Genomic DNA, 72089 nt, shown 5'->3' on the forward strand with positions numbered 1-72089 from the left:
CCAAAGGGCGTCTTTCACTGAATTGATAGTCCTCCAGCAGCAGTTGATGTTTGTCTCAGTGTGCGTCCCTGGGAACAGCCCGTAGAGCACAGACTCCTGTGTTACAGAGCTGCTTGGGATGAACCTCGACAAAAACCACTGCATCTCTTTCCACACCTGCTTTGCAAAGACACATTCCAGGAGGAGGTGGGCGACCGTCTCTTCCCCACCACAGCCAATGCGATGGCACTGTGCAGAGAGGGCGAGACTTCGGGTGTGCATGAAGGATCTGACGGGAAGGGCCCTTCTCACCACCAGCCAAGCTACGTCTTGGTGCTTGTTTGAAAGTTCTGGTGATGAGGCATTACGCCAAATGACTTTGACGGTCTGCTCAGGGAACCATCCGACAGCATCCACCGTCTCCTTTTCCCGTAGGCCCTTGAGGACATTCCGTGCAGACCACTGCCTGATGGACCGGTGGTCAAAGGTGTTTTCCCGCAGAAACTGCTCCACGAAGGATAGGTGGTACGGCACGGCCCAACTGCATGGAGCGTTCCGCGGCAATGTGGCCAAGCCCATCCTTCGCAACACCGGGGACAGATAGAACCTCAGCACGTAGTGACACTTGGAGTTTGCGTACTGGAGGTCTACACACAGCTTGATGCAGCCGCACACGAAAGTGGTCATCAGGATGAGGGCCATGTTGGGTACATTTTTCCCACCCTTGTCCAGAGATTTGAACATCGTGTCCCTCCGGACCCGGTCCATTTTAGATCACCAGATGAAGCGGAAAATGGCTCGGGTGACTGCCACGGTGCAGGAGTGGGGTATGGGCCAGACCTGCGCCACGTAGAGCAACAACGTGAGCGCCTCGCACCTGATGACCAGGTTCTTACCCACAATGGAGAGAGATCGCTGCCCCCACATGCCCAACTTTTGTCGTACCTTGGCTACTCGCTCCTCCCATGTTTTGGTGCACGCCCCGGCCCGTCCGAACCATATCCCCAGCACCTTCAGGTAATCTGACCTGACGGTGAAGGGGACAAAGGATCGGTCAGCCCAGTTCCCAAAGAACATGGCCTCGCTCTTGCCGTGGTTAACTTTGGCTCCCGAGGCCAGTTCGAACTGGTCGCAGATGCTCATCAGTCTGCGCACAGACAGCGGATCCGAGCAGAAGACGGCGACGTCATCCATGTACAGGGAGGTTTTAACCTGAGTGCCTCCGCTGCCTGGGATTGTCACCCCTCCTATGCTCGCATCCTTCCTAATAGACTCAGCAAAGGGTTCAATACAGCAAACAAACAAGACCGGGGAGAGAGGACAGCCCTGTCTGACTCCAGATTTGATCGGGAAACTTTCCGATTCCCACCCGTTGATTGAGACTGCGCTACTGATGTTTGTGTAGAGCAGTTGGATCCAATTGCAGATTCCCTCCCCAAACCCCATTTTGGAAAGCACGTCCATCATGTAAGTGTGCGATATCCTGTCAAAAGCCTTCTCCTGGTCCAGGCTGATGAGGCAGGTGTCCACCCTCCTGTCCCGTACGTAGGCGATCGTATCCCTGAGTAGCGCGAGACTATCAGAGATCTTACTGCCGGGTACAGTACAGGTCTGATCGGGGTGAATCACCAACTCCAGAGCAGATTTGACTCGACTGGCTATGACTTTAGACAGAATCTTGTAGTCAACATTAAGCAGTGAGATGGGCCGCCAATTTCTGATTTCTGCCCTCTCCCCCTTCTGCTTGTAAATGAGGGTGATGATGCCTTTCCTCATGGATTCTGCCATGCTGCCGGCCAGGAGCATACTCTCGTATACTTCCAGCAGGTCCGGGCCGACCCAGTCCCACAGGGCCGAGTACAAAATCCATGATCACGTTTTTGTCATTTTTCAAATACATTGCAAATGAATGCTATGTATTTACATTTTTGGAGCTATTTTTCTCCTCCGCCTTTAGGTCCTCGTTCCCTTCCAATGTCAATTACCCTTCTTCCAAATCACTCTTGAGTTGGCTACTAGCCAAGATCATCTGGATGATATAGCCTCTATTTTTTCTTCCTTTTCTGTGGGGAACTGTCTAATTTTGGCAGAAAACCTGTGCCACCATACCAGTCTGTGGCTCTGAAAATCTACACAAAAAAGGGTAAGAATATTTATATCTGAGACTCCCTCCGTGTCTTAGAGGGTAAATGCATTTCTCAGAGTGGAAAAGAGCCCCATAGACCAGTTAGGTTTCAGTTTAGATCCACAGTCTATGCTGGATTAGCTGAATGTGAAGTGGATGACACTTGGGTGCTGCATTTGGCTTCAGTACCCATGGAGGTGAAATAAAATCTAATACGGTGAATCCTGCTGGAATGTGCATGGTACTGATGAAACAAGAATAGGTGGAGCTATGATTTCCCCATTAGCTCGTTTACCAACACAGTCTCGACTCATACATGAAGAATGGCCACTGAGGATGCTCTCCATCAGTCCACTTCTTCAGGAAAAGTGCAAAGGGGAGAATGCTGAGGAGAAAAAGTAACATATCAATTGGAAAGCCAAAAGGCTAATTGAAGCAACTTACTTGTTGTCTTGGTTTTATTTCTGATGCCCAACCTAAAGGCTGTGAGTTTGTATCCTACAACTACATATGGCTTCAAATTGATTACCATGGTTGGGTGGGTGTGTTTAAGCTGTTCATGAGATTGAAAATAATGTAATAACTATTCCACTTTCATAAGGAAAAACTGGCATTTTGCAGTCTTCTTGACTTCAAACATACCTCTTCAGGCTGATTATGGAGCATCAGCGATAACATTCAGAGGTGCCTGTGACTTATCCTTTGATCTCCTAGTTGGAGCTCAATGAGTGATTGTAAAAGGGAACAATTGGGAAAGCACTGAATTAAATGAATCCGACTAATGTAAATACAGTTCTGAACACAATACACCACAACAGTCATCATGCGCAACTTAAATGGTTATTCGCTTACCTAAACCCAATGAAGTATAATTCTCACACTTGTCAATAGGTCGTTTTTCATAATACAAATTGCATAAGGGAGATTTTCTGCAACACCATTCAAAAGGTTCCAGGTCTCCCTCTGTTAATTAAAATGCATGTGGCTAATTAATAAAACAATTATGATTAAAATTCAAAACAAGCTGATTATTACAGACAAAGATGGGATATATAGGATTACATGAGAAGTTCCACAGTTTCAAGGTTTGGGATTTGCCTTTAGCAGGTGGTGGGGGGAGGGGGTGACAGTGGGATAGTGGATACTGAAGCATTATAATTCCCATTAATAGAAACATAAAAAATGTTAGCACAGGAGGATGGTATTTTGCCCTTCTTCACGACACGCATTCAAGGCCCTATTAGGGTCCGATTTAATCGCATTCTAATCTCTCCCCTTTTTTTTAATTCTTGTTCTTCTTTGAATGTTTTTCTATGTTTCTATATTTAAATAAATGCAAATTGTTTTTATAATGTTGGTAAATCTGTATTGTACATTCTCCAAGGCTATTATGTCTCTCTTATAGTGAGGAACCCAAAAGTTTATTAGTGCTAAAGTCAACATAAGTTCAGCTCATTGAATATTTCTCGTATTCAAAATCTAGTATTCCAGAATTAAAATATGAGTGTACAAGTTTTCAGATTGGGGTCTGCAAGGTCAGTAGACCTCTGTCCACTTGGAACCAAAATTTAGATACTCGGAGACATTTTTGAAATATTTATTGACACTAGGGAATCTATGTAAATAGTGAACATTTTATTCCATATGTTTGCTGGAAACACTTTCAAAATAGCTTAATGTCAATTAGTAGATAGCTTAATGACTCCTATATTGGCATGATTATATGGTAAAAGTTATCAATCTAACATTAAGCTCAATTCCACAGCTTGCCATCTGGTTACTACTGGTCTTCATTGCTGATGGCAGCAGAGGTAATGTAAGTAATTGTGACATCCATGCCAGATTTTAGTCAGCAGATAGGTGCTTTAAGTAAGAGCTTTGTGTGTTATTGGAACTAGAGCAGACCACTTGCAAGAGTTGCACAGGGAAAGTTTTTTTTTGAAAAGTGGATCTCATTCACATTAAAAACAACCTGCTCTAGGTACGGCAGCATACTGGTTTAGGTCACAAATCTCCTGTGGTTTTCTGCAGTGAAGCCAACTTTAATGTATATACCAGGCTGGCAGTCAAAAAACGCAGTGAACCCGATCTGGGATAATTGCCAGTGTGAAGACAGCAAGCTCATACTTAAATCAATTTGATCTGAACTGATTTTTTGGGATCAGCTATAGTTAAAACATTTTGGAGGTTAAACTAGACATAATTTTGCCTAAAAGATAATCTCTGAATTATTGCATATTTATATGAGTGAAGGAACAGTTACTTGTTCGGTTTTGAATAGGCTGTCTAGAAGTATTTAAAATGGAAATTAAAAGAATTTTTTTTTTAATGTCCATTTTCCACTTGCTTCTGTACTTTAGGATTAGAATGCATTCATTATTAAGATTTTTGATGAATTTTCAACAGTGACAGCACAAAGCAAGCATCAAACATACCTCTATCCATCCACCTGTCTGGTTTTGGAGGTTTTAGATTTAGGAAAAGGTGGCAATACTGACCAATTTTGATAACACAAGACACCACCAAGGTTCAAAAGAGTAGAGAAGAATATGAGATAAAATCAAGAAGTAATAGTTAAGTAATGCCAAGGATTTTAAATAATTCTAGGAGGAATTGATGCCCAAGGGAGGGAAAGAGTTCTGCAGTTTGCAGGTCATGAGAAACAAAGAATAAGAACTAATTTCCAACCCTGTCATCAGCTGTTAATTACACAAAATCTTTCCATCAGAAGTCACTCAAAATCAATCAGGAATTGAAACCCTGGCTGATTTATCTTCTCATCTTTATGTAGGCAGTAAAGCTAACTGTAGCATCTAATCTCTGAATAGTTGCATATTTATATGAGTGAAGCAACAGGGACCTGTTCAGTTTTGAATGGGCTGTCTATAAAGTATTTAAAATAGAAATGAAAAGAACATTTTTAAAAATTCCAGCGAAGATTTCCCAACAGCATTAACTGAGCACTTAACCTGGGACAGAAAAAAAGCATTTTCAATCTATACTCACTTATGTGGTCCTGCACCGTTGCTGCTTCTGGAGAATAAATAAAGTGACGGTCAGTTATGCCCGCAATCAGGTAGCCTGAACTATAGATGCACCTTCGACCAGCTGTGAACCTATTAGGTAATGCAGATTGAAATGTTATCCTCTTGCCTTCCAGCTTCTGTTTGGTTGAAATATTGAATACCGTAATCTCAGGTATAAAACGATTGTCTTCCTTCGCTTGTGACTCATGGCAGGGACAAGACTGTACATTGGTATTCCAGGCAGAAGGATTTGGTTCAGTTAGATACCAATTCCAGCATTTCTGCTGGTAGCCTTCACTATATTTACCAGAGTTTTGTAGATCCAAGCGGTAAGCCCATTGCCCACGGAGTCCTGTGTTCCCAATTGTTTGATCTGGTCGGTACCTTCCTCCTGGGCCATAGGTATTAATCTTTTGTGTTTGGGGATCATTGTAAAATATTCCTTTTCCATTCGTGTAGCCCATCAATGCTCTGTGGAATAATCTCTGACCAGGATACCAGAGCATTCTGGCATAATTTAACAAAGCAAAGGAGAGAATTCCATCCGTAGTCAAAATGCACTGAAACGTGTTTGTCTGTAAATAAATATCTTTGTCAGGAAAAAAATCTAAAACTTCTCAAAGAATAAATTATGTCAAATGAATAAAGCAGTTACAAATCAATGAACTAAGCCTCCTCAAATAATTAAAAGCATGTAGAGAATGCAGTCAGTTTAGAGAGAATGTACATGTTACTGCCTGGGTGAGACAGATCTAACAATGGGCTATGATGGTCTTATTCATGTACGGAATGAAAAATATTGAATATACTGGAAACATATAGCACTTCGATCAGTATCTGAAAAAGAAAAAAAGGTTAAAACATTGAATGTAACCCTTCATCAAAACTGATGAAGGTCATACAAAAATGTTCACCTTAAAGTTAACCAAAAATCTTATTATTAACCAAGTCACATGAAAAAATCAATCAAACATCATTTTTTTCTTTCCTTTTAGGGCACTAATTGGCCTGATTGAATTTCAATTATTTCTGCTTTTTATTTCAGATTTCCTTGCGTAACAGAAACCTCACCTGCCAAAATGAGACATATTAATCTCATCATATGGAACATTATTTTTGAACTGTTACTGGACATTGAACAAAATTGCTTAAAAAGACTATAGAACAGTGGCTGAAAACATGGCTGCACATTTGCATTCTCAAGGACAGTGCCATGGAGAGACAATGGGAGTACTCCCTGATCCAATTAGCTAGATGGGTTTTGTCAATAGTGATGATCAAGACATTGAGAGTCATTGAATGTGTAAGGGCCAGCATTCTACCGCACCCCACCCCCCCAACTGAAAGTGTCTGGTAAGCTGTGACGAATCCACAAACCTCGCAGGTGAGGCTGTCTCAAGCCAAAAGCTAGTCACATGACTAACCTGCTGGCCAACCTGGAGTTAATTGAATTGTGTTCACAGAACAGTTTTGGGAAGAGACTGCAATTGAACTTCAAGAAGAGAGCACTCCCCCTCTCTGTCTCTCATGCAAAGTTCCAGGGACCCACGGAAGTAACTCAAGCCTCAAGACAGAAGACTCCTGCAGCCTTCTGGTACCAGCTAAACAAGTGTGCAGTGGGCCCCAATGAGAACTGCAAGACTTAACTTCAATCAAAGACTTTACATCCAACCCAGAACCAGTAAATGAATTCCATCTATTACTTGAAAACCTTTCCCCCTTAATTCTTTCTCTTCCTCTGTCTCTATTTGTGTGTGTGTTTATTGCGTATACATGCTAGTGTGGTCACATCGCATATTCTTAGTAGTTTTAACTGAGTTAGAGTTTGAAGATTAATAAACATACACCTTTCTTGTTTAAATCTGAGAAAAGCTGTCTGGTTGATTTCTTTGCAATTACAATTAGAGAGCAGTGAGCAAGGTCTCACTGAGGGGAATCTAAAAACACGGTGTTTTAAAAATTAAACCCTGTTATGGCCAAACCAGGAAAAGGCTGAGAGGGGAGCCCTAGACCCCTGCCTCACCTGGTTGTAACATCTTGTTTGTGTTTGACTTATGAATAAAATATTTATAATCTTAATTTGCTTTATTGTATACATTTTAGATGTACCTATTTGGGAATTTTTATGTTTTGTTAATATATGTCCTGACATTACACCATGGACATTAAAATACGGATGCTTAATGCTTTCATCTGAAACAGTTCTATCCACTACTTCAGCAGAGACATTAATCTGCTTAAAATTAAAACATTAGAACCACTAAAATGGAGAGCAGAATTTTAGATGAATGCATTAACTGTTTGTACCTGAATATCTCATGGTGTAATATTGGGGCCAGAGACATTTCACAGCATTCTTTCAAAACATTCTTTGGAAGCATTTACAACTCCATATAACAGTCTTATTTTTAGTATAGTATGCTATGTTACAATAATATTTATTGCCTGCCTTCTTTTCCAAAAAACAGAAACAACCTTGCCTAATGATAAGATAAGTTGTTTCTATTATAAACTCAAAGAAGAAAATAACAGTTGCATAGTTTTGAGACTCCACAAAAAGAATGTTAGAGAAGGCAACAATGCGATGAGTCTTGATTTCAACAAAATGAAAATTCTGGGAGAAGGAAGGATTTGTAGGTTGCCAAGACCAATCAGAGGAGCAATGACCAGAGTAATCTATATAAAATAAAGAGAAAGAGAAATTGCAACAGAGAAAGGGCAATCTGTGGCTCATGGAGGGCCCCGGGCGGCAAAGACCACCCCTCCATGAACACACCCCCACTCTCAATGATCACCCTCCACCACACCTCACCAGGGCCCGCTGGACTGGCCCTGGTGACCCCACCACACTTACCTGGGGTCTGGGGCTCCAGTGATGGACCTGGTCTCAGGCCTGGTGTAGTACCAGCAGTGGCCACTGCTCCCAGTGACACTGCTCATGTTACTGAGCTGCCGGCCCTCTGGTTGGAACCCCTGCTGGCTCCACAAAATTCAGCTTGCAGAGTGCCAGTAAACTTAAAAGTTGATAGTTATTTCTAAGTGCAAATGCTTTTGATCTGATTCACTTTTAGCTCTTTAATGCAACACTCCTCAGTTTTGTACTCCACTGACCTACCTCACTTATGTTTTTTTTCTGAAAGGAAACAGGTGAGATGTGATCCCATGTTACTTTTAATATCCACCTGGCGACAAAATTACTGGCAATGCTCTCTGGAAAATGCTTGTTTACTTCGTCGGTGGTTCTGTTGATAATCATTTGAGAGTAGAGATCCTTCTTACTGTCATTAAATACCTGAAATAGGAACAACAAACATGTTTTCTGCAATCTTCATCCAAAAATTTTAAAATGTATTATCTTCTTGTATGTAAGTTACATTAGACACCCATTATAATCTCACTAATATGTACTATGCTAGCAAGTGATTCAGTAAATTAATGCCTCAGTAAATTAATATGCTGTTTAACAAATACAGAAGTGTTATGCCACTTAATAATGAGTGTATTATTCTGCTTGGATGGTAAAAATGTTAATTTCAGGCCACCAAGTCCAAGTCTGAAGTCATCAGAGTCTTATGTTATTCAAGGTTTAATTGTTGTTTTGTCAGGGAACCTTCCAAAGTGGAATACGGACCCACATGTCATTCTATGTTTACGTGGTATTTGATCAGGGAACTTTGCAAACTGGAATGCATTTGTCAGTTCCAGGATTCAGTTGAAAAACACACAGCATTTTAAGATTGTTATGCACCTGTAATAAAATGTGTCATCTGAAGTGTGACATTTGTACGTGCTTACTTACAATTTTTATTATATATATATATACACATTTTAAAATATTAAATATCTGCAGAGAAACTGTGTGTGGTGAGCCTTTGGAATTCTCTACCCCAGAAGGTTGTGAAAGCTCAATCATTCAGCATGCTCGAGACAGAAATCGATAGATATCTGGATACCAATAACATCAAGTGATATGAGGATACCATGGGAAAGTGGTGTTGAGGTAGATGATCAGCCATGATCTAATTGAATGGCGGAGCAGGCTCGATGGGCTAAATGGCCTACTCCTATGTTCCTGTGTTTATTAGTTAGCTCCAGTATCTTCTTTACTACTTATTTATTCATTGGCCCTAGTTTGATAATGTTTCCAGCAATAGCACCTTAAATACAGTTGGAAGGAGTGAATATTTGTGAATGGGGTGACAATCAAGTGGGCTGCTTTGTCCTGGATAGTATCAAGCTTCTTGAGTGTTGTTGGAGCTGCACCCATCCAGGCAAGTGGAGAATATTCCATCACACTCCAGACTTGTGCCTTTTAGATGGTGCACAGGCTTTGGGGAGTCAGGAGGATTCCTAGCCTCTGAACTGCACTTGTAGCCACGGTATTTAGAATTAGAATTAGAATTACAATATTACAGCGCAGTACAGGCCCTTCGGCCCTCGATGTTGCGCCGATCATCTGACCTACACTATTCCATTTACATCCATATGTCTATCCAATGACCACTTAATTGCCCTTAAAGTTGGCGAGTCTACTACTGTTGCAGGCAGGGCGTTCCACGCCCCTACTACTCTCTGCGTAAAGAAACTACCTCTGACATCTGTCCTATATCTTTCACCCCTCAACTTAAAGCTATGTCCCCTCGTGTTTGCCATCCTCATCCGAGGAAAAAGACTCTCACTATCCACCCTATCTAACCCTCTGATTATCTTGTATGTCTCTATTAAGTCACCTCTCCTCCTCCTTCTCTCTAACGAAAACAACCCCAAGTCCCTCAGCCTTTCCTCGTAAGACCTTCCTTCCATACCAGGCAACATCCTAGTAAATCTCCTCTGCACCCTTTCCAAAGCTTCCACATCCTTCCTATAATGCGGTGACCAGAACTGCACGCAATACTCAAGGTGCGGCCTCACCAGAGTTTTGTACAGCTGCATCATGACCTCGTGGCTCCGAAACTCGATCCCCCTACTAATAAAAGCTAACACACCATATGCCTTCTTAACAGCCCTATTAACCTGGGTAGCAACTTTCAGGGATTTATGTACCTGGATACCAAGATCTCTCTGCTCATCTACACTACCAAGAATCTTCCCATTAGCCCAGTACTCTGCATTGCTGTTACTCCTTCCAAAGTGAATCACCTCACACTTCTCCGCATTAAACTCCATTTGCCATCTCTCAGCCCAGCTCTGCAGCCTATCTATGTCCCTCTGTACCCTACAACACCCTTCGACACTATCCACAACTCCACCGACCTTCGTGTCATCCGCAAATTTACTAACCCACCCTTCTACACCCTCATCCAGGTCATTTATAAAAATGACAAACAGCAGTGGCCCCAAAACAGAACCTTGCGGTACACCACTAGTAACTAAACTCCAGGATGAACATTTGCCATCAACCACCACCCTCTGTCTTCTTTCAGCTAGCCAATTTCTGATCCAAAGCTCTAAATCACCTTCAACCCCATACTTCCGTATTTTCTGCAATAGCCTACCGTGGGGAACCTTATCAAACGCCTTACTGAAATCCATATACACCACATCCACGGCTTTACCCTCATCCACCTGTTTGGTCACCTTCTCGAAAAACTCAATAAGGTTTGTGAGGCACGACCTACCTTTCACAAAACCGTGCTGACTATCGCAAATGAACTTATTCTTTTCAAGATGATTATAAATCCTATCTCTTATAACCTTTTCCAACATTTTACCCACAACCGAAGTAAGGCTCACAGGTCTATAATTACCAGGGCTGTCTCTACTCCCCTTCTTGAACAAGGGGACAACATTTGCTATCCTCCAGTCCTCCGACACTACTTCTGTCGACAATGACGACATAAAGATCAACAACAACGGCTCTGCAATCTCCTCCCTGGCTTCCCAGAGAATCCTAGGATAAATCCCATCTGGCCCAGGGGACTTATCTATTTTCACTCTTTCCAAAATTGCTGACACCTCCTCCTTGTGAATCTCAATCCCATCTAGCCTAGTAGGCTGTATCTCAGTAATCTCCTCGGCAACATTTTCTTTTTCTACTGTAAATACTGACGAAAAATATTCATTTAACGCTTCCCCTATCTCCTCTGATTCCGCACACAACTTCCCACTACTATCCTTGATTGGCCCTGTTCTAACTCTTATCATTCGTTTATTCCTGATATACCTATAGAAAGCCTTAGGGTTTTCTTTGATCCTATCCGCCAATGACTTCTCGTGTCCTCTCCTTGCTCTTCTTAGCCCTCCCTTTAGATCCTTCCTGGCTAGCTTGTAACTCTCAAGCGCCCTAACTGAGCCTTCACGTCTCATCCTAACATAAGCCGCCCTCTTCCTCTTGACAAGCGCTTCAACTTCTTGAGTAAACCACGGCTCCCTCGCTCGACAACTTCCTCCCTGCCTGACAGGTACATACTTATCAAGGACACGCATTAGCTGCTCCTTGAATAAGCTCCACATTTCGTTTGTGCCCATCCCCTGCAGTTTCCTTCCCCATCCTACACATCCTAAATCTTGCCTAATCGCGTCATAATTTCCTTTCCCCCAGCTATAATTCTTGCCCTGCGGTATATACCTGTCCCTGCCCATCGCTAAGGTAAACCTAACCGAATTGTGATCACTATCGCCAAAGTGCTCACCTACATCTAAATCGAACACCTGGCCGGGTTCATTACCCAGTACCAAATCCAATGTGGCATCGCCCCTGGTTGGCCTGTCCACATACTGTGTCAGAAAACCCTCCTGCACACACTGGACAAAAACAGACCCATCTAAAGTACTCGAACTATAGTATTTCCAGTCAATATTTGGAAAGTTAAAGTCCCCCATAACCACTACCCTGTTACTCTCGCTCCTGTCGAGAATCATCTTCGCTATCCTTTCCTCTACATCTCTGGAACTATTCGGAGGTCTATAGAAAACTCCCAACAGGGTGACCTCTCCTCTCCTGTTTCTAACCTCGGCCCATACTACCTCAGTAGACGAGTCCTCAAACGTCCTTTCTGCCGCTGTAATACTTTCCTTGATTAACAATGCCACACCCCCCCCTCTTTTACCCTCTTCTCTGTTCTTACTGAAACATCTAAATGAACCTGCAACATCCATTCCTGCCCCTGCTCCACCCATGTCTCTGAAATGGCCACAACATCAGGATCCCAGGTACCAACCCATGCTGCAAGCTCACCCACCTTATTCCGGATGCTCCTGGCGTTGAAGTAGACACACTTTAAACCAAGTTCTTGCTTGCCAGTGCCCTCTTGCGTCCCTGTAACCTTATCCCCTACCTCACTACTCTCAACTACTCTGGTCAATGGTAACCCCCAGGATATTGATAGTGGGGGTTCAGTGATCGTAATGCCATTGAATGTCAAGGGGAGATGGTTAGATTCTCTCTTGTTGGAGATGGTCATTGCCTGGTACTTGTGTGACACGAATGTTACTTGTCGCTTATCAGCCCAAGCCTGGATATTGTGCAGGTCTTGCTGCATTTCTACACAGACTGCTTCAGTATCCGAGGAGTCGCGAATGGTGCTGAACATTGTGCAATCATCAGCGAACATCCCCACTTCTGACCTTATGATTGAAGGAAGGTCATTGATGAAGCAGCCGAAATGGTTGGGTCTAGGGCACTACCCTGAGGAACTCCTGCAGTGATGTCCTGGAGCTGCGATGATTGACCTCCAACAACCTTTGTGCTAGGTATGACTCCAACCAGCAGAGAGCTTTCCCCTTGATTCCCATTGCTATTATTGCTAAGCAAGTGCCGCTTGATAGCACCGTCGATGACACCTTCCATCACTTTACTGATTTCACATTTCACTGCTAGGCTGAAAAATTGGGCTCTGTAGTGCCCATTGTGCCAGGGCTATGTGTGCCATTTTGGTCTGCGCCATGTGTGCACACTTCTGATGCGGCCCACGCTGGATGCCATTTTGAGGAGGATAGTTGTGCGGGTGCTGGAGCATGCGCGGATGTATGTAGAGTAAGCTGATTGTGAGATTAGTCAGTGTGTAAGTTAATTTGATGCCAGTGCTTCAATTTTCAGCCTTGCCGCTCCAGCTAACACCCTCCCTTAAACACACACGACTGAACATGTGTTCAGCAGCAGCAAGGACCCACACCAACGTTATTTAAAGGGATCATCAACTACTTTCAGGTGAGTTGCTGATTGATTTCCAATGGCTCTGTCTGAGTTTATTGAATTGCTTGGTGGTTTGCAGAGTTGTTTAAAGTTGGTGAGGTTGACAGGGAGTGATGCTGCATGTGGAGAAGGCCTTGGTTCTGACTTCAAGGATTCTGGTCAGACCACTTTCTCCCAGACATCGGTATTATAATTACCATCCCCTTGGCCTGCAGCATGACAGGGAGATAGAGCAGAGGCAGCACAGAAGAGCACAAGCAGATTTAAGAGGAGGAAGGGAAGGAGGGCTCCCAACAGGAGGGGTTACCCATCCACAGACTTCTGGGAGCATTTCTCTTACCTCAAGCTAAAGCAGGATCAGTGGACTGAATTTTATGCAGCCAGTGGGGGTCCTGATGCTGGGTCAGAAAGGTAAGGAGAACTCTGCCTCGGCTGTTTTGGGAACCCCCAGCTACAATTCACTGCCCTTTAAGGACAGAAGTCCCACCTCCAAAAGCTGCCAGTTAATCAGAGGGCTGGCAGCTCAACAGTCCCAGCAGCACCACTGGGAGCTGTGGCCACTGCTGGTACTGCTATAGGTCCAGAACCAGGAGCAGCACTGGAGCCACAGACTGCAGGTAAGTGGGGTGGGCTCGCCGGGGCCAGGTCGGCAGGTCACAGTAAGGGTTGGGGGTTGGGTTGTTGAGGATAGGAGATATTGGCACAGGGGCGGCTTTTGCCTCTGGAGGCCCTCCGCGATTGCCCAAGGAGGAGTGCCCGCACCCACCTCAGCAGTCCACACGGAGGCCGCCTGCTGTTACTAGGTGACCTCCTCACGAGGCGGAGGTCCTCCCCCTGCCTCTGGTAAAATACTGAAGGACCTTAATTGGCCTCTGGGATGGAAGGCTGTCTTCGGCCTTCCCCACCCCGGAATAATTGAATGGTATCGGGAAAGTGACAGTCACTTCATCCACCGCCTTCCCTCACAATTTTATGGGCACCCCCCCCCACCCCCCGGCTCTCTGCCCGTCCCTAGAAAGCTAATAAAATTCAGCTCAGCGAGTGCATCAACTCCCTCTGGCAGGCAGACCTGCAACCTCAAAGCAGGGCAAGGACAGCACTGTCAGTGGCTGTGAAGTTGATCATGGCCAGGAATTTCTTTGCATCGGGATCCTTCCAGGGGAAAACAGGTAGAGCATGCATGTGGCTTTGCCAGGATAGTGGGCTTTTCCAGGATGCGAAGTGCCATCGGCTGCACACATATGGCTTTGCAACCACAAAGAGCTCTCCTCCTTGAAAGTGCAGTTTGCGTACAACCAAGCTGAGCAGTCATGATGCATTTATTTTGTGCCAGCCCACTGTTTCCTCAGTATTTGAGACATGACCTCAAACCAGAGGGCGGCTGCTGGACAACAAGGGCTATCCGCTTAACTCCTGGTTCATGACTCATGTGCAACCCAATCACACGTGGCCAGCATGCGAAACATGCTGCCACATGAAACATCACAGATTATTGGAGTGCTCAAACAACTGCTTCACTGCCTGGGCAACTCTGGAGGAGCCCTGCACTTCTCACTAGAGCATATCTTCAGATTCATCGTGGTCTGCTTTATAGTGCAGAACCTCACCATCATGAGGGCACAGCTCTTGCCACCAGGGATATGGTGAGCAGTTGAGGAGCAGGAGGAGGAGGAGGAGGCAGCCAACACATCCTCTTTCGAGCTGTGCTGTCCACAATAACTTCATTCGACTGTAGTTCCACTGAGTGCAATCCCACGTCCCCATTTTACAACAGTCACCTCAGCTTCCCTCTGTCACTGACCATCACAGCGTCCTTTTGGCCAAAATGTTGAAATAAAAGGAACCACTATATAACCATTCTAAACCAGTTTTATCCAACATACCATCCAGTATTCCTTACAAAAGTCGTGCATTTCCATAGTGCCCGTCTTGCGGGTACCTCTGCCTTGCATAGTGCTAATGCAGTGGCTACTGCATGGCTGGTGGAAGATTGGTGACTGTCAGTGAAGGATCCTGCAGATGGCCTTGCAGGACTACCTCAAGCAGCTTTGAGCTAGAAGGCTTGGTTTTGGACTGCACCATCTTGGCATGGGCAGCAGCAGTCTGTGCAGGTTGGTTGACAGGCAACAGCAAAGGCACTGGCAAAGTAGCAGGGTTGGGAGAACAAATGCTTTCATCCTGAGAGAGGACAGCAGATTCATGGTCCACAGAGTCACTGCACTCCCAGAAGGTGGTGCCTCAGCAATTCTAGGAATGCGTTGAAGGACAGATTGCTGGACTGCTGTGATACCCTGCAGGCCCTTTGCACACTGGTATTTGCAGTTATAATAGCAGCAGTCTGACCCAGCATGGCCATAAGCTGACATTTCATCACCTTAGTCTAAGATTCTACTTCAGCACTCAGACATTGCATGGCTTCTGCTTGTGCTGCAATGGAAGCTGAGACATCGGCCATCAGATACTGCATCATGGTCAGGTCCGCAAGTGCTGTCATGCAGTTGGCGACCACTTTCACGCTGGAAAGAATGGGCTCCAAGCTCTGAACAAAGCCTGTGCCAAGTTGGTGCTGGGCTCCTCCATGTTCCTTGACAGTGATAGCAGGTTTTTTGGCAGGTCTGCCAATGCACCAAACATTTCATTGTGCATGCCCATCAACCTTGTTCTGTATGCCGCTCCATCAAAGTCCTCAACTGAGTCCCCTGCAGCAGAAATCATGTGCGACCTTGCCCTCTGGGGAGCTGGCACCTGAGCTACACTTTCCCCCTGCCCTGGCTGCAGGCCATTCGTGCCCAGTGACTCACTACCTTCTCATCCTGCCTCTATTCCAACCTGGAAAGTTTGTGCGGTGCCAGTATCCGAACTGGTGGTTGCAAGTGTGAGATCAATCAAGAGATGGTGCATTTTCATCATCGATGTCCTGCTCCTTTTGCACTTCACACTCCTTCAACAGTGCTTTACCAGATGGCAATTCCTGGCTACCTGAAAGGAGAAAGGCACAAGGGTGAAGTTGCGGTCGGGGAAGGGGGGAAAGCAAGAGGTGCATGCTTGCACCATCTGCAGCATATATATATCAGAAGAGATTGTTGGATGAGATGGAAGTGGGATGTGAGAAGATGGATTAGATAGGAAGATACCTTCATCTTCTATGGCTTCAGCCCCCCCACAGGCCACAGTCTCAGTGGCGGCTGCACCAATGATGGTAACCACCGACTGCTTCAGAGGAGTGAGGGCATACAGTTGTGCCTGTCCCCACCAGTTAGATGCTACTGCCTGCAGTTATGTGCTATCTTATCCTGAAAGAGAGAGGGAAATGTGTCAATGAGTGTGATTCAATCTGTTTGGGTGATGTGCCTGTTATAGATGAATAGCTGGCAGTGTGTGCAAGCTGAGAGATGTGATCTCGCACTCACAACCACCAGCTCAAATACTGGCATGCGCAAACTTTGCAGGGTAGTATAGAGGCAAGATCTGCAGGTGGTGAGTCGCTGAGCATGAGTGGCCTTCAGCCATGGCAGGGGGAAAGGCTTGCAGCAATGCTAAATATGTGATGGTGAGTGAAGTTATGACTGTGAAGTCTGAATCCTGATTGACAGAGAGTGTTGGTGGATGAGTGATGGGGTGTGGTGTATTGAGTCGTATGCGATGCCATTGGTGAATTTAGTGGGATATGGCATTTGAAGATTCATTCACTGACCTTGACTATTCATGTGAGATCATTGAACTTTATGCGGCGCTGCATTCAGCTCTTGGGAATTTGACTTCTGGTATTCACTGCCACAGCTATCTGGTCCCATTCCCTCTGAGCCCCCTATGGATAAGATCACATCTCTCCTCTTCGCCACTCTCTCCACTAAGGCATCCTTTGCAGCATCAGAGAACCTTGGAACATATGCTTTCTCCCCTGTTGCACCAGAATTCATTCTTCTTCTTGCTCATAGCCCCATCCACAAACAGTACCAGCTTCTGCTCCAGCCAGAATGTACCTCACCTTTAAGACATGCAGGCTGGCTTTATGTAGCAGAGGCTCACTTTAAGTGGTGCTAGCCTCGGCCTCTCCTGTGGCACACGGCCACTCAACATAGGAACATAGGAAATAGGAGCAGGAGTTTAGCACCGGCTGCATGCAGCTATCGTGCAAATTAGCAGGCAGCATGAAATGTATCTGCTGCCTGCCTCAGAAGCAACTGGCATTGGTTAATCACACATTGTGATCCCAGCGCCTGTTTTCAGGCCTATCAAATTTTGACCCTACGATGTGCAATATCACAAGAACCTTGGAGCATATGCTTTCTCCCCTGTTTTTTTTTCCAAAATATACTTTATTCATAAAAATCTGTAAAAATTACATTGCCAAACAGTTTCCAAACAGCACCAAAAAATACAAACATTGCAAGGGAGATCAGTTTCCTTCAATACTGTCATGAGTTTCTTCCCAACCCTTCCGTTTCACAATTGTCTTGTCAATTACAGTTTTACATTTACAGCAATTGAGAATATTAATGATACAGTTCGAGGGGTTTCCCATTGATCCAGCCCCTCAGTCCAGCTTGGTGGGGGAACCTTACACTGTGGTCTTTCCCCATTGAGCCTTTGCTGCGGCTGCCCCAAGCTTTAGTGCGTCCCTCAGCACGTAGTCCTGGACCTTGGAATGTGCCAGTCCGCAACACTCGGTCGTGGACAACTCTTTGAGCTGGAAAACCAGCAAGTTTCGGGCAGACCAAAGGGCGTCTTTCACCGAATTGACAGTCCTCCAGCAGCAGTTGATGTTTGTCTCTGGGAACAGCCCGTAGAGCACAGACTCCTGTGTTACAGAGCTGCTTGGGATGAACCTTGACAAAAACCACTGCATCTCTTTCCACACCTGCTTTGCAAAGGCACATTCCAGGAGGAGGTGGGCAACCGTCTCTTCCCCCACCTTTCTCCCCTGTTGCACTAGAATTCATTCTTCTTCCTGCTCATATCCCCATCCACAAACAGTAGCAGCTTCTGCTCCAGCCAGAATGTACCTCACCTTTAAGACATGCAGGCTGGCTTTATGTAGCAGAGGCTAATTCAATGTGATCTGCTCTACCTTAAATCACTCATTGGACCTGAGTTATGAATATGTATTCCTGTGAAGGTTTGTTTTAATTACCTTGACTTGGAACAATGTTGTCATGTGTTGACACACATTTTAATTCCAAAAGATGTTAGCAAGGTGAGGCAAAGGTAAGGGAGGGAGGGGAAAGGAGGAATCCTCATCATATCATCACTTTTGTTATGTTGTTAAACTACAATGTAATACTATTAAGCACAGTAAGAGGTGACCATTGTAACTCTGCATATGAGTTTTTGGACATCAGGTAGCAACTGCTTGAGCTTGGTTGTCACTTTCACCATGGCCGAACAGCCTGCTAGCATTCACTGTCTTTCCATACGTGCAAAATGGTCATTTGGCCGAGCTACTGAAGAGCCACTGGTGCCCATTGGAGCCGTACCTCAGCAATCAAAAACAATGCTCCTAATCAGGAAACTGTGTATGGTTTAAAAAACATACCTGATATAATAACTTCCCATCCCCAAATGTGAGGTCAGCATCATCCCAGAACACAGCCAACATAGGTACTGTTTCATTGCCTTCGAATCCATTCTTAAATGGGTTTGGATATAAATACTTCTCATTTGAATGAAAATTCTGGAATTGAATCAGGCCATTATCTGAAAACTAGAAGGGAAAAAAGTGTGGGTGAAATTACAATATTTGCATTTCATCATATTACACTCCTGATTACAGGCTGAATAGAGAGTAAACTGGGATCTGACTGATATAGGGCAGTGTTTCGTTCCCCATTTTCCACATATTACACATATCTAAGGGAGCGCTATAGGCTGCACTGTTATAGAGACCATACAACATAACTACTCTTTTCCTCTTTCAACCTTCTTCCAAAAGTATTCACCTAATCATCAACATATATTTTGTAAAAGCAAAATGCTGTGGATGCTGGAAATCTGAAATAAAAACAAGAAATGCTGGAAATACTCAGCAGGTCTGGCAGCATCTGTGGAGAGAAAAACAGAGTTAACATTTCAGGTCAGTGACCCTTCTACATATATTTTGTATTCTGTCACCAAATATAAATGATTGAAATTGAAATTAGTTCTATTTTTCACCTATAAATATGATAATTAAAGAAATATGGTGATGGATGCCCTGAAAATGGTGTTGGGATTCCTGGACTAGGGAAGGGAAAATTAGATAGAGTTCCTGCTCCTGAATCCTATCCAATGTCCCTTGCTGGAAAATGGACATGTGTGGATATGAATGAGGACAGAATTAGCTGTTACATCTTCAGAGTCAAGTCGGCTGTCAACATTCATCTGAACATATATGAAGAATATCTACTTAGAATAGGTATCAGGAGCTAGTACCTGCAGAACTGTATCCCAACATGAGTCCACACCTTTAGAAGGGCAGAGGAGAATTTGTTTTTAAATGTTGCCTCTTAAATTCCTGAGGCTGGAGAGGGCATAAGCAGCAGTTATGGCCAGAGAGGGAAATTGACTTTGGGCTGGGCCCAGGCACATTTCAACCGGACCTTGAAATTCTGGTCAGGGGAGCCATGAGAAAATTTTCACATCTCTTCCCTCTGTACCAAGTGGGCATAGCAAGGGACGTTCCCAGGCTTCACTGGTAAATTCCGCCTTTATGCTCATGAAAGGCTAAGTAGAAGCTTTGTCTCACTGAGGCCTTTTGAAGAACTCAAACATTTACTCCAGTGAGGTAATCTCCCCGAGAGGGAATCAATTGTCTTCACTTGTCTGTATGGCTACAGTATCGATCAAAGAATGTGGGCATCTGGAGGACTCCATTCATTTTGGAAAAGCACACCAGCTTGGGTCAGGCTTCCCTTGCTGTGCCAGCCGTGCAGAAGATTTGGAATGGGGTCTCTGGGCCTAGACTGTCGTAGGACGTGCCTGATTTTCATTTAATTGAAATCAATAGAATGAAAATTGAGTGGCTTCTATAACAGGAATTCTATCTGCTCCACCAAATTACTGCTTAGGTAGTGAAGATGAAACTCGACACTATACTTTGGAGTGATTTCAAGGTTGTAATCTCTGTACTGGGTTCAGATTATTACTGTAAGACGGGGACTTTTTTTTGCATCATGGCTGACTTTTACCAGCCCCCCGACTTCAGGGGTCGTGGAGGGGGGGCCCGGAAAATATCTCTGGGAGAAGCCCGCCAAGAACCTCAATGCCGGGAAGGCCCTGCTCCATCTTACCGGAGGTGGTGAGGCCTTGTGGCAGCCCCTGTGCCACACGGCAACGGAGATTTAATCTCAATATTAAAATAAATGTTAATTAATGACTAATGACTTATCTTGCAGCGACGGCGATCCCACACTGATATTCCAGCCAGTTGCCTGCACTCCCGTGCCTTCGGTTCTCCGTTAGGAGATCTGAGGCGGAACACTGGTGGGAGGGGGGAGGAGTGAGGTTCTCAGGGCTGGAGTGGGGAAGCAGGGAAAACCCTTCCTATTGGTTGCAGGGATGGTGGGAAGGGGTCGAGGGTCAAAGTTGTAAAGTTCGGGGAGGAGGTTCAAGACCTGAGAAAAAGTTTTATTTGGGGCAAGAGGGCAACTTACATCTTGATGACTCATCGGGGGGTGGGAGAGGGGATTCAAAGTGCAATCAAAAGTGTAATTTAACTTTTTGGACAGCATGACCTTTAAAAATTTAAATCTCACTGAAGGGCTTGAAGCCCTTTAAAAATAGTGCCATCGCCTGCGCGGTGGCGCCAGATACCGTTGCCAGGGATGGATCGCCCGCCCCCTTTAAGGCATCAGAGGCAGGTGGTCCGCCCCGGCCATTTAAATGAGCTGTTGCGCAAAATATCACGGCAAGATCGGCGGCAAGCTTGAAAAATCCATGTGATGTTATTTAAATCCCTCAATTAGATTACTGCCTAGTAATGACAGATCTCCAGTATTCTCTGCCTAAGTCATTAAGTAGTCCAATAACATTAGCTGTGAATAATTGACATGTATCTAATTACTGTCTGACACTGAAAAACTCTAATGCAAAATACAGATTCCTGCTGAGAATAGACTCCCACTGTGATTAACTAATTTGTTATTGTAAGTTACTGATTACAATCAAATTAGAATTTTTAACGCTCCAAGATCGCTGTACTCTAAAATCAAAACATAATTAAATTTGGAAATTGCTTAATGTTTAGCAAAGCAAAACCAAGTCTACCACTTTATATCCCAATGCCTTGATCCACTGCTCTGTCAATTCCAAGCATTTCTGAAAATGTCAAACCCCCAGTTTACCATTTACTCCCTTTCAATCTATAATGAGAAAGCTAGGAAATCTTTGAATGAGATCATCAGACATAACAGTTTTTCTAAAAGGAAAATGAATTATCTTTTATTAGATTCGCTGACCTCAGATAATTAATAGAAAACTAATGAGAACAGATTTAACATTTACTTCTACTTACATATATCCTATCCCAAATTGAATCAAGGAATGGAAATCCCATGGGAGGAACAATAAAAGGAGAGTTTACATCAGCACCTGAAGCAGATACCTTTAAGTCTCCCACAGCCTCACCATGCAGATAAAGTACACTTTCTGTGGAAATAATTTAGATTAAACTGTTGATAAAATAGTTTATATCACAATAACAAATACTTCAGTACAATGTGATTCAATTCAATTATCTACTTGTCAAATACATTTCACAGATTCAAAGCAGATGAAGCCACCATCTCTGAATCCTGAGGGTAGTTTAGTAAATATGCCACTGGGATAAAACTTAAATTCTACTTTACAAGGAAATAGTTTTGCTAATAGAAAGTAGTAAACATTTTTAAATATATTCATTTCACCACTCCATAGACTTTCATCTCCCTGTAGACTTTCACCTCTCCATCAACTTTCACCTCTTCATAAACTTTCACCTCTCCATAAACTTTCACTTTTTCATAGACTTTCACCTCCCCATGGACTTTATCCCAAGTTCACATTTTCCCAAAGTGTGAAGCTGATCCCATAATGCAAACTGGTGGTCATGCATCTCCAGAGCACCAGAGAACCTCCCTGTCTCATTAGGCAGCCAGTGTTATACATCCATGGAATGACAAAGTATGACAAAGAACAAACAAACTACCAAAAAAAACCTATTATTGTTGCTATGAAACCAGCAACAGACTCTCACAGTTTAAGAGTTCAAAGTGAATATAAATATTACATGCTTTCCTGAAATCTCAGTTTGTGCTCAGCAATACAGAACAGAGAAGTTACACTTTTAATCCATATTGTATTCTATTCAGTGGAAACTAATTTTAATATTTTGAAAATTCATTTCAAGAAAATAACTAACTCTCCTGATAGTTTAATACTTGGCTTATTATTATGGTGAAAAGCCATACACTCTGGGAAGGTTCAAGCTTGATCTTTGATCTGTCATCAGACATTTCAAGTCAGCTGGAGTGGCAGCAGGAGTGGTACAAGTGGCCTCAAAGCCCCGAAACACTCAGCCAGGGTTTCTGTTCCTAATTGCTGTCCAGTGATCGCTGTTGAAAACTGCACTCATAGGGTTGTCATGAGGATAGGATCTAGCTCGGTATTGGTTACCCCAACACTGTCTAGTCTTCTGCATGAAGAATGCATTGTGAGGGCTGCCTGTGCCCATGTGAAATACTCTAACATGAATTGACATTTTCAGGAAAGGAGAGAAAATTGGAAAAGGATTGAATATTCAGAACACTAACATTTTCAACGCTTGTCACATAACAATAAATGAATTAACATCGTGCTGCCTCTAGATGACAGTAAAACCAACATTTTTCCAAATCATTATGGCTTATAATTCTCCATACAGTTTGCTTTCGTAATTCATTATGTGACTAAAAAAATTGAAGACCTACGATATATTTATATCCCATTCCTAGTTCTGACAAAACTCATTCACAAGTGTGCCTTTCAGTGGGCTATTCAGTTAGTTGGCTTGTAGGATACAAAGCTTACACCACTTAATCTTCATAATGCTTCCTCTAAGCATTAATAATCAATATTGCATTATTTGATAAAATACAATCAGAGTATAACACACCGTTTGCTGCTTGCGGATCACAAGTGTCATTGGATGAGCAAATGCAACTGTATCTCCTCTGCATATTTGTGCATTTGTTATTTGCCTGGCATGAACTAGACACAGAACATTCATCGATAGCAGTGCAAATTTGGCCAGTGCCAGTGAATCTTTGGTTGCACACGCAATAGAAACTCCCTATGGTGTTGATACATGAAGCTTCTGTAGAGCATCCTTGATCAGTCAGCTGGCATTCATTGATATCAGTGCATATCTGTCCATTACCGAGAAATCCTTTCTCACAAGAGCACAGGTAAGATCCTGGAGTGTTTATACAGTGTGCAAGCCGATGGCAAACCCTTTTCATAGCCGAACACTCATCCACGTCTGTACAGTTGAATCCATCTCCAACAAAACCTGACTTACAGGTGCAGGAAAACAAGCCAGGCTGGTTGATACAAAAAGCATCTGAGTGGCAAAGAACGTTATCTGTCAAGCATTCATCAATATCTACGCATACTGTTCCATTATCTGAAAATCCACTGGTACAGATGCACTGAAAAGAGTCAGCCGTATTAATGCATATCTGATCTTCCCGACAAATTGTATCATTTGAACATTCATCAACAGCACTACAGTTCTGTCCATCTCCAGTAAAACCAGAATCACACAGACACTGATAGGAGCCTTGTGTATTCAGGCAAGAGGCATTGTTGTGGCATATGTTGCTATCTGCGCTGCATTCATCAATGTCCAGGCACTCTGTTCCGTTTCCAGTAAATCCATCCAAGCATTCACAATAATACAAACCCAAAAAATTGATGCAGGTAGCATATATGTTGCAGTCAGATGAATTTGTCAGACATTCATCAATATCAATACATTCAGTCCCATTGCTTTCAAAACCAGCCTCACAATGGCATTCAAATGAGCCCAATGTATTAATGCAATATGAGTCAAATTGACATAAGACATTAGGTAGAATGCATTCATTTATGTCTTCACAGTATAACCCATTTCCTACAAATCCTTCATTGCAATGACATGTATAAGAGGCTTCAGTGTTAATGCAGGTACTATATATGTGGCATATGGTTTGGTTTTGAATGCACTCATCAATATCATAGCACGTAGTCCCATTTCCTTCAAATCCTGCCCTGCATTCACAATGGTAGGCACCAATAGTGTTGTTGCAAGTTGCCTTTTCATGGCAAATTGAATACTCCAAAGCACGCTCATCAATATCCATGCATTCTGTTCCATTTTCTGAACACTCATCAATATCTGTGCAGTTGAATCCATCACCAACAAAGCCAATTTCACAAGTGCAAAGGAATGAACCAGGTTGGTTGATGCAAAAAGCATCTGAGTGGCAAAGGAACCTATTGGCCAAGCATTCATCAATATCGACACATAATGCTCCACTTTCTGAAAAGCCACTGGTACAGACACACTGAAAAGAGCCAGCTGTATTAATGCATATCTGATGTTCCCAACAAATTGTATTGTTTGAACATTCATCAATATCATCACAATTCTGTCCATCTCCAGTAAAGCCAGAATCACACAAACACTGATAGGAGCCTTGTGTATTCAGGCAAGAGGCATTGTTGTGGCACATGTTGCTATCTGCGCTGCATTCATTCATATCCACACACTCTGTTCCGTTTCCAATAAATCCATCCAAGCACTGACAATTAAACCACCCCAAAAAATTGATGCAGGTAGCATATATGTTGCAGTCAGATGAATTTGTCGTACATTCATCAATATCAATACATTCAGTCCCATTGCTTTCAAAACCAGTCTCACAATAGCATTCGAATGATCCCAATGTATTAATGCAATATGAGTCGAAATGACATTGAAATGTTACATTAGGTAGGATGCATTCATCTATGTCTTCACAGTATAACCCATTTCCTACAAATCCTTCATTGCACTGGCATGTATAAGAGGCTTCAGTGTTAACACAGGTACTGTATATGTGACATATAGTGTCATTTTTAAGGCATTCATTTATGTCATAACAGAGAATTCCATTTCCTTCATATCCTGTCCAGCATTCACAATGGTAGGCTCCAATGATGTTGTTGCAAGTTGCCTTTTCATGGCAAACTGAATAGTTCAGAGCACAATCATCAATGTCTATGCAATCTGTTCCATTTCCTGAAAAGCCAGATTTACAACTGCAATAGAATGAACCTTGAATATTGATGCAGTTTGCATCCTGATGACAAACAGTCTGGTTGTGACATTCATTAATGTCCAAGCACCGCCCATCAGTATTTATAAATCCTTGTCTACAGGTACATAAATAGGACCCAAGGGTATTGTCACAATCTGCATTTTTGTCACATATAGGGGGTTTCTCACATTCGTTAATATCCACACAACTGAATCCATCTCCGTAGAACCCTATGTGGCACTCACACTGAAATGAGCCCTCTGTATTCTTGCATGTGGCAGAATCATTGCAGGTGTTGGTCATGTTGCCAAGGGTACATTCATCGAAATCCCAGCATTCAGTTCCATTGCCAGTGAACCCATGGGGGCAGATGCAGTAGAAAGACCCAGCTGTATTGTTGCACATAGCATAGGGATGGCATCCTCCATTGGGACTTTGGCATTCATCAATGTCTATAATTTATTATTGAAATGGATAGTGTGAGGTACAATGAACACAAAGTGGACAACAATTATTTTAGATTCTTGTTTAAAAGTAAAAAGATCTTCTGTAATCAAACACATGGCGATATTTCAGAGACTGTTACTTAGGCAAGTGTTAATAAATCATAAATTATGGACATATTACAAATTAACTTTGGTGCGAAAACAATTTGAACACAAAATTTACATGTATGCAAGTGTGTGTGTAATTACTACTGTGACTTATTCTATGATTTGTTTCGTTGAGTCTCTAAATAATATAGTTCTCAAACCCATGTTCTACATAGGTAATCACCTCGGTGTCCTATTCTACTGTGTGTGTATTCTCCAATCAGGCATTAGTCTGGTGCTGCATTATCAGCACTCAGCTGACTGTTAATGTATTCCCTCATTTTCAGCTTCAGGGACGTAATGCGAATCAATTCGCAGCACGTACAAGGGGAATGGGTAAATTTAAAAGTATTCGGTTCCTTATATGTAAGTGGCCACAGATGAGAATATAACACTTGTTTTCCTTTACAGAAACTGCTACTATATTTCAGCTTTTGAAAAGACTTTTGAATAACAGGTATTCATGTAGCAGATGACATACTTCTGCTTGTAGCTCTGTGCCTATCTAAACCTGTGGAGCTTATTTTGCATGTTCATTTCCAGTACGTGCACCCCTAACCACAGATGTGGTGTCAGGGTACCAGCAGGTGGGCACAGTGCTCTGGTGCATCCTGACTTTCATTACATCTCTCCATTACTCTTCCTCTTCTTCCTCCAAAAAATATAAGGAAGAGCTGGGGAGGTTACCATTAGGAAACCTACTGTTCTGATATCATAAACAAAGCAAAAAACTGCTGTGCCAGAAAACTTAGCATAAAGCCTCCTGACTGACTAAATGGCAAAACAATCAGAAGCAGCCTCAAAATGCTGTTACAAATGTGACAGTATTTCTCTTTAAATCTGCTTCCTCAAATAGCAGCCTTGGTTTACCATTTTTATGACTGTTATACTGGAGTAAACATTAGGAAATTGCCTGCATTTCTAAGTCATCAAAGTCTAATGTTAATAAAAGTGAAAATTGGCAGGTATGCTTCTGGCATCAGTAAACTTGATCATAGAACTGGATAGGGCGCCAATTGGTGTAAGCCAGTTGAACATATTTGCCAATCACTTTTAGCCATTTTAAAGGCAGGAATTTAAAGCCCCTCTCCCCCCCACCACCCTACCACCCACCCCCCCCCGCCCCCCCAGGAGCGGGCTAGGAGGCGGGGGAGGCGGCGTAACATCAGGTGGGAGACAGTGGGTGCCGTGCCCGTCACCTAAACACCCACACTGCTATTTTACCAGCGGTGGGGGAGATGGCAAATGGCCCGCCTGCTCTTATGCCAATTGAGGCTCTTCAGTGGCCAATGTTTGCCACTTAAGGGCCTCTTCCCACAGCCGTTGGTATTTAACCAGCAGCAGATGGGCAATTCAGCACTTGAGGAGGCCACCTAGTAATACCTGGCAGCCTCCTTGGGGGCTGGGAGGGACCCTTCTGATCAGGCACCCTGTGCCCAATGGAGGGCCCTCCCCCCCAGCAGCATAGGCTGCCCTTGCTAAAACGACCCTCCTGCCCTACACTCAAGCACCTCCCCCTAGCTGCAGCCCAGCTGATTGCCCCCAGCAAGGCCCAACCCCTCACCTTTTCTTACCTTTTCGGAGCCCAACATCCATGGTCCCCTTCTTATTGGGTGCAGTCCCAGCAGTGGCCACTGCTCCCAGTGGCGCTGATGGCACTGCTGGCTCTCTGATTGTCTGGCAGCTCTTGGAGGTGGGACTTCCTACCTCAGAGGGCCAGAAACCCCTACTGCAGCCAATTAAAGGCCTGAGCCATGCAAACTAGCAGCGTGGCCTGTAGGCCCAGCGGAGGCGAGCTTGCCCTCGGCTTTCCAGCTGGTGGGCAGGGTCATCGTCTCACCGTTAAATCCAGGCCATGGTTGTTTTATCAAGCACAACTGACTAGAAAACATGCATGTAATGTTCTATCCTATTGAACCTGTGTAGCTGATGATGTGCGCATTTATGCTACTGTCCTAGTTTTGGACGAAGTATTAACAATGACACAGTCTGAGCAACCTCATTCCCTTGATGCTGTAGAGTTGGAGGTGCTGCTGCAGGGTGCATATTAGGAAGGGTAGCCCTACTTGGGGTAGACGGACACCCTCCAGTAAAATCACATCAAATTGCTGCATGGAGGAAGATCACTGACCAAATCAATGCAGTCACCAAAGTCCTTCGTACCTAGCTGCAAATGAGGAAGAAGTTTCCTGGTATTGCATGAAAAGCACTGTTAAATGTACCCTTCAGGTTTGCACACTGTATTTTGGGCCCTATCAATTAAGACACAAACCTAAGCTGGGAACTGCCATTCCTTCTGGGACGGACAATTTGAAGCACTATGTACAATCATGATAGGGTTCCCCTTGTCCTCACCTTCCACCCCACCAGCTTCTGTGTTCAACAGATCATCCTCCGCCATTTCAACCACCTCCAGCATGATGCCACCACCAAACACTTCTTCCCCTCCCCTTTCAGCATTTTGAAAGGACCATTCCTTCCACAACACCCTGGTCCACTTCTCAGTCACCACCAACCCCCTCCCCCCCAACACCTCCCCACTTTCCTATGGCACCTTTCCATGCAAGGAGATGCACACCTGCCTTTTTACCTCCTTCTTTTCACCATCCCAGGGTCCCAAAGACTCCTTCCAAGTGAAACAGTGAATTCCTTGTACTTTATTCAACTTAGTGTACTGTATTTGCTGCTCATAATCTGGTCTCCTCTACATCTGGGGAGACGAAACACAGACTGGGTGACCACTCCGTTTAGTCCGCAAGCACGACCCCGAGCTTACTGTCGCTTGTCATCTCAATCCTCCACCTTGCTCCCACTCTGACCTTTCTGTCCTTGGCCTGCTGCAGTGTTCCAATGAAGCTCAATGCAAGCTTGAGGAACAGCACCTCATCTTCCGACTCGGCACTTTACAGTCTTCCAAAGTCAACATTGAGCTCAATAATTTTAGATCCGAACTTCAGCCCCCATTTTTTCTTTTCCCGTGTTTTGTTTGCTGGTTTGTTCCCCCCACCCCTTGATCCTTTCTTAATCCCTCTACTTTGGCGGCTGATATCCTGCCATTTACACCTCATCCGGACACATATTTTGTTTCTTTACTTGTCATATTATTGACTCCCCTTGGCTTTGTACCATGAAACCGTTTGTCACTTAATCTGTCCTGCCCTCCACCCGATCACAGATCTTCCCTTTTGTTCTTCTCAACCCACCATTTCACTTGCTCAAAACCTATTACATTTCTAACTTTTGAAAAATTACAGACCTGAAATGTTGGGGGAAATTTTATGCTTTCCCCCACAGTGGGTTTGGAGGCAGGGAGAGCATAAAATCGGGCGGGATGGTGGTGGTGGGGGGGAGGGGTGTGTTCCCGCCATCATCCCAGCTCCGCCAAAATTTAGTCCAGGTCAGGTAGGCCTGTGAACGGCCTTCCCGCCCCGCCACCAATTGAGGCCCTTAACTGGGTAATAAATCCCCAATTAAGAGCCTCTTCCTGCCACAGCTGCAATTACCCATGCGGCGGGCTGCCCTGCCGCTTCATGGGAAGCATGGCATGAAAAGTTATTTGGGCTGCTTCCTGGCTTTGGCGGTGGTGGAGGATCCTTTGTTCATAGGCACTTAGTGCCTGAACAACGGACCCAGCATTGGGAAGGAGGGGGCCTGCTGAGGTCCACCCCCATGCCCTTGCTGCCTCCCCGCCTCCACCCATGAGACCCCACCTGCCCTGACCTATCTTAAGCCTGGTTGCAGTGCCGCTTCTCGGTGTCTGGTTGTTGCAGCTATAGCAGCAAGCACGCCTCAGTGGTGATGCTTCAGCTGCTGGCCTCTGATTGGCCGGCAGCTCTGCAAGGCCCAGACTTCCGGCGACAGGGTCCTAAATCCTAGGCAAGGCCCGCAGCTGTCCAGTTAAGTGCCCGACTGGCACTAAATTCGGCGGACATTTCGTAAAAGAGCCGATGCAAGGATCTTGGAGTCAGTTTCCCCCCACGTCAAGAAATGCACCGTGAGCATAAAATGCCCTCGGTTAACTGTTTTTCTCTTCACAGCTGCTGCTAGACCTGCTGAGTATTTCCAACATTTTCTATTTTTGTGTTCACTCTGCACTCTGTTGGGTATGGTAGGGAAGGGGTGAACTCCGCAGTCTGAGGGGTATGGGGGGGAAGGGGTGAACTCCGCACTCTGAGGGGTATGGGGGGGAAGGGGTGAACTCCGCACTCTGAGAGGTATGGGGGGGAAGGGGTGAATTCCGCACTCTGAGGGGTATGGGGGGGAAGGGGTGAACTCCGCACTCTGAGGGGTATGGGGGGGAAGGGGTGAACTCCACACTCTGAGGGGTATGGGGGGGAAGGGGTGAACTCCGCACTCTGAGGGGTATGGGGGGGAAGGGGTGAACTCTGCACTCTGTTGGGTATGGGGGGAAGGGGTGAACTCTGCACTCTGTTGGGTATGGGGGGAAGGCGAGAACTCTGCACTCTGTTGGGTATGGGGGGAAGGGGTGAACTCTGCACTCTGTTGGGTATGGGGGGAAGGGGAGAACTCTGCACTCTGTTGGGTATGGTGGGAAGGCGAGAACTCTGCACTCTGTTGGGTATGGGGGGAAGGGGAGAACTCTGCACTTTGTTGGGTATGGGGGGAAGGGGAGAACTCTGCACTTTGTTGGGTATGGGGGTAGGGGAGAACTCTGCACTCTGTTGGGTATGGGGGGAAGGGGAGAACTCTGCACTTTGTTGGGTTTGGGGGTAGGGGAGAACTCTGCACTCTGTTGGGTATGGGGGGAAGGCGAGAACTCTGCACTCTGTTGGGTATGGGGGGAAGGGGTGAACTCCGCACTCTGTTGTGTATGGGGGGGTAGGGGAGAACTCTGTACACTGTTGTGTATGGTGGGAAGGGGTGAACTCTGCACTCTGTTGGGTATGGGGGGAAGGGGAGAACTCTGCACTCTGTCGGGTATGGGGGGAAGGCGAGAACTCTGCACTCTGTCGGGTATGGAGGGAAGCGGAGAACTCTGCACTCTGATGGGTATGGGGGGAAGGGGTGAACTCTGCACTCTGTTGGGTATGGGGGGAAGGGGTGAACTCTGCACTCTGTTGGGTATGGGGGGAAGGGGAGAACTCTGCACTTTGTTGGGTATGGTGGGAAGGCGAGAACTCTGCACTCTGTTGGGTATGGGGGGAAGGGGAGAACTCTGCACTCTGTTGGGTATGGGGGGAAGGGGAGAACTCTGCACTTTGTTGGGTATGGGGGTAGGGGAGAACTCTGCACTCTGTTGGGTATGGGGGGAAGGCGAGAACTCTGCACTCTGTTGGGTATGGGGGGAAGGGGTGAACTCCGCACTCTGTTGTGTATGGGGGGAAGGGGAGAACTCTGTACACTGTTGTGTATGGGGGGAAGGGGAGAACTCTGCACTCTGTTGGGTATGGGGGGAAGGGGAGAACTCTGCACTCTGCTGGGTATGGAGGGAAGGGGTGAACTCTGCACTCTGTTGGGTATGGGGGGATGGGGTGAACTCTGCACTCTGTTGGGTATGGGGGGAAGGGGAGAACTCTGCACTATGTTGGGTATGGGGGAAAGGGGTGAACTCTGCACTCTGTTGGGTATGGCGGGAAGGGGTGATCTCTGCACTCTGTTGGGTATGGGGGGAAGGGGGGAACTCTGCACTCTGTTGGGTACGCGGGGTAGGGGAGAACTCTGTACACTGTTGTGTATGGAGGGAAGGGGTTAACTCTGCACTCTGTTGGGTATGGGGGGATGGGGTGAACTCGGCACTCTGTTGGGTATGGGGGAAAGGGGAGAACTCTGCACTCTGTTGGGTATGGGGGAAAGGGGAGAACTCTGCACTCTGTTGGGTATGGGGGGAAGGGGTGAACTCTGCACTCTGTTGGGTACGCGGGGTAGGGGAGAACTCTGTACACTGTTGTGTATGGTGGGAAGGGGTGAAGTCTGCGCTCTGTTGGGTATGGGGGGAAGGGGTGAACTCGGCACTCTGTTGGGTATGGGGGAAGGGGAGAACTCTGCACTCTGTTGGGTATGGGGGGAAGGGGTGAACTATGCACTCTGTTGGCGATGGTGGGGAGGGGTAAACTCTGCACTGTTGGGTATGGGGGGAAGGGGAGAACTCTGTACACTGTTGGGTATGGGGGGAAGGGGAGAACTCTGCACTCTGTTAGGTATGGGGGATAGGGGAGAACTCTGCACTCTGTTGGGTATGGGGGATAGGGGAGAACTCTGCACTCTGTTGGGTATGTGGGGAAGGGGCGAACTCTGCACTCTGTTGGGTATGGGGGGAAGGGGAGAACTCTGCACTCTGTTGGGTATGGGGGGAAGGGGAGAACTCTGCACTCTGTTGGGTATGGGGGATAGGGGAGAACTCTGCACTCTGTTGGGTATGGGGGATAGGGGAGAACTCTGCACTCTGTTGGGTATGTGGGGAAGGGGCGAACTCTGCACTCTGTTGGGTATGGGGGGAAGGGGAGAACTCTGCACTCTGTTGGGTATGGGGGGAAGGGGAGAACTCGGCACTCTGTTGGGTATGGGGGGAAGGGGAGAACTCTGTACACTGTTGGGTATGGGGGGAAGGGGAGAACTCTGCACTCTGTTGGGTATGGGGGGAAGGGGTGAACTCTGCACTCTGTTGGGTATGGGGGGAAGGGGAGAACTCTGCACTCTGTTGAGTATGGGGGGAAGGGGAGAACTCTGCACTTTGTTGGGTATGGGGGTAGGGGAGAACTCTGCACTCTGTTGGGTATGGGGGGAAGGGGAGAACTCTGCACTCTGTTGGGTATGGGGGGAAGGGGTGAACTCCGCACTCTGTTGTGTATGGGGGGTAGGGGAGAACTCTGTACACTGTTGTGTATGGTGGGAAGGGGTGAACTCTGCACTCTGTTGGGTATGGGGGGAAGGGGAGAACTCTGCACTCTGTTGGGTATGGGGGGAAGGGGAGAACTCTGCACTCTGCTGGGTATGGAGGGAAGGGGTGAACTCTGCACTCTGTTGGGTATGGGGGTAGGGGAGAACTCTGTACACTGTTGGGTATGGAGGGAAGGGGTGAACTCTGCACTCTGTTGGGTATGGGGGGAAGGGGAGAACTCTGCACTATGTTGGGTATGGGGGAAAGGGGTGAACTCTGCTCTCTGTTGGGTATGGGGGGAAGGGGTGATCTCTGCACTCTGTTGGGTATAGGCGTAGGGGAGAACTCTGCACTCTGTTGGGTATGGGGGGAAGGGCAGAACTCTGCACTCTGTTGGGTAGGGGGGGAAGGGGTGAACTTTGCACTCTGTTGGGTATGGGGGGAAGGGGAGAACTCTGCACTCTGTTGGGTATGGGGGGAAGGGGTGAACTCTGCACTCTGTTGGGTATGGGGGGAAGGGATGATCTCTGCACTCTGTTGGGTATGGGTGTAGGGGAGTACTCTGCACTCTGTTGGGTATGGGGGGAAGGGGTGAACTCTGCACTCTGTTGGGTACGCGGGGTAGGGGAGAACTCTGTACACTGTTGTGTATGGAGGGAAGGGGTTAACTCTGCACTCTGTTGGGTATGGGGGGATGGGGTGAACTCGGCACTCTGTTGGGTATGGGGGAAAGGGGAGAACTCTGCACTCTGTTGGGTATGGGGGGAAGGGGTGAACTCTGCACTCTGTTGGGTACGCGGGGTAGGGGAGAACTCTGTACACTGTTGTGTATGGTGGGAAGGGGTGAAGTCTGCGCTCTGTTGGGTATGGGGGGAAGGGGAGAACTCTGCACTCTGTTGGGTATGGGGGGAAGGGGTGAACTATGCACTCTGTTGGCTATGGTGGGGAGGGGTAAACTCTGCACTCTGTTGGGTATGGGGGATAGGGGAGAACTCTGCACTCTGTTGGGTATGGGGGGAAGGGGAGAACTCTGCACTCTGCTGGGTATGGAGGGAAGGGGTGAACTCTGCACTCTGTTGGGTATGGGGGTAGGGGAGAACTCTGTACACTGTTGGGTATGGAGGGAAGGGGTGAACTCTGCACTCTGTTGGGTATGGGGGAAAGGGGTGAACTCTGCACTCTGTTGGGTATGGGGGGAAGGGGTGATCTCTGCACTCTGTTGGGTATAGGCGTAGGGGAGAACTCTGCACTCTGTTGGGTATGGGGGGAAGGGCAGAACTCTGCACTCTGTTGGGTAGGGGGGGAAGGGGTGAACTTTGCACTCTGTTGGGTATGGGGGGAAGGGGAGAACTCTGCACTCTGTTGGGTATGGGGGGAAGGGGTGAACTCTGCACTCTGTTGGGTATGGGGGGAAGGGATGATCTCTGCACTCTGTTGGGTATGGGTGTAGGGGAGTACTCTGCACTCTGTTGGGTATGGGGGGAAGGGGTGAACTCTGCACTCTGTTGGGTACGCGGGGTAGGGGAGAACTCTGTACACTGTTGTGTATGGAGGGAAGGGGTTAACTCTGCACTCTGTTGGGTATGGGGGGATGGGGTGAACTCGGCACTCTGTTGGGTATGGGGGAAAGGGGAGAACTCTGCACTCTGTTGGGTATGGGGGGAAGGGGTGAACTCTGCACTCTGTTGGGTATGGGGGGAAGGGGTGAACTCTGCACTCTGTTGGGTATGGGGGGAAGGGGTGAACTCTGCACTTTGTTGGGTATGGGGGATAGGGGAGAACTCTGTACACTGTTGGGTATGGAGGGAAGGGGTGAATCTGCACTCTGATGGGCAAGGAGGAAAGGGGTGAACTCTGCACTCTGTTGCGTATGAGGGGGGGAAGGGGAACTCTGCGTTATGGTGTGCTATTTACAGGGCTTGCAGCCTTTTAAAAATGGTGCCAGCACCTGCTCCTTCGACAGGTGACACTGTGAATGGCGTCACCAAGGCTGTCGGGCAGGGGCGACCTCCGTCAATATGCAAAGTGGCTGGCTGTCGCATAATCGCGGCGCCATGTTTCGCACCCACTGCCGCTCCCAGTGGCTGGACTACAAAATCCAGCCCATAGTGTGTTATCTTATTCTGTGATGCATAATAAGTTGCAGTATTCTATCTTAAACTCTTTACACATAGATCATGTAGTTTTCACTCTTATTCTGTGTGTGAGATGTTGTGGTCTTCTGTCCTCCAGATGTAGGATCCCAATTTATTATGTATGTGCAAGATGATGTTGCAGTCTATCTTATTTTTGTAAGTATGAGATGTTCTGAGGACCTATTGTGTGTATGTGCATTGCTGTGTGAGTGCTAGAGAAAAAGAGAGATGACGTGGGGGCCATTCTTATGTGTGTGTGTATGTGTGTAATAAAACATCCCAAGGTGCTTCACAGGACCTTACCAGGCAAAATTTGACATTGATCCGCATCAGGATAGGTGACCAAAGCTTAAAGATAAATGAGTGGAGTCATATATGAAGGGAGAGGAGGCCTCAGCTAGGTCCTCTCCCTTCATTCCTGATCTTGGGGCCACTACTCTGGAACTACTGTTACCTTCCATGTGGTAGTTCTGGGAGGCAGAGGTGATTAGGTCAGCAACGAGGACCAGGGAAGAGCCCTTAGCAACATAACACTTGCAGGTAGCATGCAGGGAAGAGGTGGTTCTGACAAGCACTGGAACAGGGAAATTGAAGTAAGTGCAGTGAGGCTTCACCACCCTAATTTACTTTGTTCTTCGCCACAATCCCATTGTATTTTAGGAGGATATCAGAGGAGTATTTTTTTGGCATTTTATGTGTATATGTGATGTCATTTGCTATGATATTCTGTACGTATACATGAGGTGATGCCAGATGCTATGATATTTTGACTGGGATTCTCCTCTACGAGCCTGCCCGGAATTCCGCAGGATTGTGGAGGAGATGAAGGAAAATGCCGACCTGTACCCCACTCAGTGTGCTGGGGAAGACTTTTCCTGGCCCTACGGTGGCAGAATGGAGGCGGGGGGTGGGGGGGCTGAAAAATTGGGGAAGTCGCATTGGGATGGCTTCCTGATGCATTCCCGCCGCCGAGGATGCTTCCTTGGACAGACTGGAATGTGGAATGGCTGCCTGAGGAAAGGCAGCGGGAAGCCAATCTGCATATTTAAAGCCCCGATTTGGGGCCATTTCGAGTGCTCGCCAGCATTTTTGACGGGGACGGAGCAGCTCCCCCGCCCATGGGGACACTGCCACCTCAGTAGAGATGACCTCCCTGCAGCAGGCTGGGGGACCATCGGAGCCTTCGGTTCCATCCCTCAAGGAGGGGGCTGATGACAGCAAAGGCCGCACCAGTGGCCCAAATGCTATCGCCAGCTTGGCGCCCCTAAAATATTTTATCATTTCACCCCTCCGAGGACGCCTCTATTTTGAGGTGCTCTCATGTTCTCCTACCTGCTCAGTAGCGCCCAGCTCTCTCGGTGGGGCTACCAAGGCTCTAGAGCTGCAGGAGCCTGCCCGCCATCCTTAAGTGGATGGCGAGCTTGGAGGCAGCCAATTAGGAGGCCAATTCAGTCCCAAAGAGGATTATTCATGCCTCAGTGTATGTAAATGGTGTTGAAGTGTTTTATCATCGTGTGTGTGTACACAACAACTTAAGCAATTTGCATTTGTATAAGTGTTATCAAACAAAATTTGAGACTCAGCCACATAAGGAGATATCAGGAGATATGACCAAAAGCTTGGTCAAGGAGGTAGGTTTTAAGGAGAATCTTAAAGGAGAGGGAGAGAGATAGAGGTGGAGAGGTTTAGGGAGGGAATTCCAGTGTTTGGGGCCCAGACAGCTGAAGGCACAGCTACCAATGGTGGAACAATTAAATCAGGGATGCGAAAGAGTCTAGAATTGGAGGAGCACTGAGATCTTGCTGCGTTGTAGGGCTGCAGGAGATTACAGAGACAGGGAGGGCTGATGCCATGGAGGGACTTGAAAATAAGAATAAGAATTTTAAAATTAAGGTGTTACTGAACGGGTACCCAATGTAGATCAGAGAGCACAGGGGTGATGGGTGAGCGGGTCTTGGTGCAAGTTAGGACATGGGCAGCAGAATTTTGGATAAGCTCCAGCTTATGTGGGGTGGAAAATGGGAATCCAGCCAATGGTATGGTGCTCTATCCTATTATGTGTTCATGTGGGAGGTTTTGATGTGTTCCATCCTTTCTAGTAAATATGTGTTTGTGTGTATGTGTGTGTGCATGTGTATGTGTAAATGTGCATGTGTGTGTATGTGAGATTTATATGGTGACCTATGCTACATTGTATAACTGTAGTCACTGCAGTGTACTATCATACTGTGAATATCCTTAATCATACCATGTCCCAACCTATCCATGTGTGTCTATGTGAGAAATCCATGAAACGTCCTGTCCTATTTGCACGTGAATGCAAGAGATCATCCTATCTTGCTTTGCAAATGTCTAAAATCACTGCAGCAACTACACTATGCTGGTATTCATCAACATCTGTGCATATCTGTTCACATTCTATCAATCTGTTCTCACAACAGCACATTTTTGGGTCCTGACACTCTTCAACGTCTATATGACTGAATCTGTAATAATTTAAATATATCAAACTGTTTATATGTAAACTTCTAAGACATTATACAGAATGCTGGCTACCTGACAATAAGCATACATCAGATACTGTTTGGTACAAAGTGCATCTTCTCCTTCTTCTTCTTCTTTGGCCTCCTTGTCTCGAGAGACAATGGGTAAGCACCAGGTATTGCTTGCTATTAGACCTCAGGGCCTCTTTATATGAATATTTTGCAATTTTTGAATTGCATGAATAAACAGTGTTTAATACTAAAATATTAGTTAATTATATCACTAGCAAAGACAATTAAGGGGTAAATGGATGAATCAGCAAAAAGTCAAAATGAATGCTTTCATTATTCTGAGCTGAGAGCATGGACCTGTTTAATCAAATGCAGCATTTCTACTGCTTGTGCAGTGATTTGATGCAGCATTTTGAACCACAACACTAGGACTGGCATAAGCAGCCAGCCACTAACTCCACATGGAGAGGTCAAAGGGCAGAAACAACTCAGCATATAAACAGTGCAATGCAAAACAAGTTGATGGAAAATGTAAAACACACAATTAATTCACTATTGTTTAATGCAAAATTTCACTCTTAAAACAGTTTGATACTAAGAGCCAATATAAAACCATACCCAAATACATCTGAAAGCTTCCAAGACACAGAATAACATTATTAGTAATTTACATTATAGTACATTATCGAAATTTGGCATCTGCAGGAAACTTTTGACATACTCTTTGTGACGGAAGCAAACTTACCAGAGCAATTTTTCCCATCGCCATTAAAACCGCTTAAACATTCGCACTGATAACCTCCTACATTGTTGATGCAACGGGCGAACTGGTGACACTTCTGGCCAACTGTGGAGCATTCATCAATGTCTGTTGATCCAAAAAAGGTTAAAAAGTTAATGAATTAATAAATTTGCAATGATATTATGTAATACTTTGCACCAGTAGCCACAAGTATGCTGCCAGAAACACAGAATGTACAAAATCACAGAATCGTTACAGTGCAGAAGGCCATTCGGCCCATCCTGTCCGCACTGGCTCTCTGAAAGAACAATTCTTTCAGTTCCATTCCCCTGCCTTCTCCCCGTAACCCTGCACATTCTTCCTTTTCATATAACTGTCTAATTCCCTTTTGAATACTTCAATTGAACCTGCCTCCACCACGTTCTCAGGCAGCGCATTCCAGACCTTAACCACTCGCTGCGTGAAAAGGTTTTTCCTCATGTCACTTTTACTTCTTTTACCAATTACTTTAAATCTGTGGCCCTCCCGTTCTCAATCCTTTCACTAGTGGGAACAGTTTCTCTCTATCTACTCTGTCCAGACCCCTCATGATTTTGAATACCTCTATCAAATCACCTCTCAGCCTTCTCTTCTCCAAGGAAAACAGTCCTAATATCTCCAATCTATCTTCATAACTGAAATTCCTCATCCCTGGAACCATTCTCGTGAATCTTTTCTGTACTGTCTCTAATGCCCTCAAATCTTTCCTAAAGTGCGGTACCCAGAACTGGACGCAATACTCCAGCTCGTCACTTTTGGCATTTCAGTTGCACTGAATTGATGCAACCCAATTTTAAGACCTACAAATTGGGGTGGTGGCTCAAAATCTATGTATCTGAGTTCCCAATGCTTGTTTGGGCTTCCCCACAAACTGCCCACTGAGTCCCCATAGAGTTCATCTACATTTGTTTTAATAAGGGCCTGTGGTATCAGGGCACCAGAATCATTTAATCTACATTTGCAATGCACTAGGGAACATAGAATGGGATAAATAACAGCACTGTGGGTATACCTACCCCAAATGGACTGCAGCGGTTCAAGAAGGCATCTCACCACCACCTTCTCAAGGGCAATTAGGGATGGGCAATAAATGCTGGCATAGCCAGTGACACCCACATCCCATGAATGAATTTAAAAAAAATAAGGCATATCTGTATCCAGGATCATCTGAGACTGACAGAAGTCAGAAGCTTTTGAGCCTAATCTATGCAGGTATTTAACTCCAGATTACTAGGGCAGTGTTTTTGGAGATGCTTTTTATTTGGTTTTTCATCCAGATAGCATTCTTTCTTTCTTTCTTTCTTTCTTTCTTTGGCCTCCTTGTCTCGAGAGACAATGGGTAAGCGCCTAGAGGTGGTCATTAGTTCTGAGGAGCTGGTACAGGATTCCCAATGGGCATTCCATTGCCACTTCTTTTCCTAAGTTGGCCCAAGTCTTTTTCCTCTCCCAGGAGAATGCACAACTGCTTAGAAGCAGGGCATGGGCATGAAGATGTGCAGAGTTACACCATGGTAGGATAGGTTACACCCAAAATAACCTATTCACCAACATGCCAGCTTTATCTGGGGACCAAAGTGTTCCACTTTATGTTCATCTGCTCTTGTATTTTGCACTTCATTTGCAGGATATTGCCACCCATTGATTTGCTCAACACTCACTAAGTTAGTGAATACTGAACTGCATGCTATTATGCAACTTATATCAGGCATGTCGTGTCCTACTGCCCTTCCATTGCTACCAGTCCTCTGCCACATCGCTCCTCCACATCTCTGTTATTCAGATGCAGTAACAAAATTGATGAGTAGATGTTGTAACAAAATCATTTTGCCAATTCACTCTGATTTGTTCTATTCACCAACAGCAGCACTTCAAGACACCCCAATATGATCAACCTTTCCAGATTCCTTTGACTTTTCTTTTGACTTTTCCTTACCAACTTGTTGGTGTGAAGAGTGGACACCAGATCACCAGATGTTTCTATAAATTATCATATCAACCCTGTCAACAAAGATTCAACTGGCCATGTCGTAATTGGGCACTTCTCAACCACTTTTAAACTGGCCAAGAAGAGTGGCCTAGAAATTCAATCCCACCCAAGAATGGACAGTGGGCTGCCAGTGGAGGAGGCTGAGCTTGCCTTCAAACCCTCTCCTTTTCGATGAAAGCATACGGACCATCATGGGAGTGGCAGAGTCATGGCTGTGGTGACTGGCAACTCTGGAAGCGATGTCACGTAGGCTTTCTTCACACCATCACACTATTTCCTATACCATCCTATCCACTTTTTACAACAAACAGTAGATGCTTTCACCAGCCACTTCTCTCTTTCCGCTCTCCCTTCAGACTAAAAGCTAGCACTGGTTCCTTTCTTTCATTTCAGGTGCTGAAGACATGAACAAACCTATGTCAGTTGAGGAACAGGAAGCCAGCCTTCCTGATATTGCAGTGTCACTATATTTCACCCCAACACGCACATGCTCAGATATTAGCACCATATGTACGTTGGAGGCTAGGCTATAGGAGCATCTTCATGTGATGAGTCACCCACCACAAATGTGCAGGAGCTAGGGCAGGGGGATAGGACGCCACAGGTGCCAGCTCACCAGAGGGCGAGATCACAAAATAACTCGAATGCAGAGGACTCAGATACTGACTTTGAAGACCCAACCTAACAAAGAAGGCTTGTGGGCTTATTCTAGGAAATGCTAGGTGCACTAGGCAACCTGCTAATGAGCTTGAACACAGTATCGCAGAACATGGAAGAGTCCAGCTCCAAATTGTTTCTAGTCTTTGAGCAAAGAATGGAGACCATTCTATCTAACATATGCTGAGTAGTCAGCTCCATCAACACAACAGTGGCATCCACCTTCATGGAGCTTCTCCTGACAGCTCTCACAGTTGCCACGCAAGCTCAGACAGTTGCCTCCTTAGCTCTGGGGATCAGTGTTATTAGGGGCTTGCACAACATCATATGATTCCTGCACTGTGTTCTCACACAGAAGTGGTTGAGGTGCAGTCCCAAGAGAGTGACCTGGGCTCTGTGGGAGCAGTACCTACTGTCCTCTCTCCAGATGAAAGCACACCTGCTCCTGCTGCCACCCACTCTGCCTGTTCCTTTGTTGATGCCACACAGTCACTAGGCCAGACTGCTCCAGTCAAAACTGAGATGCTACAGCTAGGCCCTCAAGCCTCAGAGCTGCTTGAGATTGTCCACCAAGGCCATATGGTATCCTCAATAGAAGCTCAGCAGCCTTCCAAGCTGCTGTCACTTCATAGGAGAACTAGAAAAATGCGCACAAGACTCGCACAAGAGTAATTCATAATTATTTCTGTTAGATAGCGATAGTATAATATTTGATAGACATCATGACAGGTGAACTCCCAAAATACCTGTAATGCCAGTGCCACCATATTTAGTAAGAATTTAAGGAATTTTGCCAAGCTCTCTGGGTCAACAAAGAGTATCATGACGTGCGTAAAACCACTGGTCAATTTCAAAGTTTCTGAACCATTTGTGAATGTCTCAGAAATTAACATTTAATAACAGGGTGATTCCAAGAAGGAAATATATCTGCTAAGCACAGTTGGCCTGAAAGACTCGAGTTCTCTAAGGAAGATACTCAACTAGATTCCTTTTTTACCAATGTATATTAAAACAGTACTGCAGAGCGAAAACAGTGGATGGAGGCAGTTGGAAGGTGACCCCAAACAGCTGCTTGAGCTGTCCAAAATAGCTGGCCTGCTTAATAGGTTTTAAGTGGCACCAAAGTAATTGTCAGTAATGGTAATAGCCATTTGCCCAATACAGGTGCCTGCCCGGGATAAAGAGGGACCATGTAAGTGGTGGGGATTGTAATTTTTGTTTATGGCAGATCTCACTCTAAGAAATTACAAAAAGAAAAAATAAACAATAAATAGTTATATACCTGTGCATGAAGATCCATTCTTACTGAAACCAATTTTGCAGACACAGCTATACGAGCCAGGTATGTTTACACAAACTGTGCGATTGTCTGGGCAAATATCTTCTTCTCTACATTCATCTACATCAACACAGTTTAAATTATTGGCCTGAAATCCAACGTCACAAACACATTGATAAATGCTGCCAGCACGATGGCACAGTGCCCGATCATGGCAAGGTGGAACACAATTATTATTCTGTGTCACACAAGTGCCATTGACTACAAGAGTACCATTAGAACAGGAGCAAACATATGATCCCAATGAATTGATGCAAATGGTGCCTGAGGGACAAATATTATTTAGATTGCATTCATTTATATCTTCACAGTGCTGCCCATCCTCTCTGAAACCTTCTTCACATTTACAGATGTAACTTCCTGCAGTATTAATGCACAAAGTATTTGCATGACAGATTCTTGGGAAGTTGCATTCATCCATGTCTTTGCAAATGAAACCATTTCCTTCAAACCCAAAACTGCACTCACAGATGAATGAGCCAAAAGTATTAGAACACGTAGCATTCTGATCACATGGATTGTTGAGACATTCATCAATGTCATTACAGCTAATGCCATTCGTCTTTGAAAATCCAGATTTGCATTGACAATGATAAGATCCTAAAGTGTTGAAACACTGCTCATTTGTCTGGCAGGGTGCACTAATTATCATGCATTCGTCAATGTCGATGCAAATGGTGCTATTTACAAGCTTGAATCCATCAGGACATGCACAAAAGAAAGAGCCCAGTGTGTTTATACATGTTGCATTGTTCAAACAGCCACCATTGTTAACCTCGCATTCATCAATGTCTTCACACTGAAAGTTCCTATCACCAGAAAAACCGCCTTTACAAGTGCATGTGTAGGTCCCAACCTGATTTGTACAAATGCTGTTTGAGTGACACCCTCCATTGTTTATGAGGCATTCATCAACATCCTTGCACACAGTACCATTTCCATTATAACCCCTGTTGCAACTACAAGAAAAGGATCCTTGGAGATTGGTGCAGATGGCATTACTGTCACAAACAACAGCAGAGCATTCATCAACATCAACACATTTGCTGTCATTCAGGATGAAACCAGTGCCACAATCGCAACGATAGGAACCTTCTGTATTAACACAGGAAGACACAGCAGGGCAGTTTGCAATCCCATTACACTCATCAATATCAGAGCAAACAGTCCCATCTCCCGTGAAGCCTGATTTACAGTTACAAATGTAGCTGCCCAAAAAGTTCTGGCAGTTTGCTTGAGGATGGCAATCATTTGTGCCAGTACACTCATTGATGTCCACACACGTCAATCCATTTCCTGTAAATCCTGTCTTACAGTTGCATCTGTAAGAACCTGGTTGGTTGATGCAGTTAGAAAATGGACTACAGAACTGACGAGCACACTCATCAATGTCAGTACATGTGTTATCATTTGCATAAAAACCTGTAGAACATGTACACTGGTATGAGCCCGGTAGATTCTTGCATCCTTTCCATCCACGTGCTGATGAACAGATTCCTGGCATCTCTGCACATTCATCCATATCCAAACACAGGTATTTGCCATTTCCTTTATATCCTGCGTTGCAAGTACATATGTGTGAGCCTTGAGTGTTGGTGCATGTTGCATTCCAGTGACAAATGTCGGGCTTTGTACACTCATCTACATCACTGCAAGTGAACCCATTGCCAGAGAACCCCACATTGCAATGACAAGTCCGACTTCCAGCTGTGTTGAAGCAAGTGGCGCTATTGTGACAACCACCATTGTTTGTAAAACATTCATCTACATCATTACAGTTAATTCCATCTCCTGTGTATCCAGATTTGCACAGGCAATTGTAAGCACCTGGATAATTTACACAAACTGCCTTTGCATGGCATTCATGTACATTTGCTGCACACTCATCAATATCAGTACACTGTGTTCCATTTCCAAGGTACCCTGCTTTGCACACACAGTAGAATCTCCCGTCAAAAGTGTTCTGGCACTCTGCTTGCATGTGACACACAAGATCAGTGTTCCCGCAGTTATTCCCATCAGCTGAAAAATAACACAATTTATTAAAATGCATTTGCTTTTACTGTGTAACATTTGGCAATACAATATTGCCATACAGAAATCTATAACCATGCAAAAGAGTTTATATTTAAGCAACAGCAGTCAAGCATCTAATTATATAATGTCGCTCACTAGCAAGAATTACAATTAGCTCCATTTATAATGGATGTGTGTATAGCAGACAGTAACATAAATTGGACAAATTCAGAAAGCCAAAGCTATTTGTGTTGTGCTGATTTTAAATGTATTATTTTAAAAGCATATTGAACTCAGATTAAAGAGTCAAAACATCTAATCTTTGCATTCCTTGCCCATTCCCGGTATGTTTCAAAGTTCTGACTTAGAGGGCCCAATATTCTACTGTGTAGTGCCCAGGGAATGCTCTTTACCCAGGAGCTAAAGGGAATGGAGGCCCATTCTGCGAAATGGGCAAAGCAGGGTCTGTGTTTGAAATAGCAGCATGCCAGGTGTTGAAATGCTAATGAAGTGGGAGGGGGCATAATCAACCCTCCTGCCTCACATTTCTTGTCCTATGACCAAGCGGCACAATCTTCTAGTGGTGTCCAAGAAGTTGGTGCCCCTCCAGATCCCACAAGGAAAGTTACAATCTCGGCTACCATTAACTATCCCTGTCCTTCCCGTGAGACCCTTCCGAAACTCACTCCCCAGCCCTTTGATTTTTCCCTCCAGGCACCACTCAGCGCCCTCTTCCACTTGTTCCAAGTGGGATATGGACTAGCAACATATAAATGTCACCCGGAAGTTAAAATACCCAAGCCTGAAACTTGCCCACCTGACACTCGTCTCATCTCCTGAAAACCAGTTTGGGTTAAAATCAACTCCGATGTTACCATTTAAGAATAAGCTACATATGTGGTTGAAGGAAAAGGGAATAAAGGGCAGTGGGAATAGGGTGGGGACATGGGATTAAGACTACTGTTTGTATGGAGGATAAACACCAATGCAAATTGGTTGTGCCAAACAGCCTAACCCCAAGTTATAATTTCTATGTAATCAGCTATTTTATCTGCACTATAACAGCAATCCATTCCTAAACAAAGTTTCCATCGAATATATGGAATTTCATCATTATGCTATCTGTAAAAATGCTGCCCCTAATGCCCATATTCTAATTCACACTCCCATTAACCCATCACCCCTGTGCTCACTGACCTACATTAGCTCCTAGTTGGACAACACCTCAATATTAAAATTCTTATTTTTTTTAATCCATCATTGGCACTGCCCCTCCCTATCTATGTAACCTCTCCTAGCCCTACAACGCTCGAAGATTTCTGCAATCCTCCAATTCCAGTTGGTTATGCATTCCCAATTCCTCATTACTCCACCATCGATGTTATGCCTTCAGCTGCCTAAGCCTGAAGCTCTGTAATTTCCTCCCTAAATCTCTCTGCCTCTCTACCTCTCTCTCTTCCTTTAAGACTCTCCTTAAAACCTACCTCTTTGACCAAGCTTTTGGTCACCTGTCCTAATATCTCTTAATATGGCTCGATGCCAAATTTTGTTTGATAACGCTCCTATGAAGTGCGTTTGCCCAATTTACTATGTTAAAGGTGCTATATAAATGTAAGTTGTTGTTCTTTCAATTTATAAATAAGGTCTATTATAAAATCATGTGTCTTTTTCTTACCTGCTAATACTGTGCACGTGCTCATCCAAATTAATATTCCACATAATATAGCAGTGCTGCAAAAGAGGAACATTCTAGATTTTAACATTACTTTCTTTTGCAATCTGGAAAAATATACAGCAGTTTACAGAGAAAAACTGCAATTGTTAGACAATATGTTGGTCAATGCCATATGTTACCCCTTACTGTAACATAAATTTGTTTGCTGTAAAATTTGGCTCCGTAGCATCTCATATTTTCGGTATGAGAGATGTCGTTTTCGTGTCCAAAATGGCAACCACAATGTGCATGCACACTTCTGATGCTTGCTGCACCAGATGCCGTTTTGGAGAGGTTGGTAGCGCCAGCCCTAGGAGCATGCGCTGGAAGTATGCAGAGGAGGCAGATTGTGACATCAGTTGGAGTTTAATGCTGATTTGACTCTAGCGGTGCGATTTTCAATCTCAATGCTCCAGCTAACGCCCTCTCTTAACTTTGCACGCTGAACAAGCATTCAACAGCAGGAAGGACCGCCCTCACCAGCACTATGCAAAGGGATCAGCAACGACTCTCAAGTAAGTTGCTTATTGATGTCAACTGATTGCTGCTGAGTTGGTAGAGGTGTTTGGTGGTTTGGACTGTCATCTAAAGTTGCTGATGTCTACAGGAAATGGCGTGACACATGGTAAAGGCCTTGGTTTACATTTCAAGGGTTCTGTGCAGACCACTTGCTCCCAGTCCTGGGTGCTGTAGTTTCCATTCTCCTTGGCCTGCAGCATTACAGGGAGAATAAGCAGAGACGACACAGAAGAGTTGGAGGACTAAATGCTTGAAGAGCAAGGAGGAGGAGGAGGGGAAGAAGGGCTCTCAGCAGGAGGCCATAAGCACCTAAGGGTCTTCATGGAGCAATTCTGTTACCTTATCCTTAATGAGGAACAGTGCGTTAGATGCCTCCATTTCACTAAGGAAGTGCTCACTGAAATCTGCCAGCTGGTGTAGGCAGACCAACAGCCACAGAGTAGGACAAGAACAGCATTGTCAGTGGCTGTGAAGTTTCCATGGAGATGAACTTATTCACATCGGGCTCCTTTCAGTCTGGAGCAGGGAACATTTCCAATATCTGGCAATTCTCCATCTACTGTTGTATAAGGGAGGTGACTGACATCCTGGACCGCATTTTAAGAGTCTGCCACCAAAGTAGGCGGCGGATGTAAAAAAATGCGCACCACCCGCACGGGCAGTGCGTCACAGGGCCGCCGCGATTTCAAACGCTGAGGGTCATTTGCATTGCTTTGGCACCCGCACCCCTCCCGCCGTGATCACATGGAGGGGGCGGGCGAGCCATTGGATGCAACAGTGTCCGGCGCCAATGCACAGGCGCGGTGCCATTTTTAAAGGGCTTACAGTCCTTAATGGAGATTTTAAAATTAAAGGGCCAATTCAGTTCAATGACCAAACAAAAGAACTAAATTATCATTAAGTTCATTTTCAGCACACACAACCCTCCCCCCACCCCCACCAAAGGCATTTCAAAATGTTCCTGCCATTTTCCCCACAGGAATTTGTTTATTCAGAATTTGACCTTCCCCCCCCAAAGTTCTGCATCTTTGCCCTTTACCCCTTCCCATCAACCACCCCCCCTCCGACCAATCCGCAGCGATGTCACCACATTCCCCCCTCCCGCACAGAATAAAAAATCCTCCTCACACCCCACAGGTGTCATGCCACATTTCTCCGAATGGGGATTCGAAAGTGCGGCATTGTCGGATGTCCGAATGAAGATCGGTGCAGCGATTAAAGAGGCGACGGGACCCTCATTAAATCAGGTATGTAAATTAGTTTACATATTCAAATGGTGGTTCCGTTGCCAAGCGGTGGGATGGCCGCCATGAGTCCTTGCCACGTCACCAAGATTGGCATGGGGCCTGTCGCCGTCAGGGTCGATGGCGAGCCTCTGCCGCACTGATCTTCATGGCCCCTCCGCCACCATTCCCAATGGCGGAGAAGCTTTAAAATCCAGCCCACTGTATGCAAAGAGAATGGAGTGCATTGCAAGCTCTTGTCATGCAAACAATGAGGCACATATATTTCAACACATGGACATTAAATTTTAAAATTGTGGCTGGGAAGAAAAGAAGGCCTATTACAAGGGATTGCCAAGCCCCTGGCTGGAAATACTTTTTTTTTGCATACTAGCAGACAGTGTTGGAACAAAGGAACAAGTCCCTGCTCCCCAATACACAGAAGAGACCTGGTCAAACCAGTCGGTCCAGTGACCACCTGCTGGCCAACTAGGGGAGGTTTAACTTGGAGAAACAGTGTTGGAAGTCAGAAAGTTGTTTGCTCCTGGACTAAAAAGACCTCTTGTGGCTGGCTCGTCTGCTTGACTGCTTCCATCTCTTTCTCATGGAACTGAAGACCCATTGAAGACAGATGAACCCCAAGAGAGAAAAGTCTCCTACAGTGAACAAGGTTTAAGAAGAATACTGGGCCCCAATGAAAAGCAAGACTACCTACAATCAAGGATTCTACAGCGAGCTCGAAGCACAGTAACAAATCCCCTTCAGAGATTGCCTTAAACTTATTCACTTTATTTTTCTTCTGCTCTTTTCTGTTCCTATTTGCATCTGTGCATCACATGTGCATGTTAGCGTGGGCGCGTTGTGTAGTTGTAGGCGTTAACTGAATTAGAGTTTAAGTTTAAGTTTAAATAAATTTCACTTTTCTTCTTTAAACCGAAGAAAGCCTGTTTGTGCTCATTTCTTTGCCTTAGAATGGGAAAGCGGTGAACAAGGATTCACCAAGGGGGAGCTAAAACACAGTGTGTAGAACAATATAACCCTGTTACAGTAAGACCAGGTGAAGGCTGAAAGGGAACCCTAGACACCTTGCTCACCTGGTCGTAACACAGGGACACTGCCCAGGGGAGTGGCAGTGGCTCCATGAAGCATGAACCTGCTGTGCTCTCTCTGGATGACAGCGTTCGTGATCCCCCTACTCACTGGTCATTCCCCCAGTTCCCTTGCTGTTGCCAGTCAGCTCAGACTTACTGCCTATGCCAAAATGGTGCAGTCTAAATCCAGGCCTTCTAGGCCCACAGCTGCTCAAGGCCATCTGCAGTCTCCTCCACTGAAAGTCTTCCACCCGCTATGCTGCAGCCACCGGGGTAGCACTGCGTAGGAGCACTAGGACAAGCAAAAGCACATGGAAGACAGGCAATAAAGGAATGCCGAAGAGTGATTAGTTTAAGTTTGAATGCAATATGGCATAATTTCATTTATAAATTTGGTTTGGAATGCTTATTTTGTATTTGCATTTATCTGTTGTTGAATGGGAATTGGAGTTGAAGTTACTGATATCGCACATAAATTAATTCTTCACATACATGCTGGGTAAAAAGTGACTGTCCAGTTTGCAACCTCCCTTTCTCTTCCGCTTCCTCATCATCATCATCCTTCCTGCCCCCTCCTTCCTCTTCTAGCATCTTGCCTTGCTCTGCAAGGCCTCCGCTCATTCTCCCACTCATGCTCAATGCCAAGAAGAAGCTGTACTAGGCCACAGATGTCTGGAAGCTAGTTGTTTTGTGCAGAAGCACTGAAGTCAGAAAAAATGTACTTCAGCACCTGCCTCACCAATCCCCGTAAACACTTGAAACAACTCTGGGAAGCAGCAACAGCATGCAGAAATGTAGCAACAGTCAGAAGAAATTAATCAGCAACTAGCCTGTAAATTGTTGGTGATCCCTTTAAATAGCACTAGTTTAATTTACTTGTAACAGCCCTTCAAAACACTCCCACAGGGGATGCTGAGACCAAGTGGGCCCACATCAGAGACGCCATCTATGAGTCAGCTTTGACCACCTACGGCAAAAGTGCGAAGAGAAATGCAGACTAGTTTCAATCTCATAATGAAGAGCTGGAACCTGTCATAGCCGCTAAGCGCATTGCACTGTTGAACTACAAGAAAGCCCCCAGCGATTTAACATCCGCAGCACTTAAAGCAGCCAGAAGCACTGCACAAAGAACAGCCAGGCGCTGCGCAAACGACTACTGGCAACACCTATGCAGTCATATTCAGCTGGCCTCAGACACTGGAAACATCAGAGGAATGTATGATGGCATGAAGGGAGCTCTTGGGCCAACCATCAAGAAGATCGCCCCCCTCAAATCTAAATCAGGGGACATAATCACTGACCAACGCAAACAAATGGACCGCTGGGTTGAGCACTACCTAGAACTGTACTCCAGGGAGAATGCTGTCACTGAGACTGCCCTCAATGCAGCCCAGCCTCTACCAGTCATGGATGAGCTGGACATACAGCCAACCAAATCGGAACTCAGTGATGCCATTGATTCTCTAGCCACCGGAAAAGCCCCTGGGAAGGACAGCATTACCCCTGAAATAATCAAGAGTGCCAAGCCTGCTATACTCTCAGCACTACATGAACTGCTTTGCCTGTGCTGGGACGAGGGAGTAGTACCACAGGACATGCGCGATGCCAATATCATCACCCTCTATAAAAACAAAGGTGACTGCGGTCACTGCAACAACTACCATGGAATCTCCCTGCTCAGCATAGTGGGGAAAGTCTTTGCTCGAGTCGCGCTGAACAGGCTCCAGAAGCTGGCCGAGCGCGTCTACCCTGAGGCACAGTGTGGCTTTCGTGCAGAGAGATCGACCGTTGACATGCTGTTCTCCCTTCGTCAGATACAGGAGAAATGCCGTGAACAACAGATGCCCCTCTACATTGCTTTCATTGATCTCACCAAAGCCTTTGACCTCGTCAGCAGACGTGGTCTCTTCAGACTACTAGAAAAGATCGGATGTCCACCAAAGCTACTAAGTATCATCACCTCATTCCATGACAATATGGAAGGCACAATTCAACATGGTGGCTCCTCATCAGAGCCCTTTCCTATCCTGAGTGGTGTGAAACAGGGCTGTGTTCTCGCACCCACAATTTTTAGGATTTTCTTCTCCCTGCTGCTTTCACATGCGTTCAAGTCCTCTGAAGAAGGAATTTTCCTCCACACAAGATCAGGGGGCAGGTTGTTCAACCTTGCCCATCTAACAGCGAAGTCCAAAGTACGGAAAGTCCTCATCAGGGAACTCCTCTTTGCTGACGATGCTGCTTTAACATCTCACACTGAAGAGTGCCTGCAGAGTCTCATCGACAGGTTTGCGGCTACCTGCAATGAATTTGGCCTAACCATCAGCCTCAAGAAAACGAACATCATGGGGCAGGACGTCAGAAATGCTCCATCCATCAATATTGGCAACTACGCTCTGGAAGTGGTTCAAGAGTTCATCTACCTAGGCTCAACTATCACCAGTAACCTGTCTCTAGATGCAGAAATCAATAAGCGCATGGGTAAGGCTTCCACTGCTATGTCCAGACTGGCCAAGAGAGTGTGGGAAAATGGCGCACTGACACGGAACACAAAAGTCCGAGTGTATCAGGCCTGTGTCCTCAGTACTTTGCTCTACGGCAGCGAGGCCTGGACAACGTATGCCAGCCAAGAGCGACGTCTCAATTCATTCCATCTTCGCTGCCTCCGGAGAATACTTGGCATCAGGTGGCAGGACCGTATCTCCAACACAGAAGTCCTCGAGGTGGCCAACATCCCCAGCTTGTACACACTACTGAGTCAGCGGCGCTTGAGATGGCTTGGCCATGTGAGCCGCATGGAAGATGGCAGGATCCCCAAAGACACATTGTACAGCGAGCTCGCCACTGGTATCAGACCCACCGGCCGTCCATGTCTCCGTTATAAAGACGTCTGCAAACGCGACATGAAATCGTGTGACATTGATCACAAGTCGTGGGAGTCAGTTGCCAGCATTCGCCAGAGCTGGCGGGCAGCCATAAAGACAGGGCTAAATTGTGGCGAGTCGAAGAGACTTAGTAGTTGGCAGGAAAAAAGACAGGGGCGCAAGGGGAGAGCCAACTGTGCAACAGCCCCAACAAACAAATTTCTCTGCAGCACCTGTGGAAGAGCCTGTCACTCCAGAATTGGCCTTTATAGCCACTCCAGGCGCTGCTTCACAAACCACTGACCACCTCCAGGCGCGTATCCATTGTCTCTCGAGATAAGGAGGCCCAAAAGAAAGAAAAAAAGAAAAAGAAAATACTATGTACCTGGAAATCCGCACCTGTTTTTGCTCATGCCCACTTTAAGTTCCTTGGATGTCCAGCAAAATGGCTGCAAAACAGTCATAGTTACCAGGTTGACTTTCTGGTGACAGAGCCTCCTCTGTTCCAATATTTCCAATGTGCCTTGCGCCACATCAACACATTTCTGGAGTGGTGTCTTAGCCCTTTCCCCTCCCAGTTGGCCAACTTCCACCACCATTTACAGTATGTCTGGCAGGAGAGCACTGCAGATGTATCCTCAACTCAAATATTTTTTCTCCATTCCTTGACATCCATAAACAAACTTTTACCAGGCCTCACCCAACATTCTTCGGAGCAAGTCAGAGGCTGGGCATTCTGCGGGGAGTAACTTACCTCCAGACTCCCCAAAATGTATCAACCATCTACAAGGCTCAAGTCAGGAGTGTAATGAAATGCTCTCCACTTGTCTGGATGAGTGCAGTTCCAAGAAGCTCGACACCACTCAGAAAAAACAGCCTGCTTGTTCACACCCCATCCACCACCTTAAACATTCACTCCCTCCACCACCGGTGGACAGCAGTAGCAGTGTGTAACATCTACAAGATAAAGGCCTGGTACCCGACCCGAACCCGACAGGACCTGACGATATGTGTCGGGTTCAGGTTGGGTCGGGTTGCACTTTTGGGTCCGGCATTCAGGTTGGGCCGGGCCAGACACGCTCTATCACAGGTAAGTGGCTCCACTGTTAATGTAATTTTTTGACTAGAAAGGTGGTTTTATTACAGTTATTTTAAGCTTGTGCAGATCAGCAAGAAAGTGAAAAACGGAAGGTGGGTTAACTGATGATTGGGTCGGGTTGGGTCGGGTGCGGGGAAAAATGGAAGGACTCAGGCCGGGTCGGGCTCGGGTCGGATGTGGTTCTTCCGGGCTCGGGTTGGGGGTTTTTTGCAGAACCAAGCAGGCCTTCACTACAAGATTTTTTTTTAAATTCATTCATGGGATTTTGGGCGTCGCTGGCCAGGCCAGCATTTATTGCCCATCCCTAATTTCCCTTGAGAAGGTGGTGGTGAGCTGCCTTCTTGAACCGCTGCAGTCCATGTGAGGTAGGTACACCCACAATGCTGTTAAGAAGGGAGTTCCAGGATTTTGACCCAGCGACAGTGAAGGAACGGCGATGTAGTTCCAAGTCAGGATGGTGTGTGACTTGGACGGGACCTTGCAGGTGGTGAAGTTCCAATGCATCTGCTGCTCTTGTCCTTCGAGGTGGGAGAGGTCGCGGGTTTGGAAGGTGCTGTCTCAGGAGCCTTGGTGCATTGCTGCAGTGCGTCTTGTAGATGGTACACACTGCTGCCACTGTGCGTCAGTGGTGGAGGGAGTGAATGTTTGTGCATGGTGTGCCAATCAAGCGGGCTACTTTGTTCTGGATGGTGTCGAGCTTCTTGAGTGTTGTTGGAGCTGCACCCATCCAGTCAAGTGGAGAGTATTCCATCACACCCCTGACTTGTGCCTTGTAGATGGTGGACAGGCTTTGGGGAGTCAGGAGGTGAGTTACTCGCCGCAGGATTCCTAGCCTCGGACCTGCTCTTGTAGCCACGGTATTTATATGGCCACTCCAGTTCAGTTTCTGGTCAATGGTAGCCCCTAGGATGTTGATAGTGGGGGATTCAGCGATGCCATTGAATGTCAAGGGGAGATGGTTAGATTCTGTCTTGTTTGAGATGGTCAATGCCTGGCACTTGTGTGGCACAAATGTTACTTGCCACTTATCAGCCCAAGCCTGGATATCGTCCAGGTCTTGCTGCATTTCAACACCGACTGCTTCAGTATGTGAGGAGTCACGAATGGTTCTGAACATTGTGCAATCATCAGCGAGCATCCCCACTTCTGACCTTATGATTGAAGGAAGGTCATGAAGCAGCTGAAGATGGTTGGGCCTCGGACACTACCCTGAGGAACTCCTGCAGTGATGTCCTGGAGCTCAGATGATTGACCTCCAATAACCACAACCATCTTCCTTTGCGCTAGGTATGACTCCAACCAGCAGAGAGTTTTTCCCCCGATTCCCATTTACTTCAGTTTTGCTAGGGCTCCTTGATGCCATACTCGGTCAAATGCTGCCTTGATGTCAAGGGCAGTAACTCTCACCTCACCTCTTGAGTTCAACTATTTTGTCCATGTTTGAACCAAGGCTGTAATGAGGTCAGAAGCTGAGTGGCCCTGGCAGAACCCAAACTGAGCATCACTGAGCAGATTATTGCTAAGCAAGTGCTGCTTGATGGCATTGTTGATGACACCTTCCATCACTTTACTGATGATTGAGAGTAGACTGATGGGGCGGTAATTAGCCGGGTTGGACTTGTCCTGCAGCAACTCGCCAAGGCTCCTTTGACAGTATCTTCCAAACCTGTGACCTCTATTACAAAGAAGAATAAGGGCAGCAGAAGCATGGGAACACCACCACCTGCAAGTTCCCTTCCAAGTCACACACCATCCTGACTTGGAACTATATCACCATTCCTTCACTGTCGCTGGGTCAAAATCGTAGAACTCCTTTCCTAACAGCACTGTGGGTGTACCTACACCATATGGACTGCAGCAGTTGAAGAAGGCGATTCACCACCACCTTCTCAAGGGCAATCAGGCATGGGCAACGATTGCTGGTCTTGCCAATGACATTTACATCCCATGAACAAATGAAAACAAGCTAGTGTTTCGGAGCTGCACGCAAGTTGTTAGATTGAGGTTACAGAGCTCTGGATAGATCGGTATAAAATCTGTGAACATTCTACTGCGTATGGTTCATCATCAGACTGGTGGAAGGCAATTACTTCAAGAGACATTAGCAGAGCCTTTATGTTTTAGTTTAAAATGTATTTACTTCCAATTGCTTGGATTATGTCATCATCCAGACCATGCTATATTCTTGAGGCATGGAGTGAAACGTAGTCTCCTCCCTGGTCTTTCCCAATGCTGGTTTTGAACAGATTGTAAGAATAAAAAATGAGTGCACCAGTGACTTCCACCAGTTCTTCCTCTCTGGGATAATGCACCTGACCTCTTTGTAGGATTTAGCACTTGTGCTTCTTTAAGTAGTTCAAATTATTATTTTCTTAAAATACTGTACATGATATTATATATATGCATATATACATATTGCATATACATACACATTACATATAGACATTAATGACTCACCATGTTTTGTAAATTTGGGAATCCATCAGTTAACAACATTCAACAATCGTGTAGATTTTTAGTCCAATGCTTTGATTTTTCAGTACTTTTCCCAGTGATGTTAGAGATACAGGATCTGCCAATAAGCTGAGAGAAGTTCAGAGCTCATTAATTGATATATTTGAACTGTATGATTAAAAATACAACAATTGCATTGCTGAGACACCCATTTTCTGTTATTGCTACTCCTAATTATCTTAACAGAACAGGTTGACGGTGAAATTGGACGCTGTAGCATCATTTATTTCCGCGCGCTGAGGCCTCTTAAACTACCAAAATGGTTTCTGCAGCACATGCGGAATTTCCAATGAGAGGTGCCCGGACACCATTTCTAGTCTGCACTACTTAAAGCTAGCCTGCAACTCTTAATGTGGCAGTGCATTATGGCCAGAGCAGGTGCTAGGAGTCGTGGTTGCAGAGAATCTGACATAGGAAAGAGTGAGGGATGACACAACTGGGGAGAGAGCAGGCTCCAGCATTTTCGGACACTGCATTTGGAGGGCTTAGAGGATGAGGTGGGAAGAAAAAGAGATGTCCTGCATCCAGAGGGGGGCAGTAGACCCTCCAGACACACAGACAAAAGGCAGTGGGATAAGATAGCCATAGAAGTCAACGCCGGGCGTCAAGACGCAAGGACCTAAAAGCAGTGCCGCAAGAAGCTCACTGATCTCGCATGAGTGGTCAAGGTTAGTTTATACATTTTCAAATGCCATATCCTAACAACTGCACCAGAAGCCTCAACCACTGTTCAATCCCTCACCTATCAATAATCTGTATCAATCAAGACTCATATCTGACATTCATATGCTTCATCTCAACCTCACACATATAACACTGCTGTAAACCTCACACATACATCTCACAGCTTGCACACAGTGCCAGCTATTCAACCACAAAGGCCACATCAGCCAAACAAATTGCATCACAGTCAGTGACACACTTCCCTCTGAGTTGAGGTTGCAGTAAGTGGTATCACACTCAGATGAGTTCTTCACAGACAGCCCGGCCAGTAGGAACTGTTTAGGTTGCCTCCTCCCTTCCTCTGCCTCCACTTCCTCTTCGTCCTGCTCCTCCTCCTCCCCCTCATGCTCCTGCTCTTCAGCTGCTGCTGCGTAGCTGATGGCAAGGGTTGTCCCCTCCTGATGACAAGGTTGTGTAGCATGCATGATTCTTGACACCCGCTCTGCCAAGTACTGCAGGGCTTCTCCAGAGCGGTCCAGGCTGCAGAAGCATTGTTTTGGCATGCCAATTTCCAACAGGAAGTTTATAATCTGGCTATACCATCAATGGGATGGGCTGAGTGGAGGTTTACAACTTCTGCACTGGGAGATTAAAAGAAAATACCAGAGGAGTCAACCAAAAACAGGGGTCGGCAACCTTAATAACAGGAAGAACCTTTATTTAAATTTAGTCAAAAACGCAGTATCTTAAGGGCCACAATGCTGTTACTCAAATGTCAATAATAATGAAAAACACGACAGACACATTTATTCTTTGTAGCCATTTCAACCCCTCTAATTATGCCAATTTTTTCAAATTAAATTCAAGCACTAATCTGTTTAATAAAATGTTTGTTGACCTTAATACTACCGATGAATGTTGCAAACTTCTGTTTCCTGTAATAATTTCTTTTTGTAGCAAAACAGCTTCAAAACAAGGGCCGCAGTTAGTTTCTTTATTGATATATACGCCTGCATCTGCAAGCGACTCACATGATCGGCTAGCGGACGATAGGTGAGCCATGAATGCGATGGTGCACATGACGTCATTTTGCTTGGCAAAACAGTGGAACTGCAACTTGTTATGTCTTTTGATCCAAGCATGTTTCCGATAGAATTTCATATTTTTGTGATTAAAAATTTCACAAATTCTAGCTTTTGTCAGTTGTATATCCATCGCCAAGGAGATTTTTAGATATCTGATATTCTTTTTAAATTAGAAACACATTTAAATAGCTATTTTCTAAAAATTGATAATGAGAAAAAATGGGTTCAATAGATCAAGGTCAAGAGCAGTACGAGTAGTTAATGGGCTGCAGGTTGATGACCTCTGACCGAGACCATTCCAATTAACTAATTTAGGGGTATTCCTTACAAATCATCATGGGCAGCCTCTGGACTCCCACTGTTTCTGGTAAGCATCACCCTTGCATTCTCCAAACAGGGCAGCAAAGCAGTAGGTTGTGAAGCTTACCTGCAGTATTGTAGCGTCAGGTGTTGGTACAGTGATATGAGATTCTCCCAGATAGATCAGGAGCCTCATATAATATACAAAAGGAGCATCATAAATGCCCTTGCCATACCATGATTCTCAACACAGCTAACATCTTTGTGTTGTGTATACAGGTTTTATTTTTATTATTTATTTATTTTTAATTCTAGTTTCTGTGCTTTAAAAATGAAAGGCTAGCGTTTTGGAGGTTTGAGTATTTCCAATTTTATTATTATGCTAGCAGAGACCCACAAAACGTTTGTTGGCAAATTAGTATCTTGATTGCAACAGTACTTCCTTAAATACAGAATTTCTAGTTATTCTTTCACCAAAGACTTTAACAGAATCAAAACTCCTCACTCTGGAAAAAGCTATGTAAAGCTGTCCATGTGTAAAAACAGACCTCGAAATATAATAACAAATGTTGGCAAGAGTCTGGCCTTGTGACAGAATATATGTGATAGAATATGGAAGTCTAATTGGGAACTGTTTTCTCCTGAGTTGAAATGGCAGGTTTACATTCGATGGGCTCAATATTTTTCAAGGAATAAACACTTTACCTCCTTGAAATCTGCCTGTTATAATATCAGCATCTATCATGGAAGGAAACAGCTTCCTAACTATCAATTTTGTTCCACGACAAAGTCCTTGTTTAGGATTCAATTTTCGTGTCTACATTATAACTGCTCCTTCCTTGGCAGGGAAAGCCTGCCTCTGCCTTTTTATGCCACAATACCCCCCACCCCCACCCCCACCCCAACGCCACCACCCACCAGAACGATCCTCCGGTCTTTTAATTCAAAGTTTCACAAGCTGGGATTCCTGTCCCTTTAAAGACGGGATACCGCTTGCAAGAGCTGCTGGCCAATCAGGGGGCTGGCAGCTCAGCAGTATCGGCAGCGCCACTGGGAGTGGTGGCCACTGCCAGTAAAGCAGAGGCCTTTGACACAGGCCCAGTGCTGGAACCCCGGACCTCAAGTAAGTGAGATGGGGTCGCCGGGGCCAGTACGGAAGGCCCCAGTGAGGGTGGGTAGGGGGGTGGTTGTGCTGTCCAGGGGGAGGGGTGTCCCGGGTGGTAACGTTGTTCCTGGCAGGGGTCCTCCATGGGCCACAGATTGCCCACAGAGGAGGGACTCCCCCCTCCCCCCCCCAAGCCTACAGGGAGTATGCCTTGTGTTACAAGGCACCCTCCCTGCATGTCGGAGGCACCCCTGCTACTGGTAAGGTCCCAGCAGCAGCAGGGTCTTTAATGGACTGCTAATGGGCCACCTAAGGCCCTCAATTGTCCTCTGAGCAGGAAGGCCACCGTCGGCCTATCCCGCCCCCAGTAAGATCGCTTGGCAATGACAAGGCGACAGGCCCTCCACCCCCCACCACCTGTCGCGATTCTCCGTGCCCCCTGTCCCCCAGCCTCCAACCCCCACCTCAAGGGGGGGGGCGGGCCATAGAATTCAGCCCCTTGAGTCTAAGTTTATGCAGTGGCATGCCCATTGGAATGAGACTTAGAAGTTCTGGAGGGTATAGACTGTTATCATCATCTTGGTCAAAGAATCAATGTTGATGTAATCTTTTAATTTACCTGACAGCTTTTTAAAACTTTTTCACTCAAATCTAATGAATCTTCATTTTTAGCATAAAGAATAGCTTTCGAATAATAAGCTGTATCCAATATTTGTTCCTGACATTTCACCACACTTAACCAGTTCCATTATCTCATCCACCCCTCCCATGCCACTCCATCCTTCCCATGCCATTCCCTCTCATGCCATCCCCATCCCATTCCTTCCATCATTCCCATGACATCCGCATCCCTCTCTTGCTATTCCTATAAAATCCCATCAATCCCATCCCATCCCTCACAGAAACAATTCCTCCAGTCAGGGGAACTTTGTAGTTGGGCTCCCCTTATCTTTCACTGGTGTTTTTTCCTCCACCAACCACAGCCCACCCCACCGCTGCTGCCACCAACCGTTGGCAGCCGTACATGCGTCACACGCTCCAATCCTCCGCGTGCTCCACGTGCACCAGGCACCATCCACCAAATAAACCCACCAACAGACATGCACCTAAATTCACCAAGCAAAACAGTCTGGACAGACAAAAATTGAGTATTATTGTTATAGATGAGCCACAACCCTGTGATTCATATTTATAATTCAGCCCTTTGGGTTGGACTGGTTTATAGATATCTTTACAGACATCAAGTTCTCTCTCCACACTGTTTTTTTGTGGTAAAGTTAGGAGACTAAATCCTTGCCCTCTTGCCAAATTAATTGCAACATCCCCCAAAATGTATTTAAAAATTAAGCAAAAATTGACCAGTTTGGATTTTAAAAAGGGTCAATGGAGCTAAATTGGGTAAATTACATTAGAACATAAGAAATAGAAGCAAGAGTAGGCCATTCAGCCCCTCAAGCCTGCCCCACCATTCAATAAGATCATGGCTGATCTGTCCCAGGCCTCAACTCCTCTTTCAGGCCTGCTCTGCATACCCCTCGACTCCCCGAGATTTCAAAAATCTATCTACCTCCTCCTTAAATATATTTAGTGACCTAGCCTCCACAACTCTCTGAGGTAGAGAATTCCAAACATTCACTACCCTCTGAGAGAAGAAATTCCTTCGCATCTCAGTTTTAAATGTGTGCCCCCTTATTCTGTAACTATGTCCCCTAGTTCGAGATTCCCCCACCAGTGGAAGCATATTCTCAACATCTACCCTGTCGAGCCCCCTTAAAATCTTATATGTTTCAATCAGATCACCCCCCATTCTTCTAAACTCCAATGAATAAAGGCTAACCTGTTTAGTCGTTCTTGATAAGACAACCCCCTCATCCCAGGAATCAGCCTAGTGAACCTTTTCTGAACTGTCTCCAATGCTAGTATATCCTTCCTTAAATATGGGGACCAAAATTGTACGCAGTACTCCAGGTGTGGCCTCACCAACACCCTGTACAGTTGTAACAAGACTTCCCTATTTTTAAACTCTAACCCCCTAGCAATAAAGGCCAAAATTCCATTTGCCTTGCTAATTACTGACTGCACCTGCATGCTATCTTTTTGTGTTTCATGTACAAAAACACCCAGATCCTTCTGTCCTGCAATATTTTGTAGTCTTTGTCCATCTAAATAATAATCTGCCTTTTTATTCTTCCTACCAAAGTGGATGACCTCACACTTTCCCACATTGAACTCCATCTGCCAAGTTTTTGTCCACTCACTTAACCTATCTATATCCCTTTGCAGATTCTTTGTGTCCTCATCACAACATGCCTTCCCACCTATTTTTGCATCATCAGCAAATTTGGATACACTACACTCTGTCCCTTCCTCCAAGTCATTGATATAGATAGTAAATAGTTGAGACCCTAGGACCGATCCTTGTGGCACCCCACCAGTTATAGCTTTCCAACCTGAAAAAGACCCATTGATCCCGACTCTCTGCCTTCTGTGTGTTAGCCAATCTTCAATCCATGCCAACACATTACTCCTAATACCCTGAGCTCTTATTTTGTGCAATAACCTTTTACGTGGCACCTTATTGAATGCCTTCTGAAAATCCAAATACAATACATCTACCAGTTCCCCTTTATCCACTCTTTGTTATATCCTCAAAGAACTCTAACAGATCTGTCAAACATGATTTCCCTTTCATAAAACCATGTTGACTCTGTTTGATTGCATTATGCTTTTCTAAATGTCCTGCTATTTCTTCCTTAATAATGGACTCCAACATTTTCCCAATGACATATATTAAGCTAACTGGTCTATAGTTTCCTGCTTTCTGGCTCCCTCCTTTCTTGAATAGGGGAGTCACATTTGTGATTTTCCAATCCACTGGTACCCTACCGGAATCCAGTGAGTTTTGGTATATTATGACCAATGCCTCTACTATCTCTGCAGCCACTTCTTTTTAAACCCTTGGATGCAGGCCATCAGGTCCTGGCGACTTGTCTGCCTTTAGTCCCATCAGTTTGTCCAGCACCTTTTCCCTCGTGATAGAGATTATTACAAGTTCCTCCCTCCCATTTACACCTTGCTCATCTATTATTGTCGGGATGTTTATAGTGTCCTCCACCTTGAAGACCGATGCAAAATATTGGTTTAAATTATCTGCCATTTCCCTGTTCCCTGTTATTAATTCCCCAGTCTCATCCTCTAAGGGTCCCACACTTACTTTAGCTACTCTCTTCATTTTTATATACCCGTAGAAGCTCTTACTGTTTGTTTTTATATTTCTTGCCAATTTACTCTCATAATCAATTTTCTCCCTTTTTGTTAGTTTTTTAGTCGTCCGCTGCTGGTTTCTAAAAAATTCCCAATCCTCTAGCCTACCACTAGCTTTTGCCAATTTGTACACCTTTGTTTTTGATTTGATACTCTCCTTAACTTCCTTTGTTATCCGCGGGTGGTTCATCGTTCTCATCGAGTCCTTCCTTCTGACCGGAATAAATGTTTGCTGAGTGTTATGAAATATCAGCTTAAAAGTCTGCCACTGCTCATCTACTGACTTCCCCTGCAGTCTATTTTCCCAGCCCGCTTTTAGACAATTCTTTCTTCATACCTCTGTAATCGCCCTTGTTTAAGTTGAAGACACTGATTTGAGACCCGAGTTGCTCACCCTCAAACTGAATTTGAAATTCTACCATGTTATGATCACTTCTCCCTAGAGGATCCTTAACTACGAGATCTCTTATTAATCCTACCTCATTACACAATACCAAATTTAGAATAGCCTGTTCCTGGGTAGGTTGAGAGGCAAATCAGTCATACAAGGTCAGAGACCTGAAACGTTAACTCTGTTTCTCTCTCCACAGATGCTGCCTGACCTGCTGACCATTTCCAGCACTTTTGTTACAAATCAGGCATCATCTAATTGAATGGCCGAGCAGGCTTGAGGTGCTGAATGACCTATTCCTGTTCCTATGCCAAATAATACTACAACGCTTTTGAATTTCTGAAAAAATGTTGAAGATTCTGTTGTCTCCAGAGCTGCTGAGTGTATCCAGTACTTATTCTTTTTGTTTCAGATTTCCAGCATCTGCAGTTTTAATTTGCCTTTTGTCACCTGTCTGGTTTTTGATTTTCCAAAAAAGGCAAACTAGATCTGAAAAGAATCTTCAGAATTTGGGTAAAGTGCCCTTCAATAATTATGTGCCTTAAGCAGTTGGCAGAAATCTTGTAGTGGATACTGTCTTGTGTTGGATACTGGTGTCAATTTTTGATCACAAAGCTGCTGTTTGTCCAACACCCATCACCCCTGCACCCCCCCCGCCCCCCATTCCCCTTTTACTAACCTTGGGTGTGAATGACCTCTGTCCGATTGGCATTCCAGCCATGAGCTGCTGATCAGTCCTAGGGCGCACATTTTTTTAAAATTCATTCATGGAATGTGGGCGTCACTGGCTAGGCCAGCATTTATTGCCCATCCTTAATTGCCCTTGAGAAAGTGATGGTGAGTTGCCTTCTTAAACTGCTGCTGTCTATGTGATGAAAGTACTCCCTTACTGCTGTTAGGAAATGAGTTCCGGGATTTTGACCCAGTACTATTGAAGGAATGGTGACATGTTTCTATGTCAGGATGGTGTGTAACTTGGAGGGGAACTTGCAGGTGGCAATGTTCCAATGTGCCTGCTGCTCTTGTGCATCTAGGTGGGAGAGATCCCAGGTTTGGGAGGTGCTGTTGAAGAAGCCTTGGCAAGCCGCTGCAGTGCATCGTGTGGATGGTACCCACTGTAGCCATGCTGAACCGGTGGTAGAGTGAGTGAATGTTTAAGTTGATGGATGGGTTGCCAATCAAGTGATTTGCTTGTCTGGATGGTGTCAAGCTTCTTGAGTGTTGTTGGAGTTGCATTCATCCAGGCAAGTGGAGAGTATTCCATTCCACTCCTGACCTGTGTCTTGTAGGTGGGGGAAAGGCTTTGGAGAATCAGGAGGTGAGTTATTCTCCACAGAATATCCAGCTTCTGACCTGCTCTTGTAGCCACAGTATTTAGTGGCGGCCAGCCAATTAAGCTTAATGAGTCGTGACACCCAACCAATTGCATGTTCAGAGATGGGTCCAGAGGTGGGGAGTACAGCGTCAGGTAACACTTTGGCAGGTGCTGGTGCCATTTTTAAAGGGCTGTCAGTCCTGCATTGAACTCTGCATTGTGTAGCCTTGTGGAGAGGAGGAGGAGGAGGAGCTGCCCACACCAGCTCATTGTTCATCGGCTCCCCCTCTGTAGAGTCAGGTTGTGCAGTGCACAGCAAACCACGACAATACATGAGATCCTCGCCAGGACACACTGCAGAGCTCCACCGGACCGATCTAGGCACCTGAATCTGATCTTCAGCAGACCAATGGCATGCTCAATGGTAGCTCGCGTTGTCCCGTGGCAGACATTGTATCTCTCGACTGCATCTGTGTGTGGGCTCCTCACAGGTGTCAGTAGCCATGTCCTCAGTGGGTAGCCCTTGTCTCCAAGGATCCATCCCTGAAGGTGGGAGGGAAACTGGAAAAATTCTGGCACCTGGGACTGCCTCAAAATGTAGGCATCGTGGCAACTTCCCGGGAAGCGTAAACGCATCTGCAGAATCCATTTATGGTGGTGCCAGACCAATTGCACATTGAGGGAGTGGAAGCTCTTCCTGTTGATGAAGGCGGCTGGCTGGTGTTCAAGAGCGTTGATGGCCACATGGGTGCAGTCAATGACACCCTGAAACTGCGGAATCCAGCGCTAGCCCCAATCCAATGACCATCCCAGCCTGAGAGTTGGGATCCGTGTGGAAGCGCGCGTAGTCGCTGACCCTCCCGAAAAGGGCATTGGTGACCTCCTTGATGCACTGATAGGCTGCTGACTGTGAGATGCCACACATGTCCCCAGTGGATCCCTAGAATGATCCAGAGGTGTAGAGGTTCAGTGCCAGGGTAACTTTCAGCACCACTGGTATTAGAATTCCACCAACTCCCCAAGGCACAGCTCATCCTGCATCATAGTGCAGAGGTCTGTGACAGCCTCCCTGGAGAAGCGGAGTCTTTGTTGGCACTGTCCCTCGGACATCTGTAGGTAGTTGGGCCTCGACCTGTAGGCCCTCTCCTTCTGCATGGGGCAACTCCTTTCTCGCTCTTCTCAGTACTCACAGGTCATTACAGTGCCACTGCAAATGCCTGGCCCTGTGTTCCGCTCTGCTGCACCTCATCTTCAATAGGGTCCCCGAGGCCTGGATGAATGAGGCCCATGAAAGGTGACCTCTCCCTGAATGCGTCCTTCCCACAGCAGCCCACCTTCATGCCCCCCACTTGTGAGCTTTGCCGAGGTGGCACTTGCCCATTGTCCCCCTTGCAATGGTGCTCCCGCACCTCCTGCTCCTTAGAAAATCTTCTCCTCACTCCTCATGCAATGTGCGATGCCCTCCCTTCATCACCCTGCCAAGCCCTCGATTGTTTCCCCATCGATGGCCTCCCCTACCAGGCAGCCTTGCTCGCCCGCCTCTGTATCACATTCTTGAAGGAAACAAGCCTCTAAAGCCCCGTGAAACCTGTGCGCCATTCTTAAAATGCAATCCCAACCATAAAATCACTTTCAATTGACCTTTTAACTATCTTAATTACCTGCCCGCCGTGTATCCTTCAGAACGCCGCCCTCCATCTTTGCCACCATCGATAAAATCAGGATAGGATGTCACAATGTCAGACTTTCTGTCTGATGTGTCCCATCCTGATTTTATGCCCCCCAACAGCCTCTGTTCCTGTCCCCAATGTTGTTATAAAATTTAGCCCTATCTTTCTGTGAAGAGTTTCACTTATACTTGTGCTGCAAAATCGGCAATTTGTAGAAATTCATGGGGAGATTGATGGCAAGATCCTGTTTTTGTGCGGCTGATGGCAGAGCTATGCAACTCGTCCAGCAATTTGTAATCATTCATAACTCACACACATCACTTCCTCACCACAAGTTGCTGGGTTTCTTACGCATGAATCATGGTGAGTGCCGTGAACTCACCGTTATTTTTCCAGACAATTCTGGGATATAAGTTTGTGCCCACCCCCACATAAAGATATCAATTTTGCAAAATGAGTACTACTTTGATCGCCCACAGCTACTTTGGTGGGGTTTCCAATTATCTACCATCAGTGCTGTAAAACCATTGATGATAAGCATGGAAAAACATTTCCATGTTCATTAAATGATGTATATTTTGGCTCACGCAAACAAGAACTGCAATGTAAATTTTATCTGATAATGCTCCTGTGAAGAGCCTTGGGACGTTTTACTGCACTAAAGATACCAAAGAAATTCAAGTTGTTGTTGTAAAATAACAGCTAGTAACGTCTCATTAAATCTAGCAGAAATCAAAATAGCAGCTTTGTTTGCATGCATGTATACCATGAGTTGTTGCTTTTTTACTGAGCTTTGCCAATTTTTTTAGCTAATGCAAAAATAATTGGCTTTCAGACATACTGGGTGGCTGGAAAGTTTCATGTTAAATGGAATTGCATTTTTGAAAGCCATTTAATGTTTGTATCGATTCACTGGTCTCTGGTCCCTTTTAACAGTGTCAAAAGCTACGTTTAACAGGGAATCAATCCAATTACATTTTTCTTCTGTAATTAATATTTGTAAATGCATTCAATTTCACATCAATGGGAAACTGCATCAGTAAACATTTTGTTGCAGAAATAAATATGAAATTGGTCTACTTAAAAGAGTTAAGATGACTATTAGCGACCCTACAGCTGCTGCTCAAAATTTAACTGCAGGGACATCTGGAAAATGAATTATTAACTAACTACAGATCATGCATTGAGTTTTTAAATTATTTACCAAGCGAAACTCAGCTTTGAAATGAATTTGCCCACCAAATATCTAAAAACAATTACAGTTAAAAAGACGTCAATTAGCTCAAGTACCTGCAGCCACACATGCTGCCAATTATTACATCCAGGAATTATATTCCCACAACTTTAGGAAACAAAGCAAATAAACTATCAAATTTGTGCTAAATTTACAAAATGGGACTCACGGGTGGAAGATGTGCTTTTGTAAGCTGGAATAAAAAGTGTAAAGTGTATAATGAGATACTGTGAAAATAATCAAAATCAATATTGATAGTAAACATTTGTCAATGGACGCTGGCTATGCTCACTGCTGAGTATTCGAATCGGAAAGGCATGAAGATATGGAGTAAAGTTATCAAAGGAAAAACTGTCACAGTAGCAGTGAAATTTATAGGAACAGGAACACAGGAGCAAAAGTAAGCAATTCAGCCCATTGAGCCTGCTCCACCATTCAATTAGACCATGGCTGATCATCTACCTCAACACCACTTTCCCACCCTATCCCTATATTCCATTTCTGTCTTGAACATGCTGAATGACTGAGTTTCCACAGCCCTCTGGCGTAGAGAATTCCAAAGATTCACCACCCTCTGAGTGAAGAAATTCCTCCTCATCGCAGTCTTAAATGGCCTACCCCTTATTCTGAGCCTGTGTCCCCTGGTTCTAGACTCACCAGCCAGAGGAAACATCCTATCTACATCCACCCTGTCACACCCTGTAACAATTTTGTAAGTTTCAGTGACATCACCTCTCATTCTTCGAAACTCTAGAGATAGGAGGCTACATAAATGCAAGTCTTTGGGCTCCTTAGGATACACAAGATACAGCTACTATATTTATTGTCAGACCATAACTTTCAACTTTTCTAAAAATTTAAAGAGTTGATTTTGATCTTTAATCGACAACCAGGTGAGTGCATGAATTGGCCGTTCATTCCAGCAGTGAAGGGGTGACCACGATTTTGAGGCCCCGACATCATTTCAATTTGTCAGGTGGAGCTGCGGACACTAAACAGGAGTCCCGCCCAATGCAGCTCCCCACTCAGGCCAATGTTGGCCAGTTGGGTTGGAGGGGGGTTGAGGCCGGGCCAGACTGAGCCGCAAGGTTTTTGAAAAGGCAGGAGGAATGCTCAGCAGAAGCTGACTCCACACAAAAAAAAAATCAATTTTTTAAAAATGTTTTTGGCCTTTCTGGTCGGAGTGCCAGTACACATGGGCTGAGTGTTCGCATCGAAAGCTCCACCCATGTGGCAATTAAAAGTGAATTTGTCATCCTAACTACATCATTAGATCCTTGATTTACATGGAAATGAGGCCTTACACTTGTTTCAGGCAGAGGCTTTGGCTGCCCATTATTCGGCCTTGATTAAATTTACAGTGGCTGATCACTAGGATTAACAGGGCAGTCAAGATAACGACCTATTTGTTAGGACCAAACCACCCTGTTAATGCTCATTTTCTCCAGTGAAAATCGGCCCCAAAAAATATTAGTTACACATGTAGAATATGATTTCAAGAAATCAGTTTTACTCACCTTCAGTCTTATTCCTATCCTTTGTATTGAGTGTTCACACTGGCCGCATTAACGACTCGAATGCTGACTAGCTTGTTCCTCACAAGACTACAACACGCTGATGACTTTGGGCGTTTTCTATCTTGTACTGATGCCCTTCTTAGAATACACCAACTGCTCAAGCAAGTATTGTTTTTCTATAGTGTGGCTGTTTCGAAATCTGTAAACCTGAGAAAGGATCCTATTCAGTTACTTAAATGCATGTTCCCTGAGGCAGAAGAATACCCTAGTTTGTGACATAGAAAGAAAATGGAAACCCCATTTCATTGATGTGTACAGATCATGTTACCTTAATAACCTATTATAATGAATGAGAAGCTGCCTTTTGTAAAATAATTCTTTTGCTTAATATTACCAGTTGGAAGAAGACTTTATTGGCACCAAGTACCTGAGAACTACACTGAAGGTTCCTTGTAAGTTTATTTCATGTACTGTTTACATTTGTTAAAATCGTAAAATATTGCATAGAATTTATCCCACAGAAACAGGCCTTTCAGCCCAATTCAGGTTCAGATGGTAAGCTAGGCTCAGTTGGAAGCACTCTCACCTCTAACTCAAAAGGTCATGGGTTTAATTTTCACATTTCAATGCAGTTCTGAGGGAATACTGTGTCGTTGCAGGCGCCATCTCTCAGTTAAAATATTAAATCAAGTTCCTCAAGGCCTTTTCAGGGGGACGTGAAAGATTCTGTGACACCATTTAGACAAAAAAGAAAGAACAGAGAGTTCTCCCTGTGTCCTAATCAGCATTCCTCCCTCAATCAGATATCAGAAGTAGTTTGGTTCATTATTCATTCAGTTGCTGCTTGTGGCACCTACTCAAATCAAAGGCCCCCAGCATCTCCTGACCAGGAATGATCCTATTCCTATCACTGACCAACTCTGACACTAAAGTAAAGATTTTTGTTTCACAGAGGCCAGGGTCTTCAACCCATCCCCGATCCATTTTCAGTCCCATTGGATTTCCCATTGGAAGTGATTGGGCACAAACCATTGTTGAAGTGGGCTATATAAATTCTTTTGAAAGACAAATAGATATTTCCTTGAAAAAGAGGAATATTAAAGGATTAAGAGAGTGTGATTGGACTAAATTGCTCACATGGAGGAAAAGATTACCAAGATTTGGTTTCCAGAACAGCCTGTTTCTGTACTAATATAAAAGCAAAATACTGCGGATGCTGGAAATCTGAAACAAAAACAAGAAAAGCTGGAATCACTCAGCAGGTCTGGCAGCATCTGTGGAAAGAGAAGCAGAGTGAACGTTTCGGGTCAGTGACCCTTCTCCTATTTCACTAAACATTCAAGGACAATGTAAACATGCTTCAAACTGATTGATGTAATTGGATAAACAAGTGAGAAAGTTTAGACCGAACGACTGACAGGACTATCTCTCAGGTCCGGTGCAGTAAGAGTTACGTGGGCTCTGCTTTAGTGTGCTGAAAATTGTGCAACACATGACGGATAAACAGTTGGGAGTTGCAATTCAACGAATGAATACTTGGACTGCTTTATAAGAAATGCAAGAAGCCTACGCAATACATCGACTGAACATCAAAGGCTAGTGTCTCAAGGGTCACTGACCCGAAACATTAACTCTGTTTCTGTACTGTCATGTTTTACAATTCCCCAGGCTAGCCCCATCCCTACCTTTGCAATTGTTTCTAGCATGTGGTCTTTGTCTTCAGACTCTGATCTTCTTTGTAACCCCTTCTCTCTGCTTCGCTTTTGGTCACTGAACCTTCAGCCATCCCAAATGCCTTCCTTAAACCTCTCCACCTTGTTACCTCTCACCCTGCCTTCATAAGCCTCTTCAAAGACATCTTCTTTGCTCATGCCTTTAATCACCTCCCCAAATCCTTGTCCCAACATTGTGTCATCTTTTGCCTCATGAAGCACCTTTGGACATGTTATTACATTAAAAGAACTATATGCAAGATTGCAGCCTTGACTCAGTGGTCGCACTCTCACTCTGAGTCTGAAGACTCAAGCACGTAATCTAAGTTAACACTTTAGTGCAGTACTGAGGGACTGCAGCACAGTCGGAGGTGCCGTCTGTTAGCTGAGAGGTTAAACTGAGGACCCATTTGTCCTCTCGGTGGACGTAAAGGATCCCATGACATGATTTGAAGAAGGGGTGATCTGAAAAGTACTTCATCAGCTGTAAAATGTTTTGGGACGTTCTGAGGTCATGGAAGGCGCTATGTAAAAGCAAGTTTTTTTTTCTATATAAAGACAAGTTGTTGCTGTAATCAATGAGTCTTTGACAATGTCTTCTTTAAGTTTTTGTCACGTATGCAACAGCACTTTATGAATGGGTGAAAATCATATTTAGGCGGCGGTTACATGGTTTTAAGAGATTTTATAAAAACAAATTGCTAGGTTTTCTTCACCATGTGGAAAACACATTCTAAAGCAGCAGCAATGGGAAGTGCAATAAAATTACACATTTTGCCCGGTCTGTCCTTATTTAAATGAAGGGGAGAGATTAAACTGTAGGCCACAATAATACCCAAATGTATGAAGCCTATAAAATGCATTTTATTTATTTGCCTGTTGAAAATAACAGCATAAAAATCCATGGTTAGTAAAAAAAATGTTGTGCAATTAGTTAGCTTTGCCCTTTAATAAAGTGCATTTTCCACCTGTTGACATAGTAAAATTCTGCAAATATTGGGAGATAGATAAGATCGTGAAAGGTTGTGGTGCCCTCTCCTGTATTACATGTAACACTAGTTTTACAAAGCACATAGGTATTTATTGTTTATATACTGGAATCTGAGTTACTTACTGTAAATTTCTGATGGCAACAGGTCTTTAATGTAACTAGAATTCATCGACCTTCAGATGTAATGACATATGTATCCTGAAGGGAAAAACAGAGGCAAAGACAGCTTAAAATTGTAAGTTTCACATACCATACTTTAAGAAGGAATTTTCCTCCACACAAGATCAGGGGGCAGGTTGTTCAACCTTGCCCGTCTAAGACCATCAATATTGGAGACCACGCTCTGGAAGTGGTTCAAGAGTTCACCTACCTAGGCTCAACTATCACCAGTAACCTGTCTCTAGATGGAGAAATCAACAAGCGCATGGGAAAGGCTTCCACTGCTATGTCCAGACTGGCCAAGAGAGCGTGGGAAAATGGCGCACTGACACGGAACACAAACGTCCGAGTGTATCAAGCCTGTGTCCTCAGTACCTTGCTCTATGGCAGCGAGGCCTGGACAACGTATGTCATCCAAGAGCGACGTCTCAATTCATTCCATCTTCGCTGCCTCCGGAGAATACTTGGCATCAGGTGGCAGGACCGTATCTCCAACACAGAAGTCCTCGAGGCGGCCAACACCCCCAGCTTATACACACAACTGAGTCAGCGGCGCTTGAGATGGCATGGCCATGTGAGCCGCATGGAAGATGGCAGGATCCCCAAAGACACATTGTACAGCGAGCTCACCACTGGTATCAGACCCATCGGCCATCCATGTCTCCGCTTTAAAGACATCAGCAAACGCGACATGAAGTCCTGTGATATTGATCACAAGTCATGGGAGTCAGTTGCCAGAGTTCGCCAGAGCTGGCGGACAGCCATAAAGGCGGGGCTAAAGTGTGGCGAGTCGAAGAGACTTATCAGTTGGCAGGAAAAAAGACAGAGGCGCAAGGGGAGAGCCAACTGTGTAACAGCCCCGAAAATCAAATTTTTCTGCAGCACCTGTGGAAGAGCCTGTCACTCTAGAATTGGCCTTTATAGCCACTCCAGGCGCTGCTCCACACACCACTGACCACCTCCAGGCGCTTACCCATTGTCTCTCGAGATAAGGAGGCCGACGAAAAAAAGAAGACTTTAAAAGTACACTTTGGGGGTAATTGTCCAACAGGAGGTGGTAGAGGACATTCATACTTGGGAAATTACCCCCTAATCTGGAATATGCTTCAGTGGATTTTTTTATTGAGAGACCAAAATGAAGAGCTAAGATCTGTAATGGACACCACCAAGGTTAAAACAATAAAGGAGATTATGTAAATCAAGAAATAATAATTAGAAAGAAAGAAATTTATAGAAATGAACTTGCATTTATATAGTGTCTTTCATGATCTTAGAGTGTCCC

The 72089-nt window shown here is 45.2% G+C and overlaps 2 protein-coding genes across 2 annotated transcripts in view; both read right to left on the reverse strand.

The window, feature by feature from the left end:
• The window catches only part of LOC137376722 (mucin-4-like), a 7206-nt gene extending 1679 nt beyond the window's left edge, over positions 1–5527 (reverse strand). Inside the window, exons 1-3 of the mRNA XM_068045697.1 lie at positions 5438–5527; positions 5111–5220; positions 2957–3067 (exon numbers count right to left, since the gene is read on the reverse strand). Of these exons, the coding sequence (XP_067901798.1) occupies positions 2957–3067; positions 5111–5220; positions 5438–5469 (253 nt within the window). The 5' untranslated portion in view covers positions 5470–5527. The remainder of the gene's footprint in view (positions 1–2956; positions 3068–5110; positions 5221–5437) is intronic.
• An 11727-nt stretch (positions 5528–17254) lies between these two features.
• Positions 17255–56608, reverse strand: si:ch73-105b23.6 (fibrillin-2). The gene is made up of 8 exons (XM_068045698.1): positions 55345–56608; positions 46056–46111; positions 42308–44386; positions 38346–38468; positions 23373–25991; positions 21756–21889; positions 18801–18968; positions 17255–17320 (listed from the first exon to the last, which is right to left on the reverse strand). Exons 1-8 carry the CDS (start codon positions 55368–55370, stop codon positions 17255–17257), a joined length of 5271 nt encoding a protein of 1756 aa, XP_067901799.1. The 5' UTR covers positions 55371–56608.
• Positions 56609–72089: the final 15481 nt, after the last annotated feature.

Source organism: Heterodontus francisci, chromosome 13, assembly GCF_036365525.1.
Source record: "Heterodontus francisci isolate sHetFra1 chromosome 13, sHetFra1.hap1, whole genome shotgun sequence".
NCBI lineage: Eukaryota > Metazoa > Chordata > Chondrichthyes > Heterodontiformes > Heterodontidae > Heterodontus > Heterodontus francisci.

Excerpts from the sequence above, each read along its gene's own strand:
- si:ch73-105b23.6 (XM_068045698.1), bottom strand. The coding sequence starts at position 55,370 with ATGGATTCCCAAATTTACAAAACATG. Across the intron at positions 46,112-55,344 it reads TCCCAAATTTACAAAACATG|CACTGCTATATTATGTGGAA; the intron begins GTGAGTCATTAA and ends CCTCTTTTGCAG. Across the intron at positions 44,387-46,055 it reads CACGTGCACAGTATTAGCAG|CTGATGGGAATAACTGCGGG; the intron begins GTAAGAAAAAGA and ends GTTATTTTTCAG.